This window comes from Poromitra crassiceps (genome assembly GCF_964638095.1).
Source record: "Poromitra crassiceps genome assembly, chromosome: 1".
NCBI classification, from domain to species: Eukaryota; Metazoa; Chordata; class Actinopteri; order Beryciformes; family Melamphaidae; genus Poromitra; species Poromitra crassiceps.
Window position 1 is genome coordinate 1,984,935 of NC_139623.1, and position 72,089 is coordinate 2,057,023.

General features: G+C 43.6%; 3 protein-coding genes across 3 annotated transcripts in view; 2 read left to right on the top strand and 1 right to left on the bottom strand.

The window, feature by feature from the left end:
- The window catches only part of ebag9 (estrogen receptor binding site associated antigen 9), a 15,870-nt gene extending 10,702 nt beyond the window's left edge, over positions 1-5,168 (top strand). Inside the window, exons 6-7 of the mRNA XM_083647069.1 lie at positions 2,398-2,489; positions 4,574-5,168. Coding sequence (XP_083503195.1) covers positions 2,398-2,489; positions 4,574-4,691 — 210 coding nt within the window. The 3' untranslated portion in view covers positions 4,692-5,168. The remainder of the gene's footprint in view (positions 1-2,397; positions 2,490-4,573) is intronic.
- Positions 5,169-10,600: 5,432 nt separating this feature from the next.
- sybu (syntabulin (syntaxin-interacting)) lies at positions 10,601-24,239 on the bottom strand (the record flags this gene model as incomplete). The annotated part of the gene is made up of 8 exons (XM_083644292.1): positions 10,601-10,971; positions 11,281-12,059; positions 12,719-12,874; positions 18,589-18,738; positions 18,921-19,017; positions 23,114-23,314; positions 23,818-24,004; positions 24,216-24,239. 8 exons carry the CDS (start codon positions 24,237-24,239, stop codon positions 10,601-10,603), a joined length of 1,965 nt encoding a protein of 654 aa, XP_083500418.1.
- A 19,568-nt stretch (positions 24,240-43,807) lies between these two features.
- On the top strand, positions 43,808-49,734 carry gdf6a (growth differentiation factor 6a; the record flags this gene model as incomplete). The annotated part of the gene is made up of 2 exons (XM_083640252.1): positions 43,808-44,168; positions 48,782-49,734. The coding sequence occupies 2 exons, from the start codon at positions 43,808-43,810 to the stop codon at positions 49,732-49,734; spliced, it is 1,314 nt and encodes a 437-aa protein (XP_083496378.1).
- Positions 49,735-72,089: the final 22,355 nt, after the last annotated feature.

Genomic DNA, 72,089 nt, shown 5'->3' on the forward strand with positions numbered 1-72,089 from the left:
CTATAATGTATGCTGTCGTTGTTTAAACATTCCAGGCATTCCAGCTCATCAGTGTGACGCGCTAATTAATGAATGCTTTGATCCACATCACGTGTCTGTGCCTGGGCTCGGCTTGCATATCGCGCTATTGTTAACTAACTGACTAAAGGTCCTTACACATCGGGAGCGTTTTTATCATGCGATTAATTCGCACGTCAATAATATTTTCCGAACCTATATCAGTCAATGCAACCGTGCATACCAACGGCGAAGTTTCGCCGAGCGTTATTGCGGTGTTTATTTTTTCGAACTGCGGTCGATTTTTCAGAAATTCGCTTCCGACGTGTACACATCTGTGGCTGTGGTGGACAGGTGGGTCAAAACTCGCAGATTTCGTGCTGTATATTCGCATCGCTCTTGATGTGTAAGGACCTTAACTCTGTCAGTATTCACATGTGAAATAACTTTAAGGCACTGAATTGATTGATGAGAAAAGGAGAGAGAGAGAATGAAAGACTTATCTCTCATAGGGCTCGGCAATATAATCGATACGGCAATATATCGCGATATTTTATTTCCCGATACTGTATCGATACTTGGACGCCAAGTATCGCGATATTAAAAAATAATAATAATTGCAGGCCATGCCATGCCTCTGCATCTGGTGATTCCCACCCCTAATCGATACTGTATCGATATTTCCCATACCGATGCGTTCAGTAACACTCAACACTCAGTAGTTTTGACTAAATTTGTCCACTAACTTATCAGTATAAAGTGATGTACATATTATTACACTACCTGGGTGGTGCACAGTGTGTTGTATCTTTAGCTCTATTATTTAATTTTGAGTAAATTCTGTAGAATATCGCAATATATCGCAATATGTATCGCATCGCAATATATCGTGATACAATCGTATCGTGACCCAAGTATCGTGATGCGTATCGTATCGTGAGATCCTTACCCAGCCCTATTCTCTCAGCTCCTGCCTGCTGGAGCCGCCACTCTGCTCGTGTAAATTGCGGGTGTGTGTTTCAGGTAGGTTAGAAAAATGCAAACATGCATTTTACAAACCTCGTGTGTTAGAATTCTGAAAACGTGAGCTTTTAAAGCCTAAATTAGGAAAGACTCACGGCCACGGGATGATGAGATCATCGCATGTCCAGACCAGCAAGCAGCAGTGTTTGAGAAGTGAAACTCCATGCAGCCAGTGTGTAGGCGGTCCGATCAGTCACTCACTGCAGTGTTTAGAGTAGGCTAGCCTACATGGAGATATTATTATGATTTATTTAGAGAACTACATCAGAGAGGATAGGCTACAGTACGATTTCCTTGCTATAGATGCCCCACATCGCCATACTTCACCTCTGCTCTGTTCTGTAGGCTACTAGCCTACCACTTAAAAAAAAGAAAAGAAATGTGGTTAACCGCCAAACCGTGGTGAAACTGGCCGCGGTGACCGCAATGATGAAAAATCCATACCGTCACAGCCCTAGGTTACTGTGCTCGGCTATTTGCTCGGCTATATGCTATTTTGGTGGTCAAAGGTCAAGGTCACTGTGACCTCACGAACGCCATTTTCAAGCTCAGTAATGCCATATCTCAGTAACACCTTGACGAAATTTCTTCACATTTGGCTCAAACGTCAAAGTCTGGACAGACATGCATGTCATCTGCTCACTTGTTGGCAGAGGCATATATCCACGGTGCGGTCGTTCTAGTTAATTCCGGGCCGGACTTCCAGTATGTAACTTCCCACTAATATAATACTTTAATGGTTCCCACCTCAACCGTTTGAACGCTCTGTTTGGAATTAATAAATTCCATTCCAGTTGTCGTTTTTTGTTTTTTGTTTATTTTTGGGGGGCATTTTGCCTTTATTGATAGGACAGTAGGCAGACAGGCAAGGTCGGGAGAGAGAGAGGGGATGACATGCGGCAAAGGACCACGGGTCAGATTTGAACCCGGGTCAGCCGCGCGAAGGACTAAGCCTTTGTGGTACACGTTCTACTGGGTGAGCCACCCCTATTTCAGTTGTCTTGAATGTACCATTCGGTTCTTCTACCTCCACTTTCTTCTTACTAGAGAACAGATTTGTAAACTCAGAACTTTCAGGACTAGCTAGCCACATAGCCATTGGTCTTCGCAATCTGAAATTGTGGCAAATCATATCGGATTTTTAGGAATGATTATTGTGACCTAGAATATTTCCCTACTTTTGGGAGGAGCTGCTAGCACATATGCAACTGAAATGTCTCCTGAAGAGGAACTACAGATTGCAAAATACTTCCTCATTTGCTGTTTTAGCTTGGGAACAAGGCTTTCTAGGCTTTGTATCTGAAATGTCTTGTGATGCTGGCTGCTCGCTCATTACACCGTCTTCATGAATGAATGAAGTTATTTTGTACTGTGCAGGCTGAGCTCGGGGAAATGGACAACTGGCAGGAGGACACCAACGACTGGGAGGACGAGTCTGATGCTGCCTGGGAGACAGAGGAGGTGCTCAGGTAACCAGAATTCATCAATGTTTTTTTTCTAATACATAGAGCAATTTTTCCGAAATTTTATCAGTTCTTTATAATTCGATCAGCCAATCCGAGTATCGTTCCCAGTGCTACTGAAGTTTGTCATTTATGCTGCCTAGTATTGGCCTATTATAAAACCGTTTTTATTAGGGATGGGACCGATCCAATATCGGTATCGGGTGCCGATACTGACGTAATTCATGGATCGGATTTTGCCGAGCCACGTGCCATGTGCTGCCGATCCAGTTTTTACATGGCTCGCGCTGAATGAGCCCAAGTAACATGAGGCACGCCTCCGTTCCAGTCTCCAGAAATTCCATTCCACAGTTTGCAGATCGCTAGGCTGTAGCTAGTAGCAGCCAGGCAGCACTGTGGCTGGATACAGAGCTCAGCTGAGCCGACTCGGCTAACGTAAGTCGGTAACAATATGCCCGATGCATGGAGATATGAAATAGTAGATACACGGACATCTTCTCACTAATCCATTTAGCCTTCGTGTTGTCTGCTGGAACTTGGAAGTTTACTCTGCATCTGGAATTACTCCTCGAGTGTCTCCTTTCGCCTTGTGTTTGGCTGCTGGCTTTCAGATGCTTGATTACATTGGTAGTATTGTACAACGCAACGGAGCGTCCACCCCTCAGAACGACAGCTTTGCAAACATTATACGTTGCTGTCTTGCTTTTTGGTGTTTCGAGAGTACTTCTTCCCCGGCATCCAGTTCCAAAATGTGTAGCTTGTGGGCTAGTTGTTTTGCTTGACAAAGATCCCGGCGGATCGAAAAATTGCACAAATAAAAAACCACAGAGTGTGCGGACTTCCCTCTGTTTTATAGCTTATGGGCCATGTCGCGTGAAATCTGCCTGGTAACAAGAGATGAAGGTTTTATGTGGCTGGTAAACATGTTTTCCAGCCACATAAATTAAGACAATTAATTAATAACATAATTGAGAAGTGAACATGTCGCTGTCAAAAGGCAAAAGAAAGGTGGATGACGAGCACAGACAGTTTCAGGAGAAGTGGGAGAGTGATTATTTTTTCGTGGAGTTCAAAGGGAATGCCGCCTGCCTCATTTGCAAAGACAAAATCGCCGTACTAAAAGAATATAACCTGAAGCGAATAAGAATAAGAGAATAAGCAGGGATGTAAAACTAGTCACCTTTAGGTAACACTGAGTCACCTTTTTCATCCCAAAATAGGGCACTTAAGTGAATGATTTTGTGTCTGCCCTGGTATCTGTCACCTTTTAACTATCCATGACTTTGCATCCCTGAATAAGAGTCTAATATTTACTATGTCTTTTGTCATTGTGTTTTATTTGTGTTTTATCTGGAGACCAAGGAGCCATAGGCTTTTGGTTGTATTTAAGCCTTTATTTTTTGTATTGAGTGATACACTTTACTAAAACACTCATATCATATTATAATACCCCCGGTGTGCATAAACTACAGGTTAAGTAAAGACAAAAATGTGAAATTATTATTGGGTATCGTATCTGTTATCGGACAGGAGAGGCAGATATTTACCGGTTATCGTATCGGCTGAAAAAAATCCCCGCCAAAGTCTGTAAATGGTAAATGGACTGTATTTATAGAGCGCATTTTATATAGTCTATCGACTACCCAAAGCGCTTTTACATGAATACCTCACATTCACCCATTCACACACCGACGGCGTCTGCAGCCATGCAAGGCGCTAACTGCTCGTCGGGAGCAGTTAGGGGTTCAGTGTCTTGCTCAAGGACACTTCAGCACACTGCCGGGACGAGCCAGCTTCGAACCGGGAACCTTCCGATTCCCAGGCGACAGCTCTACCTCCTGAGCTAATGCCGCCCCTATAAATCCCCCCTATCTGAAGAACATAAGGGGGGAATTCCCCCCTCCAGTTTGCAAAGTGAATTTTAAGCCCTGGCTGTAGGTTCACTTAATGCCCAGCAGATGTCAGTGTATGCTTTTATTATAACAAATGGTAGGGGAACAATATGCTTTTTCTTTTGACTCCAAGCCTGACCTAGCTTCTGTTGATCTGCACTGTAATGACATGGCGTTTGTTTTGTCTTTGTGTCGCAGACAACAGAAGCTGGCAGAGAGAGAAAAGCGCTCCATGGAGCAGCAGAAGAAGAAGATGGAGAAAGATGCTCAGAGGATGATGAAGAAGGAGCAGAAGATCGCTGTCAAGCTCTCGTAACATTTTAGGAATGCTCAATTTTGAGCCTGAGGGATGGTGGGTTAAAGACGCTGAATCAGTTGTTACTTCATCTTAAAATCATCAGACCAACCAGGATTATCTCCCTACACTAGTCATCTGATAGTCAACAACAGTCCTCCATCTCCGCCCCGTTTCCACCAGCAGCCATTTTAGCCATCGTTTCCCAGCCACAGCAGTGTGAAATGCCACATTTGAGGGCAGATAATGTACCTGGTGTACTTGCTGTTCATGTGGCATGGTCATGTTTGTTTTCAGGGAGAGTAGTATTTGTACAGTGCCCATTCATCTTAGATGAAGCTGAAAATGAGATGCAGCATCAGATGGCATACCGTTTAGATTCTAATTTCATCTATTAGATTGCGTGGGGAAATGTTCTATTTTGGTTTTCCCAGGAACAATTGTAAATAAACTGGTACCTATAGTACACCTTGACTCTCTAATAGGGAGTGCAATTTCTTTTCTTTGTCTTATTTATAACCTCTAAGGACAAAGGAGTGTAATTAATTTTAAGCGTCACTGTATACTAGTGACATCCTTTTGGTTTGCTTGATTGTGTTTTATATTTAATTGCTCTTTGGTTGTTTGAAAACAAAATTATTTCTAATTGATGATGCTTAATGGCTCAAGAGACTATAGCCTGGATTTAAGTCCTACCACAAAAGTTAGCTGTGGGTTCCTATGGTAATCTCATGGCTACTGATCTGCCATTCTTCTCCTTTGTGAACTGCTGATATTGAATCAAACTAGCCTACTATCCAATTTTATCCTTGCATTGTAATACACAAGCATAGACACTAAATGTGCACACGTCTTTTTTTGCTTTTTAGGGGATTTTGCTTTACTCGTTGATTTCTTGCATAGTTGATGCAATGACTGCGCACAGTCTTTTTAAAACATGGATCATCATTATAGTATAATGTAAGATCAGTAAGAGGATGGAACATGTTCTACTCTCACCTAAAAATGGGTGAGAGGGTGGCTTTAAGCAGGTGGCTTTAAGCAGTTTTAGGGGAGGCTCAGTGAATGGAAGTGGGGGGGAATTACATTTGTTATTACATTATCAAAAGGGATCATATATACTGTAATTCACAGAGCCAGTAGTTTTGTGGAATTTGACTGTTTTTCCAACTTTCCCAGAGTCAGAAACTAATAAATTCCTTCCATTCAGACAGACCTTTTGGAAAGAGATACTCCACTTTTTCAGCCACATCCCCCACAAGATACACCATGCCTTATAGGCACTGTCCGCGCAGTTTATAGTGAGCTACAGTCGTGAAGTTAGTATCGCCATAGAATGGAGGCTAATGTGACAGCTGTTAAAAATCTGCCAAAACACATGTTGTGCTTCGGGTACTCCCCACACCATGAAATATTAATCCAAAATGCACATAATCGTTTTTTTTGGAAGGAAAAGAGGTAGCCGGCACTACTTTCCAAACATGGCCGCCGACCTCTTTTCCTTCCGAAAAGACCTATTATGTGCATTTTTGATTAATATTTCATCGTGTGGTGAGTACCCAAAGCACATGTGTTTTAGCAGATTTTTAACATGGTGATGATACTAACTAACTTCATGACTGTAGCTCACTCTAAACTGCGCGGACAGTGCCGGTAAGGCATGGTGTATCTTGGTTAAGGGGGAGGGCGGTGGCAAATGAGCGAAACTCCTGAAAAAGTGGAGTATCCCTTTAATGTATTTGGTGTAATCTGATGTATGTTGAACAGCAATATTAGGGCTATCTTGGCCCAATTGTTGAGTGTCTGGGATCAAATAACAATCATGATGCCATAGGCATCCATGGATTGAGCAAGGGGGGGTGCCTTTTTCCTAGCTTTGTCTGGGGGGGAGGCCCATAGTCTCAGACTTTGAAAAGCCCTGGTTTAGACATCCCTGTAATGAAGTTACTGGCAGTGCTGGTAAGATTGGTTTGCAGTGCCGATCGGCAAGCTGCTGTTGTCATGGAAACATTGTCATGTGGAGGAAGAGCTGTATGAACAGAAATGATATGTCTTCGTCTCTTAGGACTTGTTCCATTAAGGGAGGGAGGTTGCTTTTAATACTGAATGTTACAATTAGCAAAGCTTTGGGAACAGTGCTGTGCTGATATGGTTACACTGGTAATACTCTACTGGTTTGAGCTGATCTGTTTCAGAGAGGCCATCAATTCCTAAAAATAGCAATTATGACAAAGTGACAGATTTGTGCAGGATCGGTTTCAAGAATTTAACTGAAGGGAGGTTTGTAGCTCAACAGATTTCAGCAAATGGTCTTCATGAATCTTCCCTGTTTTTTTATGCTCTTGCCAATTTTTACCATTGGGAAAAGCTGCATGTTGCTCTGTTTTGTCAATAAAGGTTCTGTTTTACTTTTGCACATTTTCCAAAAACGAATCCTGGAACCATTTTTCTTTGAGCATGACCTTGGATAAGCATTGGCTTTTTTATTACTTATATTTTAAAACCTTTATACGGGGAGTCTCACTGAAAGCAATGCTTTTTTCAGGAGCCCTGTTCACATTCACACCTGGAAGCTGACCAGTACAACCAGTCTGATCTGCTGGCCACTGAGCAGCTCCACTGACCAGTACAACCAGTCTGATCTGCTGGCCACTGAGCAGCTCCACTGGAGCGGTTGGGGTTAAGGGCCTCGCTCAAGGGCACCGCAGTGGTGGGAATAAGGGAGGGGCAAGTGCTGCTTTTTTACATTCCCTGCCCAGACTAATCTTGCCGGTCCGGTGGACTAAACCAATTACCTTCTGGTCACAAGCTTGCTTTTCTAACCTTTAGGCCAGGGATACTCAACTTGCTTTGCCCGGGGGCTACTTTCGTGAAATGATAGAAGGCCAAGGGCCAGTTAATCAACAATCAATATACATTTTTCTGTAGCGGATTGTAGGTTTTTGGGGTGTCAGCCGGAGTTTAGTCTGACAATGTTGTGCACACCGGATAGTTAGTTAGGTTAAGTACATACATAAGTGCCTGGGTAGCGAGCAGACGGCGGTATTTGACAATTTAGCAGCTAAATCATAGATTATTGAAAGATATTCCATATTCCAGACTGAAATGCTATAAGTATTGAGCAGGAGTATTGGCCAGAATGACATGAACATTTGGACATTTATTCAGCCGGTATCTTGCATGTTGCATTCAGGTGCACTGTAAAAAAAAAAAAAAAAAATGTTTTTGTTTTGTTGCAATTCCATCGCGGGCCACACAGGGGGCGCCCGCGGGCAGCATGTGGCCCGCGGGCCGCCAGTTGAGTATCACTGCTTTAGGCCACCACTGCCATCATTGAGCACCATCGAGGACTTGCATTTAAATAGTATGAGGCTACAAGCTTAATACAAAAATGTTTAGGACAGGAGATTGTATATCTGCTGTATTAGTATGTGATTCATCCCTAGGGGTGAATACATTTGGTACATGACTCAGTTGGCTGTTATGTAATTTGCAAGACACTATCAAAAGTAAACCTACTCTGTTAAAAGATTATATGGATGACTCAGACCTAATGTGGGCACTACATATAGGTTTTGGCTTTTTAATATCGCATAACATTAATAATGTCCAACGCTTAAAGCTGGCCCTTAACTTAGATTGACGGACGGTTGTCATCACTCTCACCTGATACTGTCTGTCACCACCATCTGACTGAAGACACCTGGCAAAACCTCCCAGAGACTGACACCATTTCTAGAGGGGAAAAGGCAGTTCATCAGTGTTTTGGAAAGGGAGCGAGCTCGATGAGAGATCGCTGGCAGTTAATCTTCCATTTAAAAATGAGATTGTCTGGTGAAGTTTGTGTGAATAACAATTCCCATTAATGGCTTGTAACGCATAATACAATATATCAATCTAACTCGACTAACTTTTTGTCAGATGGTTCGATTTCTCCTAAACCCATTGCTGCCTACAACTTTTAATCCACATTCCACTGGCTGCAGTGCTGACTTTTAATCCACCTCCACTGGCTGCAGTGCTGACTTTTAATCCACCTCCACTGGCTGCAGTGCTGACTTTTAATCCACCTCCACTGGCTGCAGTGCTGACTTTTAATCCACCTCCACTGGCTGCAGTGCTGACTTTTAATCCACCTCCACTGGCTGCAGTGCTGACTTTTAATCCACCTCCACTGGCTGCAGTGCTGACTTTTAATCCACCTCCACTGGCTGCAGTGCTGACTTTTAATCCACCTCCACTGGCTGCAGTGCTGACTTTTAATCCACCTCCACTGGCTGCAGTGCTGACTTTTAATCCACCTCCACTGGCTGAAGTGCTGACTTTTAATCCACCTCCACTGGCTGCAGTGCTGACGTGGATGTAGGGATTACAGCATCTGGAATGATTTGTCTCTTGCTGCTTTAATGAACCGTGGGGTCATGGTTATGCAACTGAAGACAAATCCCCATATGGCAGACCGGAAATGTAGCTTCGGCATAGCAAAGGCCTCAAGTCTTAGCTGATTTATTTTAAATTAATGTATTTTCGTGAGATTCTCATTATCACGAATACGAATACGTTATTCCATGACGAGCGAAGAAAACATCAGTAGGTTATGTGGGTGTAGAGGCAGACATACAGCTGCTCTGGCACCGACCATTTTTATTGGTGTGAGGGCGTGGAGGAGCATTTTACAGCTTCAGGGGTTCCGGTGAAGTGGATCTAATGCACTCATTTACAACCCAAGAGACATTTGAAAATGCTGTTTAAAGCTTTTACATAACATGCACTGTCACGAGAACAACATGAGCTGTCATGAGAACACTGGTTGGTTGCGCTTGGGTTTAGAATTTTTATTTATTCAGGTGAACTTCTGCAGATGAAGAAACGTGGGCTTTTCTAATGCTTGGCAGCGGTTTGAACAAGATGTACTGCCACCTACATTATTTAGGTAGATGTAGGCATCTCAAATGCAGTCTATAAAAATCTATGGACAAGGCTGGGATGTCTGATTTAGTTCCTTTACTGAAGTTTCTTTCCCATGCTAACCAATTCCCTTTCAATCCCAGATAAGAGAAAAAGACAAGAGTCAATAAAAACTGGGATTATCATGCTTTAATAATAAAGATACGAGGACATTTGATGTAAACCACCAGTATTGCACACAGCTCAGGCACGTAACAAGTGTCAAATTGCTTTGAAGCGTCAACTTATTTCTATATAACAATACACAGGCAGTACCATAAAAAGCTCCAGGGAGAAAAATACTTCACAAAACATTGTTACATAACAGGTGAATTGACATTAAAGCTTTGGCTGAAGTTTTAAGGTTTCTTTTTGAACAATGACTCGAACCGTGAACATTTCAGAACCCATCATAAACTCAAACTAACAATCAATCTTACACCTCCTAAAATCTCATACATACATCATACCAACCAAATAGATTTTCTTTGTGTACACCAGGGCAACTAGGGAGAGCACAGAATAGCACATAACCATCTACCCAGATGATCGGCATATATATACACACAAAGGATAAAGAAAATAAATCCATAAATAACCCTTTCATAAATAATCCCTTTCGTGTCACCATTAATTTTGCCTCAACTCGTGGCAATTGTGCAGTGCAAAGTAACAGTGCGGGAACCAAAATTGCTCCATTGATATAATCAAGTGTAGAAAAACTAAAGAAATCTCACAAAATGCTGAAGTGCTTTTAGTTGATTAGGCATTATGCATGCGGATAGGCCTTTTTCACAGCAGTCGTTTTTGTCTAAAAGGCAGGAAGTAACACAGGTGCAACAAAACATTAATTAGGGTTTCCAACTTCCAGTCCATTTAGGTGTTCCAGTGCTGGGGCCCTAATTAGTGAGTTGGTTGCACCTGTGTTTAACTTGCCTTTTAGACATAAAATGGCAGCTGTGGAAAAGGCCCATCGGAGGCCATTACACGTCTGGCCTGTGAGTGACGTGACGAAGAGAGTGCAATCCCATGATGCAGCAGCCCCTGATGAGAGCAGCGATGTTGTACACCGGAGCACTTCCGTCCACGCCATGCCGTGAGTATAGCCAGGCCACTGTAGGCAATACAGGCGCCGCTACAGCAACCAGATCCACCAGGAAGCTGTTGCTCCAGTAGCGTTTGCCGACCACGGCCAATCCGGGTGGCACGCACGGCTCCTCTTCGCCAACACCGAAATCCAGCTCCTCCATGAACCTTCGGCTCTCCACGGGCTCCGAGCTGCACATGCCGGAATTGGTGGAGGTGTCAGGGCTCTCTGGGGGAGCAGGGCTAGTAGGCAGCGTGTCAGGGCTCTCTGGGGGAGCAGGGCTAGTAAGCGGCATGTCGAGGATCTCTGGGGGGGCGGAGCTAGTAGGCGGCGTGTCGAGGATCTCTGGGGGGGCGGAGCTAGTAGGCAGCGTGTCAGGGCTCTCTGGGGGGGCGGAGCTAGTAGGCGGCGTGTCAGGGCTCTCTGGGGGAGCAGGGCTAGTAGGCAGCGTGTCAGGGCTCTCTGGGGGAGCAGGGCTAGTAGGCAGTGTGTCAGGGCTCTCTGGGGGAGCAGGGCTAGTAAGCGGCATGTCGAGGATCTCTGGGGGGGCGGAGCTAGTAGGCGGCGTGTTGGGGATCTCTGTCTGGTCTGTGGGGAGGTTTGGGAGGCCCAGGAGACCACTGGAGGCTGGGAGTGCTGCGTCCCCCACTGTTCCCCCATGGAACTTCAGCAGCTGGAGCAGCAGACCTTGGAGGTCCAGAGACATGGACAGCACGTCGGTCTGCACTCCCTTGTCTTCCGTGACGGGCTGCTCTGTCAGAGGGGAGATGCAGGAGATGTCAATGGTGGTGGAAACAATATTTATTGGACATGCATCCTCACCCTCTTCCAGCACCGTGGACACCCCGGGCCCTGGCTCTGCCCTCAACTTGCCACTAGAGTCCTGACTGAAATCCACTGCAGTGGACATGAAGACCTGCTCCAAAATGTCCGCTCTGTTGGCCATCTCGTCGTTCACCAGCAGCCCACTGTCCGCCATCTCCTCTGCCGCCTGGTCCCCCAGCTCCAGACCTCCCTCTTCCTCCATCTTCTTCCCACTGCCATCAGGAGAGTTGCAGAAGAAGTCCAGGGGGGGTTCGTCTTGGAGGGTGCAGCCGCTCTGGGCAAGTTCCATGCTCTGCAGCAGGGACTCCAGCTTCCGGTTCTGGATGTTAATGTCAATGAAGTACTTCTGTATTCCCTTGTCCTTCTCCATCAGGCTGGTCTTCATGGTTTCCACCACCTGACGCAGCTGCTTGATCTCCTTGCGAGCCTCTTTCAGGGACAGCTGAGCCTCCACCCGGTGGCACTCCTCCTCGATCCAATCCTCCCTCATCCTGCCCAGTTGGGACTTCAGCTCCTCAATCTCCATCTCTCTAAATGTAGAGAGGGAGAAAGAACACGCCCAGGGTTACTCAAAGATAAAGGGTAGCAAAGACAAATCCCTAAAGGACAGCTTTTTACTAAACTGGATGTTGTCGTTACATAGTGAGCGTTCCCTGTGAAAAATTACTCTAAAAAGCATCACACCCATTTGTTGTTACATGGTGTGGAGATTTAAACAGCTGACCAAAACATCTGCACTACTGCTATGGTGGACTATGGTATCTCCTCCTGATATAACCACAGCCCTCCTACCTTAAAGTCGAGCTGGAATTAAAAATGACTTTTTTTCTATTTTAGGCAGCACTCTTGCCTCGGCTTGGAAACGGTAGTATGTCGGGAAGCAGCCAGTTGCCCGGTTCTCTGCGGATCCCACTTGTATAGGGGCAGAACACACTGAATCCCACTCCATTTGGGGGCAGAACATGCCATACAAGCACCACGATTGGTCAACATCAACGTCAGTCCCCAGAACAGTCAAATCACATCATCCACACGCTATGTCCCGTCTCTCGACCCTGTTCCAGTCAAAGCCATGCTTGTTTCCACTCGGATACGTCATCACAGACCCTGACATCTCACTACAGCTCGTCTTTCAAGTCATAAAACGATCCAATTAGAGGAGCTCCTGTGTCGCCGAATATTAGCCAACCTGTCATGAACTCTGTTCTGGGACTCCAGCAGCTTGGTCTTCAGGTGGCGGATGGCCACCTCTTTCTGCTGCAGGGGCGTGAGGTACTGCTCGGGGTTCGGGGGTCTGATGCCATGGTTGTCTCCACAGGAGTGGTAACGGCCCAGGCTCACCGTTCTGCCGGGCAAAAAGATGATGATGCACAAACATTAGATAAGCCGTCTTGTTGGAAGGCCAACTTTACACTTCTTGAAGACCAACAGTATTTCGTCACAGTCACCAACTAGCCATTTTAATGCAACAGAAAAAACCGACGCAAATCCCTGCCTGCAGAAGGTCATTACTTAGTTCAGTGTGGCTGAGAGAGTGCCGTCATGGCAGATGCTCTCTGAAGCCTGGAATTACTGTCTGACACAGGATTACCTGCATGCAGACTAGAGACAGAAAATAAACTAAAATGCTTGGTTATCTAAATCAATGCTAGCGGAGTCAGCTAGGGAACACCATTGTAAAAAATGCATTAATTTGTCTTAAAAAATGTAGACACTAACGGCATTAACATTCAAATGCCCTGTGCACGTTCGGGGAAAAGTCCTGTGATCATATATTTTATGATGTTCAAAGAAAACCGATAAAACAATGTTTTTTTCCTGTTGAGGATGAGTGGGTGGATTAAGCAGCAAGCCCATCTCTTCCAAGCAGACTTCACCAGTAGCATAATATCCTAGCAACCTGGGATACTTGAGGCTTTGATGCGAGCGCTCTGCATCCCTGCCAGAAATAGAAACAGCCCGCAGAAGGTAGCTAGAGACAAACATGTCACATGACACCTAGCCAGGGACAGGAGAGCTGACTGAGGGATGAAAATATCCTTAAGTGACGAGAGTGGAGATTATAATGCATTTATTAATGTGCTGCTGCACAAAAAGTCAAAAAGAAAAAGCTGTGGGATGGATTTGTTTTTCATTTTTTTCCAAGGAGTTTTGGGTTTATCCTTATGCAGGGTTTAGCTGCCATAGAAACACAAAGCCTATGGAGTAAATATTCTGTCACCAAGTAACAAGAGCCAGCAGCACCATGCTAGAAAGAGTTGCAGGCTGCTCATTTCATCTATTGATTCAGTGATGCTGAAATATTTATCAACCACACCAAGGTGCATGCACACTCAAAATTCAATTTCAACTCAGTTGCAGTCGGTAGGGTCACTATCTGGGTATGACTTTTGCTTTATTAAATCATCAATAACCCCATCCACAGCCAAATCATCGCCCATATATAATCCCAGGCAGCTGCAAGACTCAAGAGAGGAAAAGATCAAACAGTCTGAGCCTAATCAACCAACTACCTGCCCACTCAGTTTATGCTTCACATAGCCACAGCCCAGACCTCCCATCACATAGCCACAGCCCAGACCTCCCATCACATAGCCACAGCCCAGACCTCCCATCACATAGCCACAGCCCAGACCTCCCAATCTCCAAAATGTACTCCTCCAAGTGGAGAGTGGAGCGTAAGTGTGTAAGTGTAATAGAGGAGTGGAGAGTGGAGCAGAGAAGTGTAATAGAGGAGTGGAGAGTGGAGCAGAGAAGTGTAATAGATGAGTGGAGAGTGGAGCAGAGAAGTGTAATAGATGAGTGGAGAGTGGAGCAGAGAAGTGTAATAGATGAGTGGAGCAGAGAAGTGTAATAGAGGAGTGGAGCAGAGAAGTGTAATAGAGGAGTGGAGAGTGGAGCAGAGAAGTGTAATAGATGAGTGGAGAGTGGAGCGTAAGTGTGTAAGTGTAATAGAGGAGTGGAGAGTTGAGCAGAGAAGTGTAATAGAGGAGTGGAGAGTGGAGCAGAGAAGTGTAATAGAGGAGTGGAGAGTGGAGCAGAGAAGTGTAATAGAGGAGTGGAGAGTGGAGCAGAGAAGTGTAATAGATGAGTGGAGAGTGGAGCGTAAGTGTGTAAGTGTAATAGAGGAGTGGAGAGTTGAGCAGAGAAGTGTAATAGAGGAGTGGAGAGTGGAGCAGAGAAGTGTAATAGATGAGTGGAGAGTGGAGCAGAGAAGTGTAATAGATGAGTGGAGCAGAGAAGTGTAATAGAGGAGTGGAGAGTGGAGCAGAGAAGTGTAATAGAGGAGTGGAGAGTGGAGCAGAGAAGTGTAATAGATGAGTGGAGAGTGGAGCAGAGAAGTGTAATAGAGGAGTGGAGAGTGGAGCAGAGAAGTGTAATAGAGGAGTGGAGAGTGGAGCAGAGAAGTGTAATAGATGAGTGGAGAGTGGAGCAGAGAAGTGTAATAGATGAGTGGAGAGTGGAGCAGAGAAGTGTAATAGAGGAGTGGAGAGTGGAGCAGAGAAGTGTAATAGAGGAGTGGAGAGTGGAGCAGAGAAGTGTAATAGATGAGTGGAGCAGAGAAGTGTAATAGAGGAGTGGAGAGTGGAGCAGAGAAGTGTAATAGATGAGTGGAGAGTGGAGCGTAAGTGTGTAAGTGTAATAGAGGAGTGGAGAGTTGAGCAGAGAAGTGTAATAGAGGAGTGGAGAGTGGAGCAGAGAAGTGTAATAGAGGAGTGGAGAGTGGCGCAGAGAAGTGTAATAGAGGAGTGGAGAGTGGAGCAGAGAAGTGTAATAGATGAGTGGAGAGTGGAGCGTAAGTGTGTAAGTGTAATAGAGGAGTGGAGAGTTGAGCAGAGAAGTGTAATAGAGGAGTGGAGAGTGGAGCAGAGAAGTGTAATAGAGGAGTGGAGAGTGGAGCAGAGAAGTGTAATAGAGGAGTGGAGAGTGGAGCAGAGAAGTGTAATAGAGGAGTGGAGAGTGGAGCAGAGAAGTGTAATAGATGAGTGGAGAGTGGAGCAGAGAAGTGTAATAGATGAGTGGAGAGTGGAGCAGAGAAGTGTAATAGATGAGGAGAGTGGAGCAGAGAAGTGTAATAGATGAGGAGAGTGGAGCAGAGAAGTGTAATAGAGGAGTGGAGAGTGGAGCAGAGAAGTGTAATAGATGAGTGGAGAGTGGAGCAGAGAAGTGTAATAGAGGAGTGGAGAGTGGAGCAGAGAAGTGTAATAGAGGAGTGGAGAGTGGAGCAGAGAAGTGTAATAGATGAGTGGAGAGTGGAGCAGAGAAGTGTAATAGATGAGTGGAGAGTGGAGCAGAGAAGTGTAATAGATGAGTGGAGAGTGGAGCAGAGAAGTGTAATAGATGAGTGGAGAGTGGAGCAGAGAAGTGTAATAGATGAGTGGAGAGTGGAGCAGAGAAGTGTAATAGATGAGGAGAGTGGAGCAGAGAAGTGTAATAGATGAGGAGAGTGGAGCAGAGAAGTGTAATAGATGAGTGGAGAGTGGAGCAGAGAAGTGTAATAGATGAGTGGAGAGTGGAGCAGAGAAGTGTAATAGATGAGTGGAGAGTGGAGCAGAGAAGTGTAATAGATGAGTGGAGCAGAGAAGTGTAATAGAGGAGTGGAGCAGAGAAGTGTAATAGAGGAGTGGAGAGTGGAGCAGAGAAGTGTAATAGATGAGTGGAGAGTGGAGCGTAAGTGTGTAAGTGTAATAGAGGAGTGGAGAGTTGAGCAGAGAAGTGTAATAGAGGAGTGGAGAGTGGAGCAGAGAAGTGTAATAGAGGAGTGGAGAGTGGAGCAGAGAAGTGTAATAGAGGAGTGGAGAGTGGAGCAGAGAAGTGTAATAGATGAGTGGAGAGTGGAGCGTAAGTGTGTAAGTGTAATAGAGGAGTGGAGAGTTGAGCAGAGAAGTGTAATAGAGGAGTGGAGAGTGGAGCAGAGAAGTGTAATAGATGAGTGGAGAGTGGAGCAGAGAAGTGTAATAGATGAGTGGAGCAGAGAAGTGTAATAGAGGAGTGGAGAGTGGAGCAGAGAAGTGTAATAGAGGAGTGGAGAGTGGAGCAGAGAAGTGTAATAGATGAGTGGAGAGTGGAGCAGAGAAGTGTAATAGAGGAGTGGAGAGTGGAGCAGAGAAGTGTAATAGAGGAGTGGAGAGTGGAGCAGAGAAGTGTAATAGATGAGTGGAGAGTGGAGCAGAGAAGTGTAATAGATGAGTGGAGAGTGGAGCAGAGAAGTGTAATAGAGGAGTGGAGAGTGGAGCAGAGAAGTGTAATAGAGGAGTGGAGAGTGGAGCAGAGAAGTGTAATAGATGAGTGGAGCAGAGAAGTGTAATAGAGGAGTGGAGAGTGGAGCAGAGAAGTGTAATAGATGAGTGGAGAGTGGAGCGTAAGTGTGTAAGTGTAATAGAGGAGTGGAGAGTTGAGCAGAGAAGTGTAATAGAGGAGTGGAGAGTGGAGCAGAGAAGTGTAATAGAGGAGTGGAGAGTGGCGCAGAGAAGTGTAATAGAGGAGTGGAGAGTGGAGCAGAGAAGTGTAATAGATGAGTGGAGAGTGGAGCGTAAGTGTGTAAGTGTAATAGAGGAGTGGAGAGTTGAGCAGAGAAGTGTAATAGAGGAGTGGAGAGTGGAGCAGAGAAGTGTAATAGAGGAGTGGAGAGTGGAGCAGAGAAGTGTAATAGAGGAGTGGAGAGTGGAGCAGAGAAGTGTAATAGAGGAGTGGAGAGTGGAGCAGAGAAGTGTAATAGATGAGTGGAGAGTGGAGCAGAGAAGTGTAATAGATGAGTGGAGAGTGGAGCAGAGAAGTGTAATAGATGAGGAGAGTGGAGCAGAGAAGTGTAATAGATGAGGAGAGTGGAGCAGAGAAGTGTAATAGAGGAGTGGAGAGTGGAGCAGAGAAGTGTAATAGATGAGTGGAGAGTGGAGCAGAGAAGTGTAATAGAGGAGTGGAGAGTGGAGCAGAGAAGTGTAATAGAGGAGTGGAGAGTGGAGCAGAGAAGTGTAATAGATGAGTGGAGAGTGGAGCAGAGAAGTGTAATAGATGAGTGGAGAGTGGAGCAGAGAAGTGTAATAGATGAGTGGAGAGTGGAGCAGAGAAGTGTAATAGATGAGTGGAGAGTGGAGCAGAGAAGTGTAATAGATGAGTGGAGAGTGGAGCAGAGAAGTGTAATAGATGAGGAGAGTGGAGCAGAGAAGTGTAATAGATGAGGAGAGTGGAGCAGAGAAGTGTAATAGAGGAGTGGAGAGTGGAGCAGAGAAGTGTAATAGATGAGTGGAGAGTGGAGCAGAGAAGTGTAATAGAGGAGTGGAGAGTGGAGCAGAGAAGTGTAATAGAGGAGTGGAGAGTGGAGCAGAGAAGTGTAATAGATGAGTGGAGAGTGGAGCAGAGAAGTGTAATAGAGGAGTGGAGAGTGGTGCAGAGAAGTGTAATAGAGGAGTGGAGAGTGGAGCAGAGAAGTGTAATAGATGAGTGGAGAGTGGAGCAGAGAAGTGTAATAGATGAGGAGAGTGGAGCAGAGAAGTGTAATAGATGAGTGGAGAGTGGAGCAGAGAAGTGTAATAGATGAGGAGAGTGGAGCAGAGAAGTGTAATAGATGAGTGGAGAGTGGAGCAGAGAAGTGTAATAGATGAGGAGAGTGGAGCAGAGAAGTGTAATAGATGAGTGGAGAGTGGAGCAGAGAAGTGTAATAGATGAGTGGAGAGTGGAGCAGAGAAGTGTAATAGATGAGTGGAGAGTGGAGCAGAGAAGTGTAATAGATGAGTGGAGAGTGGAGCAGAGAAGTGTAATAGAGGAGTGGAGAGTGGAGCAGAGAAGTGTAATAGATGAGTGGAGAGTGGAGCAGAGAAGTGTAATAGAGGAGTGGAGAGTGGAGCAGAGAAGTGTAATAGAGGAGTGGAGAGTGGAGCAGAGAAGTGTAATAGAGGAGTGGAGAGTGGAGCAGAGAAGTGTAATAGATGAAAGTGGAAAAATGTTGAATGGTTAGACATGATGAAGAGGTGGTAATAGCTGATCCCACTATATAACAAATTGCCCCGCAAATTTCAAATCACAGTCCTTGTGAAATGATTATTAAACAGGTTTGTGTACCTGGAGGTGGGGCTGGAGTTGCTGCTGCTGTTTGTTGAGGAGGGGGCTCTGGGAGGAGTCCGGTAGGGAGCGTACAGCTCTGCATCGCGGTTGGCTGTAGGATTCCCTGCTGGTTTGAACACTGGAAGGGGTCTGATGTGGGTCCAACGACTTGATAAAGCATTAAAACAAGAAGAAAAAATATATAGATCATTTTGATCAGTTTACGACCAATTGCAAAAAAAAATCTGCATCATCAGCCTAAATGCAGCCATCTGTTTCGGAGACCATCTTTTGTAAAGTAAGGAAACTAATCACACTACTGAACCAGACAGAATAGATGCACCACATACCTGCGTGGAATTTTCTTTCCAGCAGAACTGCATGCAAGGCTCTCCCTGGTCTTTAGGCTGCCTGTGCTGCTGGAACAGCTGAAGTCTGCATCGCTACCTGCAGGGAAAGGCATCAGTGTGTCGCCAAGCTGCTGGACAACAAACCCCCACACCGAGCTCCACATGAAGACACACACACACGCTTAACATTCTGTATTTTCAAGGCCACAAACTGGGCATTTGTGACCAATCTTCTTGTTTCCCGTCATGTCTGTTGATCCTATAGCCTATAGCCCCTTTCGTCACTCTTTCCGGGTCCCTTCTCCGCTGGTAGACTTCCCCGCCGCTGAAACACCCAAGCAGTCTAAATCAGCGATACGCACGTATTTACAAGTGTCACAGAAACATTTCAAAGCCACCTACCAAAGCAGAAGGGTTCATTGCTTCTCTGCGGCGGGGTTTGAACGCTCGATGCTGCTAATAAATGCCTCTTTCTATCCAAATTCTGTGCCGGTGAGATTATTTTTTCCGGGTTAGTACCCCGGCCATCACAGCGCTCCACATAAATTCAATAATCTCACCAGCACAGAATTCTGATAAAAAGGAGGCATTTATTAGCAGCATCGAGATTTCAAACCCCACCGCAGAGAAGCAATGAACCGTTCTGCTTTGGTAGGTGGCATTGACATGTTTCTGTGACACTATCAGACTGCTTGGTAGTTTCAGTGGCAGGGAAGTCTACCGGTGGAGAAGGGACTCTGGAGGGGAGATGATGACGTCATATACCCAAAAGAGTGATGAAAGGGGCTATTGATCCTAGTTTCTGCTTTCCATAACCATTCAAAATGATGACCAAAACTTAAGCACCTTCCAGCAGCCCATCCTCCCTTGTTCGGATCTCAAGCAGTGACTATCACGTTACAGTTTCCGTAAGCAGGACCTCCGCTAAAGTCTCCCCGAAACCAGAAAGCAGAGCCTCAAACAGATACCTCTCATACAGCAGCTGTCTGATGGACTGCTCCCCATATGCTATACCCTTTGTTAGACTAAGTGAGTTTGAAGTAGGCAGACTCAGGCTCTTTCTATCGTTCTATCTCAAGACTTCACTGATGAAAGAGCCCTCTTTCCCTCTAGCCAAAATTCTTTCGGAAATCTGTGTCGGGCATTAAACTCACCTTATTTCTGCATTTTGAAGGCATAGGTAGGGTCACATGGGGCAACCTTATTATATCGGAATCTTAGTTGCTCCAAAAAGTGAGCAGTTGTTTTAAAAGCCAAAGTTTTGCGAGAATTGACCAGTTATCTGGGACCAGAGTGCCGATGCATGAGCACTGGCATCATTTTGTCTTCTAGTACAGACATTTTAGACAGCCCCCAAACACATGACATCAAAGATAGTCAGAAAGATGGCAGATATGAAACATTGCTCAAATTGCCAACAACCTTTCGGGGGGGGAAAAAAGCCCAAAAGGATACAATCGGTGGAAAACGTTAACATGCACCAGCCCAGAACCGGTCGCCATTGTAAATAAGAATTTGTTCTTGATGACTTACCTGGTTAAATAAAGGTTAAATACAATAAATAAAAAATTTAGAACCTCAATTTATTTTACCCAGCAGAATCACCAAATCATGCCAGTGCGCATTAGTCAGCACTCTGGTCCCAGACAACTATCCGATTATCCACAAACTTTGTCTTTTAAAACAATAACTGCTCACTTTTTGGAGCAACTAAGATTCAGATATAATAAGGTTGCCCCATGCGACCCTACCTATGCATTCAAAGTGCAGAAATAAGGTGAGTTTAATGCCCGACAGATTCCCGTAAGAATATTGGCTTGAAGTCTTGAGACGGGAACGATAGAAAGAGCCTGAGGGTAATAGACAGACATACAAATGATCCAATCTCATATGGTTACAAATACTGCCATCACTCTAAAATGTATAAATAACAGTCAACTCACATCAGAAGTGCATAAGCTAAATGAAATTAAATAATGCAATCTATCCAAATGTTGCAGACAACACATCAGCAAATTAAACCTGGAACACCACCTTCCACTCAAAGGGCTTGTGCAGAGAATCAATCACATCACCATACTGTCTGTTGCATTGCAAAGAATGGAGATTTAAAGCCATACCTGAGTAGCATCTCTTGCCATCAAATAAAACCATAGTGCACAATGGTGACTGTAACAAACAAAACGATGCAAAAAGTGATCCTCTAGCACTTGGTGAGTCAAATGAAGGTTGGTACACATTCAATCAAGACTAGTAAACTGCTAATCAGCCTAATTGGTTAAGCCCCTGAACCTTTTCATCAACCAATCAGCTTAAGTTTTTTGACTTGTGATCAAGCAGTTTTGTCTACCGGCAGATTTTTGGTTCATTCGCCTAGATTAAAAGAGAGGAAGGTAATTCTGCTGGGGAATAAACATTGAAGCGTAGCATAGTGTTTCTGATATGTTAACACAGCACAAGTCATTAGTCTCTCCTCTTCCTTACCAAGCAGCTGCTTCCCAGCCCGTGTCTGCTGAGCTCAACATGCCTGGGGAGCTGCTAGCTGCTGACATCTGACAAAATACACACTTACTGTAGTATTGTACTTTGGTCTTTGGGGGATATACTGTATATATATACATTATATATATATATATATATATATATATATATATATATATATATATATATATATATATATATATATATATATATACACACACACACACACACACACACACACACACACACACACACATACATACATATATACATATATGAGCAGTATCTTATTCCCCTACTACTACTAACAACAACAACAACTCTGATTCTATAAATGCTACAAATTCCTATTAAAGGCTGAGCTGATGAGGACTGTGATATACAATTGGTTTGACTATACTGTTGACAAAATGCACTTATTGTCACTTTGGACTAGGGCTGTCAAAAATATTCTATATTCGAATATATATTTGAATATAAAAATGTAAAGAATATTCAAATATGAAAATCTATATTCAAATGTATTATTATTTATTATTATTATTATTATTATTATTATTATTATTATTATTATTATTGTTGTTGTTGTTGTTATTGTTATTGTTATTATTATTATTATTATTATTATTATTATTATTATTATTATTATTATTATTATTGTTATTTACATTTAACCAGGTAAAAAACCTGGCCGTTTGTTTGCCTGGTTATTTAAAAACATTACAAAAGTGTAGGCTACTATATTAGTACTGACTGAATAATATGAAGAAGAAAAAAACAATGTTTATGTTGAAATAATAAAAATGTTTATGTTCAAATAAATATACCAAGTAGTTATATAAGCTCTCTGGTTGTATTGGTTTGCCTTGCCATGCACGCAAAAAAAAGAGAGAGAAAAATGATTTGAATATATTCAAATGAATATGTTTTGTTTAGAGGGAAAATTTGAATATGATTTTGGGCCAATTTTGACAGCCCTACTTTGGACACAAGTGTCTGCTAAATTACGTAATGTAATGTGATATAATGTAATGGTACTAAAGCATTTGCACCTTATTTTGGTTGCTTGTAATTTTTAGGTAAACCAGCTGAATTGATTGGTTTGTTTATTCTACTGATGGTCTGTATAAGATAATCAGCTGAACGCCTCCATAGAGAGGCAAAGTGAATGCCACTTCCTGCTTCAGCACTGTACCAGAGATTTTCTTCCGCAATTTATTTTCCCATAGACATTTTGTAAAGTGCTTATAAAAATAGTTTTACTTGGTCAAACCAAATGGTTCAGTTATATTTAAAATCGGGAGAGACCATAGAACATTTCACTTGGACCAAAACTTAAAAAAACAACATCAAAGAAATATTTTCTTTAAACCCGCATTTCTTTACGTTGTGGTCCCAGTGAAATGTTATGCGATCTCTCCTGTTTCTAAATATATCTGTACCGTTTGGTTTGAACAAGTAAAACTCTTTTTATAAGCATTTTATGAAATGTCTATGGGAAAATAAATGGCGGCTGAAAATATCTGGTACAGTGCTGAAGCAGGAAGTGACGTTCCACTTTGGCTCTCTATTGTAAAATGTGTATGTATATATATATTTTGTTTTAGTTCTTTAAACTGAGAGACTTGCTGTAAACGTGGACAATAATGATGGACCTATACAGTATGTGTCTGCAAGCTGTCCTGTCGACTGACTGATGAATCCTTCTTTACCTCTGGGTTTCATGGCAGATCTTGGCTCCCTCTTATGCCTCGGGGTGCTCCTCCGCTCGGTGCTCCACTCCGCCATCACCCTCACCCTCTTCACTTTGGTCTTGCGCTCGGCGGTTGATGGCAAGCCGTGGGGACTGTTGTCTGAGCCTGACGGGGTTTTGGAGGGGGACACACACTGACTAGTGGGGCAGCCAGTGTCATCTAGTGTAGACAGGCACACAGACAGTAATAGCCAAGAAGAGGCAGGAAGCGAAACACAAGCAGTCAATCAAAGCTCAAAGTTCAGCCTTGACTTTATCTGAGAGATAACTCAGACAACGGATTTCACACAATGGCTCATCACTCCCACAACAAGTGGTTATGGAATGTTTGGATTGCTGTGTTGTAGACTATGTAGTAGTGTATCACCACTCCCCCCCCCCCCACACACACACACACACACAAGCATTATGCAGTGTATGCTGAAGTATCTGAGGCTGTCTCAGGCTGTCATTCAGGGGTGTAGTCGTGGTAAATACAGAGGTGGGTAAACTATCCAAGGTGAGTATTTTACCCACCTTGTTTGCCCTCATTGATTGATACAGTTGATCTGAAGGTAGATGAGTAAAGACTGCCTCATTTCAAAGATGTGGGTAAACTGTGTTTACTTGTGTTTACCCTCTACTACACCCCTGCTGTCTTTGGACTGGAGCTGAACTTCTTACCAGAGCAAAAGCTGTTGGTGCTGATGGTCCTTTTGGAGTGATCTGAGCTGACGTCGCACTCCTTTCCTTCCTCCTCTGAAGAAGGTGAATCGGACAGCGGTGATCCTTTGTCTTTGGGCGGGGAGGGATGGAGGACCAGGCGCGGGATGCGGCTGCGGGAGCTTCCTTTCTCCGGCGACTTCTTTTCCTGTTCAAACCAACACGTGTCAAAGCTACAAGCAGGGATATAAACGACACCTCAAACTCATGTTTACCACAGAATATAGTTGACCTTTTAGGCTGATATAAATGTTGATTATATCAAATCCATAGTAGTAAGCTAGCTAAGTAGTATCAAAAACCAATCAGCATGAAGCAGAAGTCTACCACCGGTGACCAGGTGCAATGGAAAGACTCACCTCATATTCCTGGAACGGTCCCATTGTGCTTCACGCTGCGTTTTCCCCTAAAGATGGAACAGAGAAGAAGAAGGAGACAGAAACCAGGTGAGTCATATTTCTGTCAAGTGTGCATGTGGCATCCTCTTCACGTGGCTCTCAAACCCTCACAAACAAGGCCGAGTCTGTCTGAAATCTGTTACGCCACAAATACCCCCCCCCCCTTCCTCGCGTGCGCACGCACACACACGCTCACACGCACACACGCACACACACACACACACACACACACACACACACACACACGCACACACACACACACACACACACACGCACACCGCCTGGTACAGATGGCACAACAAGCACAGAGCCAACAGCGACCAAAACACAGTGAATTCATGGATTTATGAAACAAACCCTGTGTATCTCTTCCTACAAATAAACATTCCCACACATTGCAAGTTGACCTGTTCTCCATTGGGCTTTGGGCTGGCATACTAGCATTTATTGAATCATAATACTAATAATAATAAATAGAAATATATAGAAGCAAACCTGATAGTGATAAAATTCACAAGTAAAAACAAGAACTTGCCGCAAGATATTAAGGATAAGAATTGAATGGGGGGGGGGGGGGGGGGGCAAAGTCGTTGCATCAAAGCAAACCTACATTTATAGAAAATCAGTTTTAAGAGATGATTTCAAATAACATAGATGTTCTAATAATCTACTTCTGCTTGTGGTATCACAGGAGTTCTGATTTTGGTGCCTATATAGTTGGAATAATGAAGAAAGATGCCTAATATGCATTTGAATTTTTTTCTTTTCATCATAGTCATCTGAAAATGAAGATAGCCTACTACCAGAAGAAGTGTCCAACTTGTCATTCTGCTAAGCAATGCATAACAAGAGTAGGCTAACTTTCCTTATTGACATCCTGTGCCAAAAGAACAGTTCTGTGCAAAAACGATGGGGCTGCCAACCAAAGGTTCTGCTGCTGCCAAGGAGATATGATGAATAGAACAGTATCATATCCACAATATCCTATGTCAATAATGGAGCAAAAGCAGATACAGTAACTGAATTAAAAAAGTGGGAATGAATTTCACCCTGACATTGGGTTCCATTTCATACGTGGCGTGCACATACAAACACAGAATGGGGATATTTTATTGATGCTGTACGATTAAATAATTCAAAATTCTTCTCATGCTTGACTGAATTTTACACAATCATTTCACCTGTTGAATGCCGTGCCTCTTTTAGCATCCTCGCCAAAGGGGGTCAAGTTATGTAACTGCTGTGTTTGCTGCATTTTTCTTTTTTGTATTGGGGATGATGTAATTGACCCTAAGGCCTGAACATTGCTGTCACATCAGTGAATGTGAGCCCGTCTTTCCTCCCACATGGTATCTTTTTAGACATTTATATACCTGACCTATAGACTGAAATGTCATCATCTGCATTTCCACAGACCACGATACCATCACAGTATCATCAAAGCCTCAAAACACAATCAGATTAGCAAGTGGGGCAGAGCAACCAAAACCATACCCTAGCAACAGTCTTAGTGACCAAAACCATACCCTAGCAACAGTCTTAGTAACCAAAACCATACCCTAGCAACAGTCTTAGTGACCAAAACCATACCCTAGCAACAGTCTTAGTAACCAAAACCATACCCTAGCAACAGTCTTAGCAACCAAAACCATACCCTAGCAACAGTCTTAGTAACCAAAACCATACCCTAGCAACAGTCTTAGTGACCAAAACCATACCCTAGCAACAGTCTTAGCGACCAAAACCATACCCTAGCAACAGTCTTAGCGACCAAAACCATACCCTAGCAACAGTCTTAGTAACCAAAACCATACCCTAGCAACAGTCTTAGTGACCAAAACCATACCCTAGCAACAGTCTTAGTAACCAAAACCATACCCTAGCAACAGTCTTAGCGACCAAAACCAATACCCCAGCAACAGTCTTAGCAACCAAAACCATACCCTAGCAACAGTCTTAGTAACCAAAACCATACCCTAGCAACAGTCTTAGTGACCAAAACCATACCCTAGCAACAGTCTTAGTAACCAAAACCATACCCTAGCAACAGTCTTAGTGACCAAAATCATACCCTAGCAACAGTCTTAGCAACCAAAACCATACCCTAGCAACAGTCTTAGTAACCAAAACCATACCCTAGCAACAGTCTTAGTGACCAAAACCATACCCTAGCAACAGTCTTAGCAACCAAAACCATACCCTAGCAACAGTCTTAGTAACCAAAACCATACCCTAGCAACAGTCTTAGTGACCAAAACCATACCCTAGCAACAGTCTTAGCAACCAAAACCATACTCTAGCAACAGTCTTAGCAACCAAAACCATACCCTAGCAACAGTCTTAGCAACCAAAACCATACCCTAGCAACAGTCTTAGTAACCAAAACCATACCCTAGCAACAGTCTTAGTAACCAAAACCATACCCTAGCAACAGTCTTAGCGACCAAAACCATACCCTAGCAACAGTCTTAGTGACCAAAACCATACCCTAGCAACAGTCTTAGTAACCAAAACCATACCCTAGCAACAGTCTTAGTAACCAAAACCATACCCTAGCAACAGTCTTAGCAACCAAAACCAATACCCTAGCAACAGTCTTAGCGACCAAAAGCATCCCCTAGCAACAGTCAATAAAACCATGCCCTAACAATAGTCATTAAAACCATACCCTAGCAACAGTCATTAAAGCCATACCCTAGCAACAGTCATTAAAGCCATAGCCTAGCAACAGTCATTAAAACCATACCCTAGCAACAGTCATTAAAGCCATACCCTAGCAACAGTCATTAAAGCCATACCCTAGCAACATCTAAGAAAGTCTTCCAGTGAGCCTACAATGATACTGTAAGATAGTGAAGTGCTAGGAAAAGAAATGAGAGATGAGGGAAGAAGGATGACAGGGTTGATACTTCAAGCAAGTAGGGGAACGAAAGACATCCAAAATATTGGGAATGAAGATGAGGTGGATGAGATGTAGGAGCTGAATAGAGTCTTTCAAGAGCCTGGCCTGGCACACAGTATTATGGAACGTCTCAAATCATTTGTTCCAGTACCTGACTGTCTTCTTCTGCTGCTGCTGGTGGTGGTCCCACTGCAGCATGAGCCACATACTGAAGGTCTAGGAGGATTTGTCAGTCTCTGAAACCTACTGAGATGTTTTGATACAGAAGCCTGCCCATGCGTGTGTCACAAAGTGTAACCAGGAAGCCAGTGTCACATTGCATGTTTATATTTTTTCTATTTGGACAAACGGAAGGTGGACGGGCAGTGTGGAGTGCGGACCCAGAGGAGGACGGCACGGAGCCGATGGTAGAGGAAACGGCGCGACAGCTGGACAATAACGAGCGCCCCCACTACCACCACCGCCAGCGGTGGCCTAAAGACTGGTATCATTGACTCCTCTTAAAGGACGGCTTTTCCGTGGGGAATATGAATATATATTAAATCTCACGCCCCTAAGGTTTTCGAATCCGTTGAAATTTTTGAAATTGGTTGTTTACAGCCAGAGATATCAAGCATCTCTCACATTATTTCCATGTCGCTCTGACGCAAAACGCGTCAGAGCGACAGGGCCAGCCTTGCGGAAGTCGAGGACCTATGAACTACAATTGTTGTGAGCCATGGTCCCGCCTCTAGAGGTCCTCCACGCCCCTTCAGAGGTCTTGAACAAAAGCAAAAGGCAGCCATCTTTTTCCACCACCTAGCCTGCTGTAGCTAGGTTAGCTTTCCATAGCTCCTTGCAAAGAGACCATATCTCGGGAACGGAAGCACTAACAGACACGGGACTGGCGGCATTGGAAAGCTCGTCAAATTTTACATCTAGTAGTAGGTGCGTTGAAGTAACGAAATCAACGCTGGGCTATGTACCCGTTTTTACACATTATTACAGAAAATAGTTACAACATCAGATGCGCGTAACTCCTACGAAAATGCCTTAAAATGCATGAATTTTTTTTTATGAAGACATCTCCCGACATATATACTTTTAAATTTTATTAAATTTAAATTTGGTGCAATTTGGAGGCAATTTTATTTTCGATTTTTTTCTTCTTCTCATAGTGTATTATTGTCGAAGCCTTCTTCTTCTTCTTCTTTGAGTTTTATGGCGGTTGGCAAACATATATGTGCATTACCGCCACCTACTGGAGTTTTTTTTTTTTTTTTTTTTTTTTTTTTTTTAATTTTTTTCCCGATTTTTTATCCCATTTTTATCCCCCGTTTAGTGCTCATTTGAATTACTCAATCCTGGTTGCTACTCCATCCTCTGCCGATCTGGGGAGAGCCGAGACTGATTCCATGCATCCTCCGAGACATGGGCAGTCAAGTCAGCCGCTTCTTTTCACCTGCCCGAGGAAGCTTCACCGGTAGGACATAGCACGTGGGAGGTTCACGCTATTCCAACCAGTTCCCCTCCCTCTGAACAGGCGCCCTTAACGATCAGAGGAGGAACCATATAAGCAACCAGGATGTTGCATGTTTTTGTGAAGGGGGTTCCTATATGAAGGAGACCCCCGGGAGGCACGGGGAGAACATGCAAACTCCACACAGAAAGGCCATTTTGCCGACCCCCACCCGGGTGGTGGGCACTCGAGGACATGCGGACGGGCACGCATTCCTTCAGTGTTCACATCGGCCCAGGTGGGAATCGAACCCACGACCTTCGAGCTGTGAGGCGATAGTGCTTACCACTGCACCACCGTACCTCCCTCACCTACTGGAGTTTGATATCAGCCAAATGCCTGAGGGGTGGGCATGGAAACGAAGGCCACGCGAGCCCAGTGCATTGTGGGAAATGTAGGATTTCGAGTCCCCGCACCTGCACCTCCCCCCCACCAGCCCCCCCCCCACACACAGAGTGGATTTCTGTTGATATCTCTGGCTGTGAAGAAGCAATTTCAAAAATTTCAACGGATTCGACAACCTTAGGGGCGTGAGATTTAATATATATTCATATTCCCCACGGGAAAGCCATCCTTTAAAGAACATTGACACCGTTTTTAACATTGCCCGTCCCATGCCTACTGACTGTACTGCCTTCACCGGACAACGCCCCCCACCCCTCTCCAGCAGCATCATAAAGACTTTTATCCTGGACTTATCTTAAACATTCACTGCTGGTTTTAGACTGCTATCTATTTGATTTTTCCCAGAAGTGTCACCTTTTTGCTGCCGCATCTTTTATATAAAAAGGCTTTTACCACCCAAACTGTGTTGTGTGCTGCTGTCAAGACTGGGGTATTATACATTGTGACACGTGCTCTGCTCCCTATAGATAAGCGTCCGTCCCCCCGCCCAACCAACTAGCAGCTTCTGTCTGTTTTGATTGCGGCTCACCCTGTTCTAGGGCTAGGCGATAATTCGATATGATCGTTTATCATCTTCCAGTGGAATCCTTGTGATGATATAAAGATATTTTAATATCATGACACACTGCTGTCTAAATTGATGACAGCAAACTTTACTTAAAAACTCATCATAAAATGAGGTATGGGAGGAATATTATGAATGTATCTGTTTTATTTGACATCACACCTAACATTACCATTCGGTTCAATGAGATCAAGATTGATTTGATTATTTAAGGTGATTTTGCATACATGAATGATACCGTGATATATATTGATATAGAGAAAAATCCTTATTATTGTGATATTGATTTCAACCATATCGCCTAACCCTACTACTACCCTGTTCCTGCCCCGTCCCAGATCCCCATAAAGCAGGATTATGCAATCGGCTTGTTCTCCCACCCAAAACCTCTGCTGGACTCCAGATGATGTTGATTGGTTACCTGCTGAGTGATGGCCTAGGCATGATCTAAGCTGCAAAAAACATTTTTTCAACCAACTTCACCACAATGAAGAGCCGAACTGCCTGCATAGGTGATCCACAGTCACCCCAAAAATCACTTGTCTATAAAGCAGAACAACATAAGCCTGGGGGGAGGGAGAGTATTGTTGGCTATTTTAGGAAGCTGTACTGAGGAAGGGACAGTTAAAGGTCATTAAAGCATGGAGAGGATGAGAGCTATTGGATGCATACTGTGAGAGAGAACATGACTCCTCAACATCTACTAAGTATCTATTTCCTTTATCCAGATGATTGGAGCGGCTGTGACCGATGCCATCTCATAATCCATCCCCTCCCAGTCTGCTTTAACGTTCATGCATATGAAGTCGCTCGAAGCCGCTTATTCAAATCTGGTAATTCCCACAAGCCATAATGTGTTCAGTTCGTTTGTTCTGCTGACTTGATCGTTCCCGAGGTGTAAAGTTATATAATTTCTGCGATGACGACATTTGAACTGAAAGCCACACACTACTTTACTGAGAGAACATGAGCTTAACCGGGCATGTACGTCCACAATTTCCTTTTTTCTCTCTTGCTTGGATCTGTTGTGCATAGAATAAACTGTTCTCTGCAAACTGAAGGATTCATACTGTAACAGCACAGGCGAGACTGGTATCGAACCCAGGATCTGTCACTGCCGCTGTAATCAGGCCCGTAGCTACCGTTGAGAAAACTGAGGTCATGACCTCGGTATTTAACACACCAAAAAAATTTTTTTGAAAAAATTGAAAAAATTGAAAAATAGCCCCGGTCCCCAGATCTATTAATCTGTCATTGATGTTTTAATGCGACAGTTGATCGGAAATGCAACAATTTGCTTCCTCTCTGTGCTATAGAAGGAAGAGAGATAACTCACAACATTCAGATTTTGCATTGAGGCTAGATTGGGGCTAGACTTTGGGGACAGTTCTATTGAAGTGAATGGGTAAGTAACTCCCAGTGATGTTTGTGTAGATGGGCCATTGTATTTAATTGAGCAGTATTCTGCCATGTGACCTGTATGCAGAATATAAATTATATCATATGGGGAGACATTTATTTTTTGTATCATTTTAAGGCAACAGCACAGTAAAGAGGATATTAATCTAACATGATGTATGTAGTTCTTTATAGATGTAGCCTCTTCATTTTGCTCTCAAAGTGCACCAGATTGAAGCATTTTACTTTAAAATGGACAAAATTTTCTATCCGGGGGGGCACAGCCCGCCCTGGGCCCCCCACGCCGCGCTAAAATGACCTCGGTATTTCTCAAACCCTGGCTACGGGCCTGGCAGGCCCGTAGCTACCATTGAGGACACCGAGGTCATGACCTCGGTATTTTCCACACCATTTTTTTTTTTTTTTTTTTAAATAGCCCTGGTCCCCAGATCTATTAATCTGTCATTGATGTTTTAATGCGACAGTTGATCGGAAATGCAACAATTTGCTTCCTCTCTGTGTGCTATAGAAGGAAGAGAGATAACTCACAACGAATGGGTAAGTAACTCCCCTGTAGGTGATGTTTGTGTAGATGGGCCATTGTATTTAATTGAGCAGTATTGTGCCATGTGACCTGTATGCAGAATATAAATTATATCATATGGGGAGACATTTATTTTTTGTATCATTTTAAAGCAACAGCACAGTAAAGAGGATATTAATCTAACATGATATATGTAGTTCTTTATAGATCTAGCCTCTTCATTTTGCTCTCAAAGTGCACCAGATTGAAGCATTTTACTTTAAAATGGACAAAATTTTCTATCAGGGGGGGCACAGCCCCCCCGGGTCCCCCCACGCTGCACTAAAATGACCTCGGTATTTCTCAAAACCTGGCTACGGGCCTGTCTGTGTGTAGGCTAGATGTTTTCATGCCTCTGCTCTGTGTGTAGGCTAGATGTTTTCATGCCTCTGTGTGTAGGCTAGATGTTTTCATACCTCTGTGTGTAGGCTAGATGTTTTCATACCTCTGTGTGTAGGCTAGATGTTTTCATACCTCTGTGTGTAGGCTAGATGTTTTCATGCCTCTGTGTGTAGGCTAGATGTTTTCATACCTCTGTGTGTAGGCTAGATGTTTTCATACCTCTGTGTGTAGGCTAGATGTTTTCATACCTCTGTGTGTAGGCTAGATGTTTTCATACCTCTGTGTGTAGGCTAGATGTTTTCATGCCTCTGTGTGTAGGCTAGATGTTTTCATACCTCTGTGTGTAGGCTAGATGTTTTCATACCTCTGTGTGTAGGCTAGATGTTTTCATGCCTCTGTGTGTAGGCTAGATGTTTTCATGCCTCTGTGTGTAGGCTAGATGTTTTCATGCCTCTGTGTGTAGGCTAGATGTTTTCATGCCTCTGTGTGTAGGCTAGATGTTTTCATGCCTCTGTGTGTAGGCTAGATGTTTTCATACCTCTGTGTGTAGGCTAGATGTTTTCATACCTCTGTGTGTAGGCTAGATGTTTTCATACCTCTGTGTGTAGGCTAGATGTTTTCATACCTCTGTGTGTAGGCTAGATGTTTCCATACCTCTGTGTGTAGGCTAGATGTTTTCATACCTCTGTGTGTAGGCTAGATGTGTGTAGGCTAGATGTTTTCATACCTCTGTGTGTAGGCTAGATGTTTTCATGCCTCTGCTCTGTGTGTAGGCTAGATGTTTTCATGCCTCTGCTCTGTGTGTAGGCTAGATGTGTGTAGGCTAGATGTGTGTAGGCTAGATGTTTTCATACCTCTGTGTGTAGGCTAGATGTTTTCATGTCTCTGTGTGTAGGCTAGATGTTTTCATGCCTCCCTTTGTTTCAGAGCAGATCTTTAGCCTATTCTAACAGGCTTTTAGCTGGTATTTTGATAGGCTACCACACGGCCTGACCCCCCCACCCCCTATTCCAAAGACTGATTTTACAATTGTCATTTTGTGTAGCCTGGCTATAACCAGCAGTGGGTTTTTGTTTGGTTTCTTTTAGCGCCCCCACTGCCTGCTTAACATTGGGGATGTATAAAAACAAACAGAATGGGAGGGGGAGCTGCATGCACCAGGAATAAAGGCAGATAAGTGTGGAACGCGATCCATGATGCTGAAAACAAGTTCAAAAATTTGGCCAGATTGTTCAGTGCGCCAATATTCAAATGATAGAAGCATCACCGAACTTCAATTTGTCAACATCATTTCAGAATCCACCTGCACTTCCATCCGAGCATCCTGGCCAAGGCAACAGCTCCACATTTGATTTCTTTTTTCTTTTTTAATAGCATGAACTGAATGTGACATAGAAAATAAATCCTTGCCTGGATGTTTGATGGTGATTCCTCCAGTCGCAGAAGGATGCGCGCAAATCGATGAAGCACAAAGGGTCGTTCCTTCCGCCTCTGCTGTCTCCTGCGGTCTGCTGTATAGAAACTCACTGCGTTGCGTGCGTTCATCCTGTGGACACACACTATTGGACAAGAAGCGAGACCTCTGACAGTGCACGCACAATATGAGTAGCCGACCATCGTGTGTTACATAACGCATACGCCATTAGCTTACGCACGAACTCTCTCGCTCCCTGATGAAATAATCTAAGCCACATGATCATCAAACATAATTATTTTGGTATAATAGTAGGTTCTCATCCCCATGAGACCATATGGCCTACATTTAGTAGGCAAGCTATATATCACTCACAAAAACATTGGATTTAAGCAATGCTTTATAGTCATAGATGATGGATTTATAGGCTAATCCTCTGTCCAGGATATATTTAGCCTTCACTTGGTCACGTTACGAGCTATGGCAACTATCGCACAACGTGACATAGCCTATCAGATGCAAAATTGCATGACTATTAAATATAGGCTAGCCTACATATAGTAGCCTAGGTCTATGTGTGATGATTGCAGTTGAAGTAGGTATAGTCACTTCTGTCATAATGTCAGAGTGAGTTTCGGCTCTCCATGGTGCTGAAACCACAGAGTTCACCAGCAGGGCGCCACCATCCGGTGTGTCTTATAAAAACGCAACGCCTGCACTTTGAATGACAATAACAAGAGTTTTTATCACGTGATGTAGGCTAATTACATGTAGGCTACCACTTGCAGACAAGTGCGTGAAAGTAGATGCCTGAAGAATCACTGGCCGCTGGGAAATATTGAACACAATCTCAGCACGTGACGCAGCTTGTCTTGTCCACATGCTACAGTAAATGTAGAACTGGCCCCCTCTGCTGGAACTATAGAGGTACTGTGATGCTGTGTGTGGCAGTCATTTCTGTCAGGTGTAGGCTATTTATTATTTATTGCACAGAAATGCACGCCACACTTCAAGTGTAGAAAGTATTAGCCTATCTCTATATTATTTTACACAATTTTTATTTCATACTTTTTCCTCTGAAGACTTTTTACCCTGTAAGTACAGGGTACCAAATCGTACCACGTATTTACAGGGTAGCCTATAGTACGGAGTGTACTGGGTACAATATGTGATTTTACCCTGTAAGTACAGGGTACCAAATCGTACCATAGCTTACAGTGTAAGTAGGGGAGAGTGGGGTGAGTTGTGCCAGTTTTTACTTGAGGTGTCTTTAAAGTGAGGGCATGACAGTAATGCCTCCAACTAGAATATGTAAATATATTTCAGGATGTTGTGCACCACTGGGAACACTCCCTTTGGATCTTAAATAAACTGTTTAAAAAATATGGCTTTTCAAAAAAAAGTGGTCTCTTGGCACAACTTGCCCCCGGTGCGGGGTAAGTTGTACCTTTGGAGAGAATACGTTGGGGTAAATTGTGCCATTGATTACTGAAGTAAAACAGAACATTTTCATCTCATATACTGTAATGCTATATCAAAGCAAGACAAAATAAAAACAACATTAAAGTCCAGTGTACTATAACAGGGTTAAACAAGGCTAAACGGTAGCAGCAGTTGACCTACATATTTAACATTTTCAGAAATAAAGATTATGTTCAAAATGAACAAAATCAACTATCACAGAGCCAGGCTACACTTGCCAATACTGCAATATTCTTCAACAAGGTATATTTAAACATTTAAGAACAAAATGAAATTAAAATTCACTAAATCAACTGCAACTGCACTGGCACAACTTAACCCAGGCCTTTTGGCACAAATCACCCCGTCCCCACCATTTTAACAAACTTGTATCATATAGCTGGTTTGGAGCTAACATCATGCTAACAGTATAGCCTCATATTGTAGCTTACTAAAACACTAACACATGTGTGAAATGTTTTCAAGCTTGTCTATAATTGTTCAGACACAACAATCAATAAACCTTGATGATAAAAAAAATTACTTTGAGAGGCAAAAAACAGTTTTTTGAACTTAAATGTGCTTAGCGCTCTTGTGCCATCTGCCTCCCTTCTTTGCAGAGTGAGTAAAATGGATGCCTCTTCAAAAATGTGTGGTCACATGACCAATTTCTTCTATGGTTTTCTAGATACAAGGGGTGGCACAACTTCCCCCTGGCACAACTCACCCCACTCTCCCCTACGGGGTGTATGGGGTACAAGATGTGAATTTACCCTGAAGTACAGGGTACCACACCTGTACTTACATGGTAATGGGGTACAAGATGTGAATTTACCCTGTAAGTACAGGGTACCAAATCTGTACTTAAAAGCAGTGTTAATTCTCTCATAGTTACATAGTAACTACAGGGGCGCAGGACCTAAAAGCAGTCCTAACTATAGTTACTAACTACAGTGTAACTTCAGGGGCACGGGCTGTATTCTAAAGCAGTGTTAATTCCCTTGTAGTTACATAATCTACAGTGTAACTTTAGGGGTGCGGGCTGTATTCTAAGTAAGGGTTAATGCACGACGAGGTGTCCATTATCACTTTTTAAGGGACGACGCAAGAAGCGTGAAGGCGAGAAGCGTGAAGGCCTTGCTTCCGCGAAGGCCCTTAAAAAGTGATAATGGACACCTCGAAGTGCATTAACCCGCTTATACCATGGTCACTTGCCAAAGAAACAAAACAAGACCATTCATTTATATTTCCATGCATTTTGCAATCAAAATGTAGTTTTCATAACCTTGAATATGAGTTGAGAACCGGTGAGAAAAAATAGTCCCCTCGGCTGCTCAAGATTAGGCTAAAATAAAATAAAATTGCCGCTTAGTGCCTGCTGCACCTGGCACAATTCTAGAGTCAAGCTAACTAATAATTTGGCCAATTGTAGCCTATGTAACGACATACAAAATAAAATGGCAATGTCTAAGAATGCAACGCCATGTAACTGGGTCATTTAAACTCGCATTCCAGGGAATTGCGTTAACGTCTGCGGGTCTTATAAGACGTAAATGGCGCAAGGCAGGAGTAGATTGAAAACTATCTGCTTTCAGTATGTTGGAGTCCAGGTATGTTTTGTAGCCTACAAGGACGTCTCTCAGTGTGTTGGTGTTAACTCCCCATTTCGTTGTTTTCTTTTTGTTGATCTCGTTTTTTTCCTCTTTGACTTGATTTGTATCAGTGATAAGAGCTGCTTGCTGCTTGCTGCAAGTTGTAAACAGAGGGTTTGACAGTTGACAGCTGAGAGCCCGGCTTCTGTCAGCTGACCAGAATGAAAATCATATTTCTAAATAGCTGTTATTTTAATAAACTGAGCACTCAGGGGTAATCTAAATAGTTACTTTGACTGACTATTTTTTTTTCTAAACTTATAAAAGTGCCATATTAAGCGTTAACGGTGGTATAAAGCTCAAACGGCCGGGCTCGCCCCCGCAGGGCGCAGCTTGCCCCCGCTCAGCTTGCAGAGGCACGTACGTCACCTAATGGCTCAGAGCCGGCTTCTGTCAGGAGAGGGAAATCTCCGAAACGAAAATCAAAATTGTAAATAAGAGTTATTTTTGATAAACTGAGCACACAGGGGTGATTTAAATACTTACCCTACTAATTTTTTTCCCTCAACTAACAAAAGTGCCATATTAACCCTTAACGGGGGTTTGAACAGGTCACACTTGAAAATGAGACCTCGGTCTCAACATGTTTTTACCTGTTTAAATAAAGGTTAAATAAAAAAAATAAAAAAATAGAGCTCAAACTGCTCTCTTGATAACTCTGTTGAAACTATGGCGCATTGATATGAATGGTGAACAGACCATTTGGCTGAACGACTTTACCAACTGTACATTATCACTTTTTAATGGACACCCTGCAGCCAATCAGAATCGAGTATTCACCCAGACCATGGTATAAAGCAGTGTTAATTCCCTCATAGTTACATGGTAACTACAGTGTGATTACAGGGGTGTGGTGAAGTCACATCTTGTACCCTGTACTTACCCTGTAAGTCACATCTTGTACACTGTACTGATGTGGTACCCCGTACTTACCCTGTAAGTAGGGTGACTTCAGGTTATATGGCACACTTTTTGAATTTCCGCTTTGTGGAAGCTTTCTTGAATTAAAAAAAAGCTAGTGCAGTGCCCGTTCCCTCCATGCACGTGGAGGGAACGTGCCCCCCCCTCCCCCCCCCACACACACACACTGCACCCGTCAGGTCCCCCCTAAGCGCACTCCCCAAGTTTGAAGTCGATCCAACAAACAGTTTTCAAGATACGCGAAGGACAGACATACTGAAAGTCCTGGAATTATTGTATAAAAAGAAAATAATATAGTGCAGTGCCCTGTTCCCCCATTCACCACTCCGTGGACGCCCCCCCCCATTGCACTCTCGTCAGGTCCTCCTAACTGCATTCCCCAAGTTTGAAGTCGATCCGACAGTTCTCGAGATCCATGAAGGACAGAGACAGACAGTCCTGAAATTATATAATAATGTAGTGCAGTGCCCGTTCCCCAGTTCAAAGTCGATCGGACGGACAGTCCTGGAGATACTGTACATAAGCCGTGATCTTATTGGTTTGAATTGCACAAAATTCAACACTGCAATTTCTTGGGTTCGGGTTCCCAGCAGCACGTTTGAGCATGTCTGGTCTCATCACTGTCACTTTCACCCCATGGTGTGAAACTGACTGGGGTTTAAAAGGGAGTGTGCAGGCTAATTAGGTAATTGGTGATTGTGGGCAGCTCTGTGAGGTGCAAGAGGAACAGGTAGGTGAGGGAGTGATGCATTATGGTAAATGAGGGCTGAAGGGTTTAACAGCCCTGGACGATGCCGCGGACAACGGCACAAGCGGGACCCTCGGCCGGCCCGGACGCGGGTGACACCAGTGTGACTGTTCAGGGGGTGAAAAAGGGTGACCAAGCAATAGCAGTTCTGGAGGCCTGCATCGAAGGCTGGGGTGCGCCGGTGCTTGGTGGCGTAGACCTCTGCACCGCAGAGGAAGGCGGAGACAAGGGCTGGGCCTCACAGGAGGTCGGCGAGGAAGGATGGGCCCCACAGGAAGTTGGGAGCCCATCCTACCCAGCCCTAGAAGACTAGGGCTGGGTAACATGGGACGTCTAAGGCTGGGTGCCACAGCAGGTTTAACACTAAGGCTGGGGAACATGGGAAGTCTAAGGCTGGGTGCCACAGCAGGTTTAACACTAAGGCTGGGCACCACAGGAGGTTTAAGGCTGGGTGCCACAGCAGGTTGGACCTTGGAGAGCTGGCCTGGTTCTGGAACATCAGGACACTGGCATGCTACACTCCTCTCATAAAACAAAAGTCTATGTCTCACATGGTGAACTCGGGTGAGGTGGGTGACTTGAGGCAGGTTGTATCTGGGCCTGATGGTACTGCTTGGTGTGGTAGGCCGGAAGGTAGCCAGGTGGCTGTGGTTCGGCCCTTGGATCCCAGTCAGAGGCTCAATCCAGCTCGAAGGACCGTGTAAAAGACTGTATGATGTATGGGATAATTGACTGTTTCAAAGATTATGTTTATAGAAAAAAATAGTGGATCAGAGAGCCTCTGACTGTGTACATTAAAACACATTAGGATCCAAGAGCTGTTTAACCATTTATTTGGCAAGAAGAAGGTTGGATGGTTTACAATGGATGGAGGAAATGGAAAAGGAAAGCGGAAGTGACGGAAAAGCCACCATCACTTCCTTTTCTGTGTCCATTTCGGCTATTTGCTAATAACATTAACGCATAAACACACTGGATATAGAAGACGTCAACTTGTCTTACAACAACAGTGGAAAATTACTGGAAAGTCAGGGTGCAAGTTGTTATTTAGACTGTAAACAGTGGAGCACGGACGCGGAAAAGGAAGTGACGGTGGCAGGAGAGGTGCGCTGTACAGGAACCTGGGAAAAATGGTAGAGCTGTCCCAGAGTCTATTTTTCAAATAAAAATAGACTCTGGGTTCCCAGATTGGTTAATGATTAGTTGTCAGTCCCTTAGTAGAGTAATTAGCCTACTCATTAGTTAATGGTCAGTTTGTGAGTATAGTATAGTTAATTGTTAGTTAATCATTATTTAATTATTTCCTGTCCATTAGTTACTCTTTTTGTGTACCCTATTGTAAAGTGTTGCATCATACTGAGTAGTTCATGAGTACTGAATCATTACTTACCTATTACCTTTCCATTAGTTACTCTTTTTCTGTACCCTAATATAAAGTGAAACATCATATACTCATACCTAACAAAAAACATAAGCATTGTTCTGGGTGAGATTCAAATTAGCCCCAATATTATTAGTCTGGTTCTCTAACAACTGAGCTAACCAACCTGTTAAGTCACATTAGTTGGTAGAGCCATACTATGGATCTGTAGTACTCGTGCCACTGCTCTTGTCTTGCTCAGTATAATTTTGATTCATTAATGTTTCACAACTCTTAAATACCATGATAGGACAATACTTGTTAAACATCAAGTCCTTTCAATCTTATTCTCCCCCAGACGACGTGAATGCATTATATATTTCTTCACAGAGGCAGCAGGCATAATTAATATTGCTCTATACTTGTTAGTTCAGCTCCATCGCCAGGAGAGGGCACTGGAGTCATTCAAAAGGCGTCTGATGCAAATTGTCTTGCCTGTAGCTACCAACTGAGTTAACCAGCCTGTTAAGTCACGTTAGTCGGTAGAGCCATACTATGCATCTGTAGAGCCGGAGACCAATATTATGTTTTGAAGGTATATTCCACCCAAATACTACTTTCTGTCCAAGTACTTATAGTTTTGAAGGTAGGCCTATATTCTGTCCTTTAAAACAGTGGTCCCCAACCACCGGGCCGCGGACTGCTACCGCGCCGCAACGCATTTGGTACCGGGCCGCGAGCCGGGTCCAACATTTTTTTTTTTATAAACATAGGCTATAATATTATAGGCTGTGTGTGGTAGTTGAAACATAGTTTCAAGTTGACGTTTATTTATGTTTGTAGTTGAAACAAAAACATAAATACTGTAGGCTACATACAGTACAACACAAAAGGCTGTTATTTACCCTTTGTCGCCACCTGGTGAGTAAATATATAACTAAAACCATTAAAATTGACAACGGGTCCGCGACTTTTTTTCCCATGTATCTACCATCTACCATTTCTGCTTTAAAACACAAGTACTTAGTCAGAGGGCACACTATCTCATGCCTTCTGGTTTTGCCCTTCACTAATGGGATTCTGGGCCAAAATATTTGACTGGTACTCTAAGGCAGTGGTTCTCAAATGGGGGTCCGGGGACCCCCAGGGGTCCGTGGAACTTTGCTAGGGGGTCCGCGAAAAGTTTTCAGGAAAATAAAAATAAAAACCTTTTTATTTTTTGCAAAAGCTACATAGTTAAATGAAAATATTTGATGCTTTAAATCCAAAATGGTTCATGGATTACATTCTCAACAAACCTATCAATTTAAAAGTCAAGCACGTTACCGTGGAAACAATTAAGCTTAGCCCAAAATCACAAATCAGAATGAGGGGGTCCCCGGTATATTTTCTATCTTGTAAGGGGTCCTTGGCTGAAAAACATTTGAGAACCTCTGCTCTAAGGCCTACAAAATAACCCTTCAGCCGGAGGCAGAACTCGCCATCTTCGGCTGCTCAGAGTCCTCTCTGAACTTCCCTACAGCTGTGCAACAATCTCTGACACTGGGGACAACTGTCGCCAAAAGACTCATCCTGAAGGAATGGAAGTCCTCCTCTTCACCTTCTTTTCAAGTATGGCTGATGGACATGGTTTGCGTTATACAGATGGAGAGACTCAGGTTCCTGAGAACCAACTCGCTTAGAAAGTTCTTAACTATTTGGGACCCGTTTCTGGGCTACTTTGACGAGGTTAAAAATGATTAGTGAGCAGTGACTGGGTTGGGGGTGATGGACAGCATGCCCTGTCGGTTTCCTGTGGAGCCCTTGGGTGGGGTCCTATGCGTAATATCCCTCACAAGCACATACTGTAAGCACCTTTTGCGGCTGGTAGCACCACGTTAACAATGCCAAATGTCAATGATGTATGTATTTTATTTTTATTTTCCTGTGTCTACCTGTTTGTCTTGTTCGTTTATTGTTCTATGAAAAATGTGAAAATAAAATATAAAAAACCCCGAAAGAAAACACAAGTATTGAGACAGAAGTTGTATTTGGCTGAAACATACCTAAGTACTTGGACATGAAGTAGTATTTGGATGGAATATACCTTTAAAACTATAAGTATTTGGAGAAAAGGTAGTATTTGGGTGGAATATATATTCAAAACTATAAGTACTTGAACAGAAAGTAGTATGTCGGTAGAACATAATACTTGGTCTCTGGCTCTATAGATCAATAGTATGGCATTACTAACTAAGCTGACTTAACTGGCTGGTTAGCTCAGTTGGTATAGAGAGCCAATCTAACAATATTGCAGCCGAGGGTTTGAATCTCACCCGGAACAAGTCTTGAATTTATTTGTTAAGTATAAGTATATGATGTTTCACTTTATATTAGGGTATACAAAAAGACTAACTAATGGAAAGGTAATAGTTAAGTAATGATTCAGGCTGCTCATGAAATACTGAGTATGATGCATCACTTTACAATTATAGGGTACCCAAAAAGAGTAACTAATGGACAGGTAATAATTAAGTAATGATTTGGTAGCCTACTCGTGAACTACTCAATATGATGCATCACTTTACAATAGGGTACACAAAAAGAGTAACTAATGGACATGTAATAATTAAGTAATGATTAACTAACGATTAACTACTCACAAACTGACCATTAACTAATGAGTAATTACTCTACTAAGGAACTGATAACTAATCATTAACTAATGATGACCTACTATACTCACAAAGTGACTTATTAACTAATGATTAACTACTAATACTCAGAACTGACTTTAACTAATCATTAGGCCTACTTAATTATTAACTAATGATTAAAGGCCATTAGCTAATCATTAACTATTCCTTAACTAAAAGTTAGTTTCTCATTAGTTTACTAGTAGCCTAACTACTATATTATTTGTGTACCTTATTGTAAAGTTACCAATTATTTCACAGGAACAAAATCGCGCACGCACACTGCTCTTGTCTTGCTCAGTATAATTCTGATTTATTAACGTTTCACAACTATTAAAAATACCATGATAGGCCAATACTTGCTAAACATCAAGTCCTTTCAATCTCATTCTCTCCCAGACCACGTGAATGCATTAGGATGTATTTCTTCAGAGGCAGCAGGCGTCATTAATATTGCTCTAGATACTTGTATGCTAGTTCAGCTCCATCGCCAGTAGAGGTCAATGGAGTCATTCAAAAGGCGTCCGATGCAAATTGTCTTGCCTGTAGCTATGTTTTACAGATGGTTCACACCACCACATTTGAATATGTGAGACTTGGAGCCCTCAGGTTATTTACATTGGAGGTTTGTTTCTCTGTCCTGTCACTCATTATTCAAATGACAACACACTCAACACACAAATTCACCCAGTAAAAACCGCATTTATAACTTTTGTTAAATATTATTTAATAGTTTAAAGTTGACAAAATGTGCCCTGTTTTTTTCTTTTCTTCTTATTTTTCTTTTTTTGAAAAAACAAAACAAAACAACTGGCTCGGCACAGTGGCTCCTCGTGTAGCCCAAAAGTGCGTAAAATATGATTTGATGTGTCTTTGGAAGCTTTGCAGCATGTTGAGGACTTTTTGATCAGCTGTTTGAAACAGCCTGTTTCAGCTCCTCTGGAAACTGTGTCGACCTGCTGACCTTGGTCAACATCTTATTGTACCTTTTAAACTTTGCCTCCTGTGGCGTAAACTGGGAAGCGTCAGAAATGTCTCCTTAGTCTGAAGCAGTGCCTCTCAAGACTGAGAGGAAGTTCTTTGGGATCCCATAAAAATGTTGAAGTGTTTAATTTTACTAAGATTGAATACATTAACTCTTAACAATAAAAAAAAAATATATATATATATCCCAACATGGAGAACGTTAATTAATAGCACAATTCGCAATTCACAAAATTGAATAATCTCACCACTAGTATCTCCCACGCACAGTGCAGACAGTTCTACAAATCATTACTAAAGCAGCAACAACAAAAACCTTCCCATATGGGTCCTTGGGGCTGGCTCTTCTCCAGTGGGGGTCCGTGGGGCCTAGTGTGTGTGGCTATTTGGGGGTCCGTGACACGGAATAGTTTGGGAAGCCCTGCTCTGCGCGGCCATGTGGGCGTGTTTCTGGCGGTCCAACAGCCTCCGTTCTGGTGTGAAGTCCAGAGCGCAAAACGCACTTCTTCTGGTGCGACAAGGGGGGAGCGCAAACGTAGCAGCTCTCTGACCCTGACGCGCACACCGTCTCTGGCTCCAGCGGCCCCAAATCCAACTTTCATTGTGGGAAAAAGTTTCTTAACATCTCCCGGTGACTCTCCAGCCATGGACGCATTTCGAGTCGTAACGCTATATCTGGGCCTGTTCCTCGTTTTCCTTTGGAATATACCGTGTTTCCAGTCAGCTGCTATCCTCTCTCCCTCTGCGCCGAGAAGGACCAAGGGAGCCAGGGTCCCTCATCAGGACGGACACAGGTCAAGCAAATTTCTAAAAGAGATCTTTGCGTCCTCGCATCCTATGGTGGACCACCACCGAGAAGACCTAAAGGACGCTGTTGTGCCCCACGATTACATGCTCTCCATATACAGGACATACTCGGCTGCAGAGAAGCTCGGACTAAACGCAAGCTTTTTCCGCTCCTCTAAATCTGCCAACACCATAACAAGTTTTGTGGACAGAGGAACAGGTTGGTTTCAGTATGCACTATGCTCCATCAACTCAATCTTGTATGACTTGCCTTGCTTTTGCGCGTGGTACCGTTTTTCTCCTCTGAGTAGTCTTATATCCTCCATAAACCATATTATGTCAAAAATAGTGTGCAAATCTTGAGGAAATAGGCTATAGTTTAAAAGATAATTCCTGTAAAATCACCATATTAAAAGAGGGAATAAAAAATATATAAAAAAGGTGAGTCGTGGCTACTTTTACGCACGAGAAAAAAATATATATGCAAACACATGCACGGTTTTACGTGCACAAAAGTCCAATATCTACGCACTGAGCCTCAATAAAAATGCATCGATTTCGGAGGCTGCAGGACTGTTTTCTGTTTATAAGGACTGCATTAAATTTTGCTGGCGCACTCGAAGCTCTTTGAACACATGGGACGCAGTTTAAAGAGCCGCCGAAGCACGTAACTTTTGCAAAGTATTAAGTTATATTACACTTAAATTAACCCCCAGGTAACACGACAATAAAACACTAATTGAGGCGTTTCTCCAAATGAAGGTTGTAAATCACTGTCGGTGCAGGCGACACCTATAACCTAGTTGGGAACAGTTCCACTTGAATGGAAATTGGAAGTTAAACTTTGGGGGAGGTGTGGGGGGATGGGAGGGATATAAAAGTAGGATACTACCTGATTTTTTTTTTTTTTTTGCATCGATCTCAAACGCAATCAGTGGCTGAATCAGCGGGGGATTTTTAAGTGCAAACTGTGAAGAATGCCTGAAACTGGCACGTAGCTATCACAGTGAAAGCTGTTTCCATGATGGTGCCATATGCCCAACTGGGCTGGCAGAGAAACAGGTGTTTGGGTCAGTTAACATGTGTAACCAAGTGATATGTGACTGGCCTGAGAGACAAACACACCTTGATAAACACAAACACATCGAGCACACACATTCGGGCATAAACCGAGTTAATCTTTGCAGAAGTAACAGCTATCCTTGTTTGCATTCCCTGCTGTCCGCGCAAGAGACAAACTTCGCGCTGCAAAAAATATCCGTCTTGACACGTTTAATCCACTGTCGGCTCGTTTTTTTGGACGCAAGTGAAAAAGTCTATCGAGGCGCTTTAACCTGCTCCCACTACAAATCAAGAATTATGTCGACTGAATAAGGCTAATTTTGCATAGTGGGGTAATTTTATTCTATTCTGCCTCAAGATATCGACGCTGGTCTCTGGAAAGTAAATTAAACTGCATTGGAAACAAGGCATTTCCTCGCCTTTTTGGCAGAACTGTTCGCTTATTATGAGGGGAAAAAGATTTTAAGGCTGAACGGGGCTACATGGCTTGCTCAGATAAATATTTTTTGCAGCGCGAACTGATTTGATATAGGAAAAACGCCTCACTTTCTCTCGTGATTTTGATGTGATGTGTCACTGGCTCTGACCCCCCTAGCTGGACCCTGAGAGCTGCTTTGCATCGAACCGCTGATTGGAGTATTTGAACTCGGTGATCTAATTGAGTGTTCATGTCATAACATATCAAACACTGTCTATTCTCCCATAATGACCCAGCTCGGCTATAATGGCACATCACCAAAAAGAACGAGGGGAAAAAATGAAAGAGCAGCTTCCTCCGCTATGAAGTGGTTAGTATTTTACTGCGTAACCTCCCTGTGCGACCGCCACTTTAATTACGGAAAATTATTTTTCTTCCCGTTCTCTCAGCTCAGTGCATTGGTTTCTTTTGGGATTCCTCCCAGTATCCCCAAAGTGTTGTATTGCATTAACCTGCAGAGTGAGCCTCAGCTGAAATTATTCTTTGTTGAAATGCACCAGGAAATAAATGGCGGCTTTGAGTTTGATGCGCACAGTAAACAATTGGTTGGCTCTTTTATGCATTATTCCTCCAGAGACACTTCTGAGTGCATACATGATCTACTAGACTCGTTCTTTGGCTTCCACCGTGTAGGTAGCCTAAATGAGAACCGTTTGGGCGTTTCCTGCAGAAAATGCGAGATCAGAATATAATAACCCGAATCTGAAAATTATTTTGGCACTATGGTAACTCATTAAAGCGCAGATGGTGCAGACTGGCCTCTCTCGCGCTCTCTCTCTCCCTCTCTCTCTCTCTCTCTCTCTCTCTCTCTCTCTCTCTCTCTCTCTCACACACACACACACTCTCTCTCTCTCTCAACAGAGGCATAGATGACAATTAAAACATGTTTTGCATTAGTTCAAATAAACAAGGTCAAACAAAAGTGCATGGACGCCGCTGTTACCAAGCAATATACTGTTACGCGGACGTACCGCGCAGCATCTATGCGGGGGATGTAGTTTTTTAGGCTATATAGGCTATAACATTTTACTGTCAACACGCCTACAGTAGGCTATCTGTCAATAATCTTAACAGGCTGTATACAATCAGCACAGGCCTGACCGAGGGTGATGTCGTTGGCAAGATGATGTAGGAGGGGAGGATGTGAAATTCAGAACTGTTAATTTTCTGGTGACCCTGCATTCGAATTGTTTGCGATAGTGTGTGTGTGTGTGTGTGTGTGTGTGTGTGTGTTATATATATATATATATATATATATATATATATATATATATATATATATATATATATATATATATGTGTGTGTAATTCCTAATGCAGACCATACGTGCAAAGTTAAACAATAGGCACCAAGTGGCAACCGGATTCGAATAAGCCTATCAATTTGTAACAACTTTGCAAATTAGGATAGGCAATCACAGTCAAGTGTAGCATGTTCTCTTGTTTTTAAAACTGTAGCTATTACGGACTATTAACCGAGGCAACAAGTGTTAATTATACAAACACTTGTATAATTAATTTAATACAATATCCAAATAAGTCACTTGATTCAGTATTTGATCAAATATTTTCCTCAAAACAAGAGAAAAAAAATCTGACAGTGAGACTGTATGCTACGTCACTTGTAAATCAACTTGCTTCAAGAATTGTGTTAAATTAAGTGAGATTTTCTTCTTCTTCTTCTTCTTCTTCTTCTTCTTCTTCTTCTTCTTCTTCTTCTTCTTCTTCTTCTTCTTCTTCGAAAATTCCAGAAACAAGTGAAACTGTATTGGGAAGGGGGGGGGGGGGGGGGGGGGGGTGGAGTGCAAATGAAGAAGAAAAAATCTCACTCCTATTAAGATTTAAGACCCAAACCTGTTAAAATGGACATTTGTTTGGCAGTGGAGCCATTTGAAGAAACACACGTTTATTTATAGGCTTTCATCACATTTAAAATGCATGATAACATGTTACAAAGTACAGTCCTAATCGAAAACAATTTTGAAATGCCGTTTGGCAGCCTGCATATTTGGAGAAGCTGTTGATTTGTCAAATTGATATTTAGAAGGTATTTTGTGAAGCAATAAAACTGTAAACGCCTTTTATGCGTTAGTCCATAACGCCACATCTCAGTCTCACTGGTTCGCCTTGATGAAATATTTGCAGGCCTCCTGGGTCTCCAGCCGGGAATAATGCATTAATTGTGTATTGTTCAGTTGAGTGTACAGTAGGCTGTCGCCTTTGGTCCGTTGTGTCTGGCAGCACCCGGGGCCTTCACATCACTATGGCCCCTTGTTTTTCTGCCTCACAACTCTGCAAGAGCCCTCCAAAAACTTTCCCAACACACAGAAGAAAACTAATCACATTTCTGTTATTCGGCGCTTCAAGATTGAAGACATTTGGAAAGAGTAAAAGAGCAAAGTTTCCCTCCTTTCTGCCAAAGAGGGAGAAATTAATAATTAATGTCATCAAGTAAAATTAAAGCAAAACTATTTTCATTAAACTATTTTGACTTTGTTCAAAAGTGATGTGGTCCGGGTTTGATTCGATGTTTACAATGTTGTTATTACAATGTTTAAATTTGGCTCTAGGCTATATCTATGTCGGTGATTAGCGGGAAAATATAGCCTAATAGCCTACAAGGTGATCACTCAAAGGTTTGTGTTTTGGGAACATGCCCATGTTCCAACCTCGTGTGCTTTGCATACTTTTTAAAATGTGCGCTATACATAAGCTAACTTTAATTTGTAGGATGTAGAATTAGGCCAAATCAATTCCATTCCCTAAATTAACCTTACTACTGTATTATATACTGGAGATATGTTCCAAACCATTGTATTTATAAAATAGATCTGAGGTTACTTTGCTATTATTCTCTAACAGGAGGGAAATGGCCAAGATGGGCTTAACTGTTCCCTGTCAGAGTTATTACCAATTTAGGAATAAAGCTGCATGGCCAACACACAACATGCGACATGCAACACACCCACACACACACACACACACACACACACACACACACACACACACACACACACACACACACACACACACACACACACAGCTTATATATATATATATATATATATATATATATATATATATATATATATATATATATATATATATATATATATATATATATATATAAAATATCTGAAAAACTAGAGAGAGAGAGAGAGAGAGAGAGAGAGAGAGAGAGAGAGAGAAGGCCTCTCCTCTGTGAATGTGAGTCCCCCCCTCTCCCTCCCTCCGAACACTGTACACCCTAAGTGAATCTGACTGCAATTATTTCCCTTTTTTTATCCTTGCAGACGATCTTTTGCACTCTCCTCTGCGAAGACAAAAGTATCTGTTTGATGTCTCAACCCTTTCAGACAAAGAGGAGCTGGTCGGAGCGGAATTAAGGATATTTAGGAAAGCGCCCGGGGCTTTCCAGACGCCGCCGGGCCTCTACGACATCCAGCTCTTCCCGTGCAGCCGCTCTCAGGACAAGCTGCTGGCCTCCAGGGCGCTGGACTCGTTGGACTCCGCCAAGCCCGCGTGGGAGGTGCTCGACGTGTGGGAAATATTCCAAACCCACCATCATCACCATCACCATCAGCAGCAGCACCAAAAGGAGGGCAACCATCTTTGCTTCCAGCTGAGGGTCACCCACGGTCAATCGGACACGGAGGTGGACCTGAGGCAGCTGGGGCTGCAGCGGAGCGGCCGGTCCCAGCAGGAGAAGGCCATCCTGGTCGCCTACACCCGCTCTAAGAAGAGGGAGAACCTGTTCAACGAGATGAAGGAGAAGATCAAGTCTCGCGAGAAGGGGGAGGAGGGGGGAGGAGGAGGAGGAGAGGAGGGGACGGGGGTGCCGGCGAGGGGGGTGAGGGGAGAGGGCCCGAGACGGCGGCGGAGGACCGCGCTGAGCAACCGGCACGGGAAAAGGCACGGGAAAAAGTCCAAGTCCCGGTGCAGCAAGAAGGCGTTGCACGTGAACTTCAAAGAGCTGGGCTGGGACGACTGGATCATTGCCCCACTGGATTACGAGGCGTACCACTGCGAGGGTGTGTGCGACTTCCCCCTCAGGTCGCACCTGGAGCCGACCAACCACGCCATCATCCAGACGCTCATGAACTCCATGGACCCCAACAGCACGCCGCCCAGCTGCTGCGTGCCCACCAAGCTCAGCCCCATCAGCATCCTCTACATCGACTCGGGCAACAACGTGGTGTACAAGCAGTACGAGGACATGGTGGTGGAGCAATGCGGGTGCAGGTAGCGGCACCTTCCTGCAAGCCTAAACTAAATGAATGAACCTCCTTTTAAAGTCAAGAAGTCAAACAGAAGTCCAGATGGGTCCCATGTCGAAGATATCTAAAGTTTGGCAAGCATGTTGCTTTTCCTCCCAGGTCTGCAATGCATTGTCTTTATTCAAAAGGGATGCGCACAGAGGCGATATTTGCTATTTATTCTGTCAGTTCAGACTCAGTTACAGTCACAACAATAATGATCACTCCATGTCTCAAAGTGTTACGCCTACTTTTCCAAACATGCAACAAGCTGTCACTCATTACATTTCCCATACGCACAGAGAGAGACGTGTCCATATGGCACAAGGAGGAACTTGGTGTGTGTGGCGCATCATCGCCTGTTTTAACTGATCACCAAGGCAAGATGGGAGCCTATTCCACAGGTGCACCTGTTCTTGCTGAGAAGCCAGAGAGGACAGAGCGCTTTGTCGCGGCTCTGCCAGGCGGACTGCTTTGGCTGTAATTTGCCATCCTCCCGCTGGAGCCATGACAGGCCCGAGCAAATGCCTATTTTCCAAAAACTAAAGCAGGCGAATGCCTAATCTACCAAACACACACTGGTCTGAGGAAATGAGATAGCCCAGCGATGGTAATGCCTTCAAGAGATTTTCCCTTATTGGAAACTAGTTTGCTCCCTTTTAGCGGAGAGGTGCGCACCGGGCGAAGCGCTGCGCACGGGGAGAAGCGTGGCGCGCCTTTGCGCACAGAATGGACATTGGACGTTGACACAAAACCAGGTTGTGCTCCCATTCAAAGTGGACTGATTGGGACGCTGTTGTAAAAAAAGAAAGAAAGTAAGAAGAAAAAGCACATAGCCTACTGAGGCGAACTTTTTGCTCAAAGTCTGCATCTTTACGAAATGCACTTCCACAACTGACTGCGCCAAGGACATGTGGTCAGCAAGAAAGAGTTTTGTCTTCTTTGATAAATCGACTGACGAAAAAAAGACTCGCAAACGAGACGATATTTAAATGCACATTAGCTTTGAATGCACTGCTGTTCGTTATTTTGAGCTGTAAATATTTGTACAGTCGAAAACTTTACAAAGTGCAACGAATGGAGAAATGAGAAAAGGCATTTCTTTGTAAATATACGAATGCACTCAAATCGGTATAATTTCTATTCTATAATTATTTTATTATTTGTGATGTACAGAGTTTCATGATAATCATATATTTCTTACATTGATAAGAGTAATTTAAGGTGTATTCAATATTTTTGCAGAGGGTGGAAATACCATTATTAATGTCTACCTCATAATTGCATAGAATCTGAGTTTTGAGGTGCATCCAGTTAGAGTGTAAAGAGCTTTTACAATGATATATAAAATCATTTATATACATATATTATTGGATAATATTCCACACCATTACTGTATAAATAAAATCCAATCCAAAACAAATCTACCCGTCTTGTACTTCTACTGATTAATTCCACCCTCATTTCTCTCCAAACGCTGCTGTGAGCCTCTGTGGCTGAAAACATCATTTCATGTTATGTGTTATAAACGTCAGTGCACGTTGCAAATGAGGGTTTGAATAATCCAAAACCTTGCCAATTCAAAATCCATTAAGAAAGTTCTACGTCAAGAAAGTTTCCATTGAGAAAAAGAAGTAACCACATGATTGCTATTTATTTTACTAAGAGATAAGAGAGCATTTTGTATATTGTTCTTTTTCTATTAACATCAGTCGTATATAAAGAATCTCCCTGAAAACGGTGATATATTTCTCAAGTAACCATTAAATATGCTTGAATTACATGCTTAGCTTGGAGAAAAGCATTGTGTTTTACTTGTTTTAAGGTTAACTGCGACATTCATAAACTAAACTGAATGTCAGTTTTTCATGAAATATAGTGAGGATTTAATAAACACGCTTGGGTATTATTGGAATAAATAAGAGGATTGGTTAATTTCCTGATGCCTGCACATAAGATGTGTACAGATATGGGGCGCAGCTCTCAGATACCTTTGTCTTCAAGTGTAATGGTTAATCTACTATTCCCCCCTCTGTAAACAGTAGACAACAAATGCCATTGTTCATGTCTGGCTCAGGACTGCTCCACAAAAAACAAACATGTAAACATATGGTGACCATCTTAAGTATGAAATACACTGGCTGTCACTGATATGGCACTGAATGTATGAACCACCACAGCTATTTCCCAATGAATTAGCCAGCCTGGGTCAAGTTTACTTAACACTTTAATGTTTCCCAATCTGTGGATGAAAAAGTTTGAAAGAAGGGATTGCTTCCATATAGGCTATAGACCTTGGCCTGGAAACAATTAGGAAATTGCTTTGAAATGTTATATGTTGTCCAGACTCTTGTACAGTATCATGTCACTCCCCACATGCTTGCTGGGGGAAACAGAGGATGCTAAGTGCACTCTTTAGCGGTCGCTGCAAATGACTGACACAACAACCATTCCCCTGAGTATAACCAAATGGCCCTTCAGGCTATGTCTGGAACAGCATCATCAGGATGCTATGTGCTAGCCATGCTATCCCTCTCTGTCTCACACACAAATGCACTTTGTGGGATACTGTGCGCCACCCTGAGTCACTCCAGAGGGAGAGATGAGGGCTTCTTCAAAATAGTGCTAATTTGTAATGCGGCTTCTGCAGGCACTTGTTACATTTGTTTCATGAAATGGAACTCCATGGTAATTTGCGGAGTGATTTATGTATATATATATATTTCAATCATGAGAGACTAGTAGAAAGTTTAACAAGCTTTATTGATACAACAAATACATTTTGGCGTATGACTCCATGATATGATGACGCTCTCCTGAGATGATGAGAGGGCATCATCACTGAAGAATAGGATAGGAAATCCCCCCATAGGGAATTCTTCAGGAGTCATGACGATGGTGGTGCAGGGGAGGTGGTGGGGCGAAAACAACTGCTTCAGCGATGATGATCAGCAACTGAGAATGACACATGGCACATACACAGCACATAGCAAACAGATTAAAACATCATGGACTCTGATATACTACGCTGATTAGGTGATTGGGATCAGCTGGAAAGGAATAGCTTGGGCTGATTGGTTATTGCCACAAGCAGCGTGGTAAACTGTGAATGGATGAGGAGACAGCATCAATGAAAAGGGGGCGAGCCTAGCAATGAATGGGTTATACAACCTCCAAGAAAGGGGGCGAGCACTGTGATATGACGGACTGGGCATTAGCTGTTAAGTAGTCTTCATTATTGAAAATAGTCCAAGACATTATATATACATTTATTTATTTGACAAGTTCCCCGGTCTGGTGGGCACTGGCCTGAACGTGAGACTGAATGCAGGGGAACAGTTAAACAGTGATGAAAGGGAAAGGAATGCTTTGTTTATGCGTGTCAATCCCTCACTCTTAAGTTGAATGTTCCTATAAAGTTCTTCATCACAACTGCCTTATTGTCTCTCCATGCCGAGGCTGAGGGAGAGCAAAAGAGAGTTGTGTTTATTTGAAACTTCTTCCTAATATATTAGTTTAAGCAAACTGAAATTGGCGAAGGGACAGGTCCTTCTCATCAGAAATGTGGAGAATGTATAACACAAATAGTCTTGACACCCCACATCTGTGCGTGGAGGTTCCTCTTGGAGATGTGTGATGCACTGGTAGGCTGCGTGAGTGAAGATCTACAAGGTGTTGCTTCTAGTGGAAAGACCGGGAGCCTCTCCAAGAACACCTTGGCTCGCATGGAGACATAGATGTTCCTCATACTTAACCTCAGCGTTATCAGTGATGTCCTCATCAACGACAGGAAGGGAATAAATCAAGCTCATCTTTCAGCCAGCCAGGACCTCTAAAAAGCAAAAATTTGCAAAATTTGCAATAAAGAGAATTAGAGAATTTATTGCAAGGAATTATATCTCGCACACACTTTGATTTGTTGAATGGGCTGAAATTTGAATGCAGCAAGAGAAAAGAAAGGGAAGAGCTTGGCCTGACTTTGGAGGCCTTCTCTGCTATTGATGACATCCATCATGAATTTATTTATCGATGGTTTTCAGTGTCTATTTCTTCTCACAGATTTTTTTTTGGGGTCTCTCGAGGGGCCTCCACAGAGCACAAACACACACAAACACACTCATCACATGCACCTTCACTAACTCATGTGTTCACAAACAAGCATGATGGTGCAAAATAGTGTGTCTTTCTCTATATATTTGTGTGTGTGTGTGTGTGTGTGTGTGTGTGTGTGTGTGTGTGTGTGTGTGTGTGTCAGGGACAGAAGGGCAGCAGCATACACAGATGGACAGATGAGTCGTGCAGAAGAGCAGCAGATGCCTGGAGTGACCCCTACTGCCGCCTTTCATTGAACCACTGGCCTCAACACAAAGGCAGGGGCGGATCCAAACATTAAATACACTTGCTTGTGCCTGAATGCCAGAGGTCAATTTCTCCCCCCTGTGATTCTTCTTCTTCTTAAAAAAACTTCACATCTTGACGCCCTCCAGTATGAAACAGAGCTCGAGTTTGAGAATTTTGAAAACATCAAGTTGTCTGGTTTAAGAGAGTGGTGGTTGCTCTTGGCAGCTGCTCTTTAAGCAGAGACAGAAACTAAACCAGGATGCATAACAAAAGAGCAGGGTGTTTCCCAATAGAGCATCTGCCTGTCACTGCCTCTGCCTCTACCTCTGTGGTCCTACAGCAGCCCATCCCACTATGCAGCCACACCATACGGTCACAGCCAGACAGCAGACACCTCACCTTCACCATAGATAACCTAGCCTAGGTAAACCCAGCCCCCACGTGACCTGCTCTCTCAGTTCCCAGTCACTATCACACACATAGTGACTGAGAACAGGTCTGAGAGCAGGTCACGTGGGGGATGGGTTTACCCAGGCTATAGATAACCTGCTAATTGCATTAAACCCACTCCAAATTAGGCTGTTGAAACATGAGACAGCAGTCCTACATCACTAATGCCAGTGTATTTTACAGCAGTCCTACATCACTAATGCCAGTGTATTTCACAGCAGTCCTACATCACTAATGCCAGTGTATTTTACAGCAGTCCTACATCACTAATGCCAGTGTATTTTACAGCAGTCCTACATCACTAATGCCAGTGTATTTTATAGCAGTCCTACATCACTAATGCCAGTGTATTTTACAGTCCTCCATCACTAATGCCAGTGTATTTTACAGCAGTCCTACATCACTAATGCCAGTGTATTTTATAGCAGTCCTACATCACTAATGCCAGTGTATTTTACAGTCCTCCATCACTAATGCCAGTGTATTTTACAGTCGTACATCAATAATGCCAGTGTATTTTACAGTCGTACATCAATAATGCCAGTGTATTTTACAGCAGTCCTACATCACTAATACCAATGTATTTTACAGCAGTCCTACATCACTAATGCCAGTGTGAGACAGCACTCCTACATCACTAATGCCAGTGTATGCTGGGGCGGCATTAGCTCAGGATGTAGAGCTGTCGCCTGGGAATCGGAAGGTTCCCGGTTCGAGGCTGGCTCCTCCCCGCAGTGTGCCGAAGCGTCCTTGAGCAAGACACTGAACCCCTAACTGCTCCCGATGAGCAGTTAGCGCCTTGCATGGCTGCAGATGCCGTCGGTGTGTGAATGGGTGAATGTGAGGTATTCATGTAAAAGCGCTTTGGGTAGTCGATAGACTATATAAAATGCGCTCTATAAATACAGTCCATTTACCATTTACCATTTACAGCAGTCCTATATCACTAATGACAGTGAAACATGAGACAGCAGTCCTACATCACTAATGCCAGTGTATTTTATAGCAGTCCTACATCACTAATGCCAGTGTATTTTACAGCAGTCCTACATCACTAATGCCAGTGTATTTCACAGCAGTCCTACATCACTAATGCCAGTGTATTTTACAGCAGTCCTACATCACTAATGCCAGTGTATTTTACAGCAGTCCTACATCACTAATGCCAGTGTATTTTATAGCAGTCCTACATCACTAATGCCAGTGTATTTTACAGTCCTCCATCACTAATGCCAGTGTATTTTACAGCAGTCCTACATCACTAATGCCAGTGTATTTTATAGCAGTCCTACATCACTAATGCCAGTGTATTTTACAGTCCTCCATCACTAATGCCAGTGTATTTTACAGTCCTCCATCACTAATGCCAGTGTATTTTACAGTCGTACATCAATAATGCCAGTGTATTTTACAGCAGTCCTACATCACTAATACCAATGTATTTTACAGCAGTCCTACATCACTAATGCCAGTGTGAGACAGCACTCCTACATCACTAATGCCAGTGTATGCTGGGGCGGCATTAGCTCAGGAGGTAGAGCTGTCGCCTGGGAATCGGAAGGTTCCCGGTTCGAGGCTGGCTCCTCCCCGCAGTGTGCCGAAGCGTCCTTGAGCAAGACACTGAACCCCTAACTGCTCCCGATGAGCAGTTAGCGCCTTGCATGGCTGCAGATGCCGTCGGTGTGTGAATGGGTGAATGTGAGGTATTCATGTAAAAGCGCTTTGGGTAGTCGATAGACTATATAAAATGCGCTCTATAAATACAGTCCATTTACCATTTACCATTTACAGCAGTCCTATATCACTAATGACAGTGAAACATGAGACAGCAGTCCTACATCACTAATGCCAGTGTATTTTATAGCAGTCCTACATCACTAATGCCAGACAGCACCCCTACATCACTAATGCCAGTGACAGCAGTCCTACATCACTAATGCCAGTGTATTTTATAGCAGTCCTACATCACTAATTCCAGACAGCAGTCCTACATCACTAATTCCAGACAGCAGTCCTACATCACTAATGCCAGTGACAGCAGTCCTACATCACTAATGCCAGACAGCATTTCTACATCACTAATGCCAGTGTGAAACAGCAGTCCTACATCACTAATGCCAGTGTATTTTACAGCAGTCCTACATCACTAATGCCAGTGTATTTTACAGCAGTCCTACATCACTAATGCCAGTGTATTTTACAGCAGTCCTACATCCCTAATGCCAGTGTATTTTACAGCAGTCCTACATCACTAATGCCAGTGTATTTTACAGCAGTCCTACATCACTAATGCCAGTGTATTTTACAGCAGTCCTACATCACTAATGCCAGTGTATTTTACAGCAGTCCTACATCACTAATGCCAGTGAAACATGAGACAGCAGTCCTACATCACTAATGCCAGTGTATTTTACAGCAGTCCTACATCACTAATGCCAGTGAAACATGAGACAGCAGTCCTACATCACTAATGCCAGTGCATTTTACAGCAGTCCTACATCACTAATGCCAGTGAAACATGAGACAGCAGTCCTACATCACTAATGCCAGTGTATTTTATAGCAGTCCTCCATCACTAATGCCAGTGTATTTTACAGTCCTACATCAATAATGCCAGTGTGTTTTACAGCAGTCCTACATCACTAATGCCAGTGTATTTTACAGCAGTCCTACATCAATAATGCCAGTGTGTTTTACAGCAGTCCTACATCACTAATGCTAGTGTATTTTACAGCAGTCCTACATCACTAATACCAATGTATTGTAACAACACAGGCGAGGCCTGTGCGCGAACCCGGGTCTCCAACTTACAAGCCCAACACGTTAACCATCAAGCTAAAGGGACAATCCCTTTAGCTAAGGCTCACGTGTTGGCTTTTATCCTTACAGACCCAGGATCGCTACACTACCTACACCTGTGGGAAGCGCAGCCCCTGCGCTTCAGCTTACTCCCTGCCTCACCAGCCTGGTGCAGACGATTTCGGCTCCCTCACGCATCCCATCCGGGGCTGCCTTCCGATGACCGCGCGGCCAACCCATCCCACTTCTGACACCAATGTAACAACACAGGCGAGGCCTGTGCGCGAACCCGGGTCTCCAACTTACAAGCCCAACACGTTAACCATCAAGCTAAAGGGACAATCCCTTTAGCTAAGGGTCACGTGTTGGCTTTTATCCTTACAGACCCAGGATCGCTACAGTATTTTACAGCAGTCCGACATCACTAATGCCAGTGTGAGACAGCATGCCAGTGTATTTTACAGCAGTCCTATATCACTAATGCCAGTGAAACATGAGACAGCAGTCCTACATCACTAATGCCAGTGTATTTTATAGCAGTCCTACATCACTAATGCCAGACAGCACTCCTACATCACTAATCCCAGAGACAGCAGTCACATATCAATAATGCCAGAGACAGCAGTCCTACATGACTAATGCCAGTGACAGCAGTCCTACATCACTAATGCCAGAGACAGCAGTCCTACATCACTAATGCCAGTGTATTTTTTCAGCAGTCCTACATCACTAATGCAAGTGAAACATGAGACAGCAGTCCTACATCACTAATGCCAGTGTATTTTACAGCAGTCCTACATCACTAATGCCAGACAGCAGTCCTACATCACTAATGCCAGAGACAGCAGCCCTACATCACTCATGCCAGAGACAGCAGTCCTACATCACTAATGCCAGAGACAGCAGTCCTACATCACTAATGCCAGTGTATTTGAAAGCAAATTGCAGTATAGAAACATCACTTTTACAGGTTGTGACATTAGAGAAGTCATTTGTGTTTTTTTATACTTGGGAAATATCTGGATTACACCGTTAAGCCTTCTTGAGGTGTCGTGGGCCTAACTTAACGAAACGTCGGTGAAGGAAGGTGCCCACTTGAAAACCCCAATGACATGCTTCATACTGCTGTTGGCTAGGGTAGGTAACTGGTGATTTGTGTCTTGTTTATTAGTTTGTTAGCCTGTTAGCTTGTTTTATTCTGGATTGGGCTTCTAAATGTGTTTTTCCTCGGATTTTGGCACAAGGGATAGTAACATCTTGTCCTGTGTATTAATTAATAGAGATCTAGCATTAAATGCATCTGAAATTTTGAAAACAGCAAAAAGTCTAGTCGATAGATCTGCTTGGAGTACCTGTCCGGCGAAGCCCCTTTTCTTTCTGTTTATTTTCTAAAGGAATGTCTGCGGGCGCCCTTTCACCCCTCCTCATCCATTTACTACCCCTGGTCTATGTTACAGATGGTGACCTGTGTCCTCGCCATCTCCGATTCACAAGTACACCTTCAGATTCGCCCGCAAATCTCTGTACACTCAGCAGAAGGGCAGATTGTCTTTTGTGTGTGCTTATAGTTCATCTTTTTGTTTGGGCATGTGCCCAAGTGTCTGTGTGCGCGTGTTTGTTCGTGTGAGAGTCTGAATGAGCTCCAGTCTAAAGTAAATTTACTTAGCTAACTCTGACAATGCTTATGTTTGGGAGCACACCAAGGACATGACCTCCCTGCCAATTCACATCCGTGGAGACGAGAGGGAGGGTCATTGACCAATAGGGCCTGGACAATGGCATTCACTGCTGTGGCCACTCAACCAGCTAGAGGACAAAACAGCCCAACCATACAGGCTTTGACTTGCAGTGTAACTTGACAAAAGGATCAGACAGAAATTCAATCACAAGACAAACACCACAATAGCCAATACCTCAATGTCTCAAAGGTAAGAAAATAATGTCTGGAACAACACAGAAGAAGCATCAACCACGTCCAGAGCCGTTTTTCACCATATCCACAAGAATAGGCCTTAAAGTAAGATATGACCCCAGTGGTAAACACAGTTTTTGGTTCTGTATCGTAAAAGGAGACATGTAAGCAAACAAACTTGGGTTAGAGGCAATGAGGCAACAAGACAAGGATCTGACTTTGGAAGGGGATGCTGGTTGGTGGGGGGCGTGGAGGTGAGGTGGTGGTGGTGGTGGTGGTGGTGGTGGTGGTGGGGGGGGGGGGGGTACTTGATGGACAACTCCACAACTCAGCAGAGGCAGAGCTTTCACTTAAAAATGGTGCCTGGCCTATCTCAAAAGGTCAGAGCCCGGAGCACTAACACACTACATTAATCATGAGAGGCTGCGGCTTACCTGTCTAGCGTTTCAGCCATGCCATACAGTTAACCTCAATTATGCTTGATTACGAGGTGTGGAAGATGCAGGGTGCAGGCTCGGCCTTGCAAAAGATAAGGCATCAATAATGCAATTTCAGATGAGATGTGCCTGTCCATCAACTGTACAGAGCGGGGAGCGTGCAGCCTGTCCATCAGCTGTAGAGAGCGGGGAGCGTGCAGCCTGTCCATCAGCTGTACAGAGCGGGGAGCGTGCAGCCTGTCCATCAGCTGTAGAGAGCGGGGAGCGTGCAGCCTGTCCATCAGCTGTACAGAGCGGGGAGCGTGCAGCCTGTCCATCAGCTGTACAGAGCAGGGAGCGTGCAGCCTGTCCATTAGCTGTAAAGAGCGGGGAGCGTGCAGCCTGTCCATCAGCTGTACAGAGCAGGGAGCGTGCAGCCTGTCCATCAACTGTACAGAGCGGGGAGCGTGCAGCCTGTCCATCAACTGTACAGAGCGGGGAGGGTGCAGCCTGTCCATCAGCTGTACAGAGCAGGGAGCGTGCAGCCTGTCCATCAGCTGTAGAGAGTGGGGAGCGTGCAGCCTGTCCATCAACTGTACAGAGCAGGGAGCGTGCAGCCTGTCCATCAGCTGTAGAGCAGGGAGCGTGCAGCCTGTCCATCAGCTGTAGAGAGTGGGGAGCGTGCAGCCTGTCCATCAGCTGTACAGAGCGGGGAGGGTGCAGCCTGTCCATCAGCTGTACAGAGCAGGGAGCGTGCAGCCTGTCCATCAGCTGTAGAGAGTGGGGAGCGTGCAGCCTGTCCATCAACTGTACAGAGCAGGGAGCGTGCAGCCTGTCCATCAGCTGTACAGAGCAGGGAGCGTGCAGCCTGTCCATCAACTGTACAGAGCGGGGAGCGTGCAGCCTGTCCATCAGCTGTAAAGAGTGGGGAGCGTGCAGCCTCTCCATCAACTGTACAGAGCAGGGAGCGTGCAGCCTGTCCATCAGCTGTACAGAGCAGGGAGCGTGCAGCCTGTCCATCAGCTGTACAGAGCGGGCAGCGTGCAGCCTCTCCATCAGCTGTAGAGAGTGGGGAGCGTGCAGCCTCTCCATCAGCTGTACAGAGCGGGCAGCGTGCGGCCTGTCCATCAGCTGTACAGAGCAGGGAGCGTGCAGCCTGTCCATCAGCTGTACAGAGCGGGGAGCGTACAGCCTGTCCATCAGCTGTAAAGAGCGGGGAGGGTGCAGCCTGTCCATCAGCTGTACAGAGCAGGGAGCGTACAGCCTGTCCATCAGCTGTAAAGAGCGGGGAGGGTGCAGCCTGTCCATCAGCTGTACAGAGCAGGGAGTGTGCAGCCTGTCCATCAGCTGTAGAGAGTGGGGAGCGTGCAGCCTGTCCATCAGCTGTACAGAGCAGGGAGCGTGCAGCCTGTCCATCAGCTGTACAGAGCGGGGAGCGTGCAGCCGGTCCATCAGCTGTACAGAGCGGGCAGCGTGCAGCCTGTCCATCAGCTGTACAGAGCAGGGAGCGTGCAGCCTGTCCATCAGCTGTACAGAGCGGGGAGGGTGCAGCCTGTTCATCAGCTGTACAGAGCAGGGAGAGTGCAGCCTGTCCATCAGCTGTACAGAGCAGGGAGCGTGCAGCCTGTCCATCAGCTGTACAGAGCGGGGAGGGTGCAGCCTGTCCATCAGCTGTACAGAGCAGGGAGCGTGCGGCCGCGCGGAGGAACAAACTTGTTTTGGTGACTGTTTGCCTGGGTCACGACAGAGGAGAATCTTTTGTTTCGGGGATCCAGGATCAGTAATCATGTGAAAGTGGAAGTTCTTGGATTATCGCTCGGTCTGTGTCACTTTTATGGCTCTTTGCTGCTTAGCTGGAATGCACATGCAAACACTATATGTATGTAGACAAGCAGAAACACACATGTATGTATGTATGTATGTATGTATGTATGTATGTATGTATGTATGTAGACACAGATGTATGCATAAGAACACGCATAAGCAGAAACACACATGCACAAAGAGAGTCAAAGGCTTCATGCTGTCCCAGCCCCCTTCCTGGTAATTGCCCCATTACGCATTGGTGGTGGATGGAGCCGTTACAGATGTTTTATGACGGGGCCCTTTTCATTTTGTCTTCCCGATGAGGGACAGATTTATGGTGCAAGTCAGTATTCCATTCAAGGATGCATCCCCCCCTCCCGTATTCCCTAATGCAATGGTTCTCAAAGTGGGGTCTGGGGACCTCCAGGGGTCCTTGGGGGGGTTCCAGGGGGTCCCTAGCAAAAACTGGGATGTGTTTTCACTATGATACCACAAATAAGTTACACAATGACATTTATGACTATTTTGGTCATGGGTTTCATACACTTTCTGTAATAAAACATGTAAAAGCACTCTGGCACAAAATCGTATCAAATGGGGGTCTGTGGTTTAATTTGTGTCAGTTTAGGAGTCCTTGACATTAAAGAGTTTTGAGAACCACTGCCCTAATGCACACACACACACACACACACACACACACACACACACACACATGCACACACACGCGCACACACACACACACACACACACACACACACACACACACACACACACACACACACACACACACACACACACACACACACACACACACACACACACAGGCATGCATACACACCCACGTTTACACACAGCAAAACAGAAAGGCTTATAAATTAAAATGTGTCTGCATTATCTTTTATATGTCATAATTGTCCATCTGACTTCCCCTCCCTTGCCCAGCTCCCAGCTCGCCGCCTGTGCCCATGGCTGTAAACTGAGGTTGTTGGCAGCAGCTTATGAGATGAATAAATGTTTGATGGCCCTGTGGAACAAGGCACGCTTCCAGGCCGGTCGTCAGCCTATTCCCCAGGGGGTGAGGGAGTTCGCTGGGGGAAGACCTCCTCGAAGAGTCCCCGGTCTGTGGGGAGGCAGCAAGCCCAGAGTCAAACCGAGTCTGACACTTTCTCACCAAATGTTATCCTACTGAAAGTAACCATCATAAAGGGCAGAGTAAACACCAGTTAGCTTTTCAGAATGAATCTCTTTTAGGTGGCAGTGATGTGTTTGAAGTGCTGAAGTCTCTTTGGCTGTGCGGTTTCTTTCCACAGGCGCTTTTGGTGTGGTTCCCCAGAGTTCCTGTTGGAAATCAAATGTTCAGTTCAGTAGCTTTTATGCCTAGAAAAATATTGCTCATAAATTGGTGCATGAATAGGCAGCATAATTACAGGGCTGCATGCTGAAAATGTCCCCTGCAACTCATGGCTACAACGATTAAGGTTAACAATGGAGACACTAGAGTGCAGATTGAAAAGCTTCAAAGGGCTCAACTTATTTTATGACTCATTTAACCGGCACGAGGAGAAATTCTGAAATAAGAGTAGGTCCCTGTCCGTCTCAGAAATAGTTTTCCTTTTGAGCAGAAACTGTGGAAAGTTGTCAGGTCAGCAGAGGAACACTCATGATCAATCATTTACCAGAGGAGCACAAAGAGAGCTGGAGGCACTAGATAGCCCAGAGGACCGAAACACGGCCTCGTCCTGTTACACACACCGGCCGCTGTGATATTCTTCACACCTCACTCCGATCAGCCGTCGGTTCCATCGCTGAGTGATTGTCCCATTGTGAGCGTTATGGACAGGAGGCTCCTTGTTTTCTCCTTCCCAAATCCGTCACCGTTCGACTCCTTGTGGCTCCAAACAGAACATTTCTGTGGCAGCACTCTGCACTACTAACGTTAGGAAATCTGACCTGGCTTCAAAACTCGCTGCGTGGATGTGGAGCTGAGTGAATGATGTATGGCCGACCATGTCCGAGGTTAGCTTCTGTCAATTCCTGCAAATACCGCTCTTTATCCACTACAACATAAATTCTCCTCCTCTGGCATGAGGAATGGAGTGCGGTTTGTTTGACCAGATGTAACTTTATCAGGGACTCGACTTCCCTGGCTATTCTTGTGTCTCTCACATCTTTTAGCTTAGGCACAAAAAAAGAGTGAGCTCTCACACAATATTTCTGTTTGTCGTAGTCTGACCTCTTTGTGAACTGCGGTAAAGTGAAAGGCACTTTCAGCAGTAACCATATGCCTTTCAACTGATACAAAGGTGGGAAAGGGGAAGGTGGGGGCCGGGGGAGGAGGGTGCTGGGGGGGAAGCAGTTGCATGCTAGGGTGGAAAAGGAAAGTGCCGTGCTGCATCTTTTTGTGTTGGTAAAGTGGTGGTGGTTTAGGGGGGGGGGGGGTTGGGGGCAGTAGGGGGGTTTGGGGCAGGGGAGGTTTGGGGGCGGGGCTTAGCTGGATGCGACGCTGAACACAAGGGAACGTCCGGCTGACTGACTGTTGAGATGGAGCCCTCTTATGGATGAGTGCAATGAGTAAACAGCATTCCTTTCTCTCTGTCTGACTATCTGTGTCTCTTTCTCTCTGTAGTTGTCTAGTGTTAGCAAGAGCACTCACCCCCAAGCCTGTATCTGGTATCAGATGTGCACTAGACCAGTGATTCTCAACCCTTTTCATATCAAGGACACCTAATTTAGTCCAAATTTGAGCCATGGATCCCCATTTAATGAGAAATCTGAGAATATTTGCATAATTACATTTGATTTGTTCCATGACTATCTGTATATAGGATAACAGTGAACCTGTAATCAAAATAGTCATTCTTCTACATTCTCTAATTGTGTTAACTAATAATAATGGTGAAGATGAAAAATTCATCAATTTGCTGGAACCTCCTCAAGGACCCCTGGGGGTCCCCGGACCGCACATTGAGAACAACTGCACACACTAGCCCCTTCTCACCTGAGCTCTGACTGACCTACCTCCTCCTCATTAAGATAGTAACATTTGCCCAAATAAAACTCTGGTGTCAGGTTGATCAATGACAAATTTAGACTTCAAGTGATAGTCCATTCTTGTTTTTCTTGATTTTGGCGACATGTTTGGTGAAAAGCGATCATTGCTTTGGTGTTGTCAGCACCCGTCCAATATACTGTTAAAACACTATTGCTTTATTACACAGGTGTTTAAATAGTAATCATGTAGATGTTCTACTACTTGCTTGTATAGTGAATATGTAGTCACAACACTACAGCAACACTACACATGCAGGGCTAAGGCAACATTGAGGGCAGGTGTGGAGGGAAGCAGCACACAATGAAATGACAAGACCAAACTAGACAGAGTTCATGATGTTTCTTTTTCAATGTTGTAAACTAAATAGAGATAGAGAAGCAGAGCAGTTTCAGCAAGAAAGAGACTCAAAACTCCCAATACAATGAATCCAACTGTCACAGCGACAAAACAAAACAGTTTTTTAAACACTTTTAATGTAAAATCGTTCACTTGGGGAAAGAAGCACCAAAATTAGCACACATACTCATTGTGAATTGTTATTTTGAAAAAAGCTATTAGCCACGCAAAAACAAAAAACAAATCAAGATGGCCACCATTTCCAGCCCGAATATACTATTTTGGGGGCAACTTTGTAGAATTGTCCAATATGAATGATCTTGCTATCAAGCCATACATTTATGATGACAGACAGAGAAGCCAGAATTATTCCACGTACATTTCAAATGGCTGCCATTTAAAAATATGGCTGCCATTTCAGCCATTTTTACCATAGAATTTCCCTGTCCAGGGTGATTTTGATGATTCTTGTTTTTTTTGTAACTATGGAAGAATCAAAATGATCAGAAATCAGAAATCCTTTTACTCCTGCCATTCTGCATATTTTTGTTTAAAAATAAAATAATCAAGGAGTAGGCTATTTGTGCCCATTTTGGTGCTTTCTTCCAGAAGTGAATGATTTTTCTTTAAAGAGCATGGTGCAGGATAGAGACCACTTTGCATTAATATGTGGGACTTTTATGTAGCAATTAGGATGCTCTTTTGTTTTCCCCCACACATAGCTGCATCTACATTGTTTTATGTGAAGCATCTGACACGCACATAAAAACCCACAAATCAATCAATAGCACATGTGACGATTTTAATAAACAATAACAATAAATGTTCCCTCGGATCATTACCTCCGTACGCCAACCGTCTGTCCATCCGTCTCCGATGATATACTTATCCGGCTGAGACCATTCTGGAGCCGGCTTACATCAGCTGAGATGGTCGGGCAGTCTCATTGTAAGAAAGTCTACTGGTTTGTGTTTTGTTCTTTGTTGTCAAGCCCTGTATTATTGTGAGTTTGAGTTTTGTCTTACTGCACTTGCCGTAGTTGATGATGTGGGGCACGCCCCTAAGGCAAGATCCTTATTTCTGGAATTTTCCATGGGTGAGCAGCAGTGGATGTCTGTTGTGTGCGTTCATGCACAAATGTGAGTCAAACTCTCTTTCAGTTGGTACTAGACCACAAATTATTATCATAACTATTATCTGTTTTTTATTAGGCCTGGAATTGTTCTTTTGGGAGTTTTAGGTTTGCAATGCATAATTTTATCTGGTACAATCAGTGGGCAACAGAATATGGGAATTTCTGAAGCCCATCCTGGAATTCCATTAATTCGAAAGTCCGTAGGGGGGCGCACGTCAGGTCCGTACATTGGCTCCAATTTAAAAATAAGCCAACTTCTCTCTCGGTCTGTATCTTAAATAAACATTTTCCGAATGAGTTTATGGTCTGAATAAACAATTTCAAGTCTTTTTCATGCTCTCCTGGGCTCCGTTTTCTAAATTGTGGTCCCATTTCGAGTAAAAGAGACGATAAAAATTATAACTTTGGGGGCGGGATTTTCCTTGATTGACACCAGCCACAGGAAACCAGATGATCCCAACCACAGCACCAGTTGCGAAGGCAGGCTAGCTAGCTAGCAACGTAGCCAGAGATTAAATGTAAATTACCAGAAACAGCGTTACCTTTCTGATGTTTTAATGATGTTAGTAGACACACGTAACAGTATAGATCCCCGTTATGAGGTCTGTTAATCAAATGCTAACGCTATATCGAAATCGGGTTTTAGTGGAAGGGCAGCGACCATACAACCTGGGCTGATCACCTTTGGACACATTTTACGGCGAAATTATCTGATAAACTGGTCTGCAGCTCTGTGGTGATCAGCTAATGTCTTCATAGCATTGTGATTATGATTTAATGCACTATGGAAGATAGATGCTGGTTTAACATAATGAAAATAATTCCCTACCAAACATGTAAAGTGACGCTTCTGGGCAGTAGACCATTTGGGCATATTAATGTGACTTGTGACATGATCAGCACAATTCAATAAATATAACGTTTTTGCACATTTTAATGCTGCTGGTCGTTTGTTTAATGCTGTATATATTGGACATTTAAAGCTGATACACAATTGTGTTGAGGTAATTCCGCAAAGCTCAGTTAAAAATATAACGTGTAACACTTGAAACAATCAAATGTAACTTTTTCACAGCAATACATACAGTCCAGCCCACCATGGTATGGGAAAGGAACCATTGTTTGAATTACATTGAAATATATTTGCATGGTGTAGCATGCAGGGCCGTAGCCAGGGTTCCGAAATAGGGGAGGTCCAGCAAGGGGAGGCGGAAAAAATTTTGAGTTTTTTCCCCCCCTTTTTAAGCCATATTTAGAGTAATATATCATTTTAAATCAACATTAGGATTATACTGTTGTGATGTCATTATTCAGTATATTCTCTTTCATGTCACCACCTGCTCAGCTCTCCTGTCAACATAATTGTAACTAACAAACACAAACTGTTTTAGCCAAATTCATATCAAAATGACACCTACAAACACAGGTACACAACCCAAGCCGTACACAACACACAAAGTCATCATCGATAATAAAAAAAACATACAGAGGGACATTTATTTATTCCTGATAGGAACGATTGAAAAATAAAATAAAATATATTATGTTGTTTTTAACTTTACACCACCTCTTTTTGTTACTTATTGGGTCATGAAACTGAAACCATGCATATAGCCACCTGCATACCTGACTTTGGGAGCTTGGCAATTGGCATCATGCATGATTAGCCAGTAGCATCCCAACGTGTCACACAGGTAACATTACTTAGACAGACTAGACACTTACTTTCTTGGTTGTTGCTAAAAAATCTGTCAGTGTGTGTCACTCACTGTCTGTCGTTCACTCGCTCACTGTCTCGCAGCTCGCTCACCTTCAATTATCTCGCCAGGCAGACAGACAGTCATCTCTCACCACCATGCTGCTGCTCTCTCAGAATCAAGTTACCGCGGACGCTGCGTCAGATGACTTCCTGCCTGACCGGCCTTTCGTTTCAAAATAAAAGCGATCCCGTGTTTTTCATGCTTTTCCTGTTTTCCATGCAGATTGTTTTATTTTTTTACAATCTTCGTTCTCAGGACACTCTACAATTTTCTGTTCCCAAAGTCCGAACTGAATTGGGGAAGAAAGCTTTTAGGTTCTCTGCACCCACCGCATGGAACAGTCTGCAGTCTGATCTTAAACTTAATAGCTTAGTAACCTTAAATGGTTTTAAGGCTATGGTAAAATCTCTTGAGAACAGGCTGTCTGTATGCAAATGTTTTATTTGATCATTTTAATGTTTTTCAATTGTATGTGTTTATGTGTTTGTTTGTTGTAACTTTGTGTTGCTGCTGTTTCTTGGCCAGGTCTCTCTTGTAAAAGAGTTATTTGATCTCAATGGGACAAACCTGGTTAAATAAAGGCTAAAAAAAAAAAAAAAAAAATCTCTGAAATATTAAAAAATCTCTGAAATATTAGGGGAGGTCCGGACCTCCCCGTCCTCATAGCTAGCTACGGCCCTGGTAGCATGTAATGCAGTCTGTTAAGATACTGTAAACATGCTAGATACTCTGTGACACAGAAAGGCAGACGAGCTAGCAGCAGGGATCTTGTCACCCTGATTTCAGATAAACTTGTCTGTCTAGCTAGACAGCTAGACAATATTACTGTACCATAATACCACAAGCTAAAGGCAGCATACACCAATGGAAGGATGGGTAGCATTAGCTAACGTCATCCAGGCTATACAGTAACGTTAGGCTATTATAAAGTTATGAAACGCTGATTCAGACGTTACAATAATATGACATAATATGAGCCAGTTAGCCTAGCTAGAGAGAGTGATTTCAGACGACCAGATATCACCATATTTCATTTCAATAAATATAAAGCATTCGTTGATTGAAGCAGACTGCTGATCGGTTGTTTCTCCGTCATCATGTCCTCTGGTCCAATCTTCGGTTCGTAGTTCGTGTTCACTCGACATCAACAATCTTTATATCACATCTGATAATTTTATCCAACCTGCCTCTGACCAGACAACTAATGGATCGTTCTGCGCGATCATATTCGCGACATTCAGAGACATGATAATATACAAGGCTATCTTTGTTGACAATGTTTATTGACAAAAGCATTAAAACAAGCAAATATAACAATATTCTCCGGTCACTGGCAGATACTAGCTACAACTTGTTCAAAGCAAATCTCTCATGTCAGCATTTGGCTTGTGTGTTATTGCAATTTCCTATGTTGAAACAACTGATCAGCAGTAACATGTAGTTTAGCGTTAATCTCAGGAGAACAGAATATTATAGCTTTGATCTTCACAAATCATGATCCTCTGTTGTGTGTCCCATCGGTACTGGACGGCGGCCACCCCTTGAAGAAACGAATGACACTGTTAATCACTGTATAACGTTAACGTTTGCTTACCCAACACTATGTGCGATTGGTAAATACTGTAAATGCAGAGGTGGATAAACTATCCAGAGGAGTTTAACTCCCTTGTTCCCCCTCATTGATTGATAGTTGATCTAAAGTTAGCTAGATATATAAAAAAAAACACGATTTCAGACGGACAAGCCCGTCTTTATTGTCACACGATTACAATCAACACATGCACGGAGGGCCACAACACACACATGCTGACGGTGGCCGGTGAAATTTGTCCTCTGCATTTAACCCATCCTGGCTTTGTCCTTTCCTCCGGGGGGCAGGCCAGGAGCAGTGGTCGCTTTCTCGTACAGCGCCCGGGGACCGACTTCGGATGTTGTCGTCACTGGTCGGATGACGATGACGATCTGATCTTCTGCATGTTTTTAATGGGGGGGGTTATATACGGAGGAACCCCCCTGCGGAGCACGGGGAGAACATGCAAACTCCACACAGACAGAATGGCCCTTACGACGAGATACCCCACCTGGGCAGTAGGCACTGAAGATATGGGTGGGAACACAACCACAGCGCCCACAGTGTCCCAGGCGAGAATCGAACTCAGGACCTTCTGACTGCGAGGCGACAGCTCTACCACTGAGCCACCGTGCCCCCACAGATATTAGATAGATAGATAGATAGATATTAGATAGATAGACAGACAGACAGACAGACAGACAGACAGACAGACAGACAGACAGACAGACAGACAGATAGACAGATAGATAGCTAGATAGATAGATATTTCCCTTTTCAGGTGAATTTCAATAAAAAGGTTGAACATCTAATCATTAGTAGATTTTAAATTTGGGGTGGCAACATTTAGGCTATTTCGGGACGGCTTAGATTGTATTTTGAGACGGTTCCGGGACAATGGTGAAAAAAGTTAATTTCGAGCCCTGGGCTCATAGCCTTTTTTCTGATAAATTCCATGATTTGTTTGGTTCTCATACAGGTACATTCTTCTGTTATCACACATCACAAAAACCATCTCACAGGACACCTAAAGCAGGAGTTTGCAGTGATCTGACTACAAACTCCTTCTTTAGGGCTTATAAAAGTATTGTCTTGGCTGAACATCACTCCAATGAACGTTAGAAAATTCCCCTTTTATTACATTTTTTTTCATGCCTACAAAATGTTACTTTGTATTTGAGTTCTCCCCTGGAAGTGATTTTGGTATGTGCCATTGTATTTAAGCCGGCAGTGTTGCAACTTCACAGTAACGTTGCGTTTTCGCTACAAGGAAATTAAGTTATTTTGATTGTCTATAAATGTTAACGTTTCTAACATTAGGATGCAGAGAACCTGCAGAAGCAAGTAACTTACTCAACACATCTGTTCACTGTCAACTGTGGTAACAATGAGGTTTGCTGTGAGGAGCTGGGAAAGTTATAACTAGCGTTAATTACTACAGCCATATATAACGCAGGCCACCGTGCTATTTTGTAATAGATAATAAAAACGGTAGTTAACGCTAATGCCTGATAGCTTCATATTAGCACTGCTGTAACCTAGGCTGTCACTAATTTAGTTTGCACAAGTTGACAGGCAGCTGCAGTGACACTGATGACACCAGGCAGACATGCTCAAATGTGCTGCTGGGAATCCGAACCCAAGAAATTGCAGTGTTGAATTTTGTGCAATTCGACCAATAAGATCACGGCTTATATATCGCCAAGACTTTCCGTCCGATCGACTTTGAACTGGGGAACGGGCACTGCACTACATTATTATATAATTTCAGGACTGTCTGTGTCTGTCCTTCATGGATCTCAAGAACCGTTTGTCGGATCGACTTCAAACTTTGAAAATGCAGTTAGGAGGACCTGACGGTTGTGCAGTGGGGGGGGGGGGGGGGGGGGGGGGGGGCATGGGGTGGTGAATGGGGGGAATGGGGCACTGCACTATATATATCTTCTTTATACAATAATTCCAGGACTTTCAGTATGTCTGTCATCCGACGTATTTTAATAAGAATTGTGAGTCCTAACTATAAATTATTACGTTTTACCTGCACCATGCTCTTTAATCTGCCCCACTGGTTGTGCTTTTTAGGATAAAATCATGGTTGATTTTGAAATATTGACTGATGAAATTTTCTCAACATGGATACATAGCATTTTAGAATGAAACCCTTCAAATGTAGTCTTGTCAAGTCAAACTAGCATCAGTATACAAGTATTCAGTATGGTATGAGGAGATGTCAGCATAATAATAATGTGACACTATTAATCCCTGTAGGGAAATTCTCTTTGTTCTTCTCTGTCTCCACAGGGAGGTCAGAGGTTAGGCTCAGCTGCAGAACAACAACACTGGAGCTGGTGGGGATTCAGCATCTTGCTCAAGGACACTTCAGCAGGAGGGGTGTTTTGCAGACGCAGGGTCTAACTCAGACTTTGCACCAATTAGGGATATGAGCAAAATCGCTTTTTTTCTCTCCAATAGACTGGCATGGAATGGATCTAGTTAAAGGCTAAACTGAACAGAAATCGTTGTCTAACTTTGTCACCCACTTTGTCAGAGATACTCACATTAACCTATAATGATGCAGGAAAAAAAATGGTCTACAAAAAATGGTCCTAAAGTAGGAAAAGGAAACACTGGGTCACTTGGGTGTCTAAAACATCTTAATTTGTTTTATGTAGATGGCAAAAATCAAATCACAACCTTTATTTTATATGAGTTTAGATCTACATTACATATTGGAACATAGCAGCCAACATGTTGTGACAGAAATGAAG